Source organism: Miscanthus floridulus, chromosome 4 (genome assembly GCF_019320115.1).
Source record: "Miscanthus floridulus cultivar M001 chromosome 4, ASM1932011v1, whole genome shotgun sequence".
Classification (NCBI taxonomy): Eukaryota; Viridiplantae; Streptophyta; class Magnoliopsida; order Poales; family Poaceae; genus Miscanthus; species Miscanthus floridulus.
This window is the reverse complement of record NC_089583.1, coordinates 68,768,856-68,840,944: the sequence shown is the minus strand read 5'-3', so window position 1 is coordinate 68,840,944 and position 72,089 is coordinate 68,768,856. Positions and strand designations below refer to the sequence as shown.

Below are 72,089 nucleotides of genomic sequence, written 5' to 3'. Positions count from 1 at the left end.
ACATGTGTGTGAGCAACATATACCATAGAGGTGAAATGGCTTGGAGATGTTGCAAAGCTCACACTTGTGATGAAGGAGCTTATTGCATATGAGATATGACATTGAGTCATGTGACTAAGGTGGAGAAGATCGAGACAAGACTTGGGTTGATGGACCAGTTGCAAGTGTGAAGGGCAAGTTGGAGGCTTTGGAGCGATGGACCGCGTTGCGGTGAAGCTTGAGCAAGACTTGGCGCCGATGGACGAAGACAACAGTGAAAAGCAAGTGAGGTCAAGATCGATGAACCAACAAGGTCACTTGATGATATGAAGTGGATCATATCATTTGGTGATTGGTTGGTGCATATGTTGCATCAACGATGGAGATGGAATGGAATGTGTAAGGCAAAGGTATAACCTAGGGCATTTTATTTCATCGGTCATAGGTGTGTAGAGAAGTTGATGACCGGGTTTATGATAGATGGTCGTACTATTAAGAGGAGCAAACTTGTTTGCATATCGGTCATCTAAGTGCCACTTGAGCGATCTAACCTTGCATACGTATTAGGATCGAGTGGCATGGTGAATTGAGTGACTAATCCTTTGGGAAATGTTTGTGAAAAGCTAACACACGTACACAAGTTGGTGATCACATGGAGGTGTTAGCATATTTGCAAGGGTGAAGAAGTTGGTAAAGAAAAAGAGATGAAACCGGGCTCGGGGTGCTGCCTGGGTGGCACCACCATCCCCTGTCCGGTGCACCACCACCCCTGTGGCGGTGCCCGGCTGGTCTCGACCGAGAAGGAGTGTCAGGGCTAGCACCGTCGTGCCTTGTCCGGTGGCACCGCCACCCCTAGGGCGGTGCCCACCTGACCCCGATTCCGATCAGCCAATGTTGGCACTAGCACCGCCAGTGGCGGTGTGCACCGCCATAGGCAAGACGGTGCACCGTCCTAGCCTATTCGGTGCCACTGCCACATTTTTCTAGAGGCGAGGGAAAACAGGGGTGGGCACCGCCGCAGGCACCGCCACCCCTGGAATGTGGCAGAACCACCTAATCTAATGCCTCACAGGAGTGCTTATCTTCTATTAGACACTAAGTACTCAAGGGAGAACACTAAATTACACAGTTCCGTCAGGCACACCCTAGGGGGAGAACCCGAAAATCTACATTTTTGCCATCAGAATCACAAATGAGAGAATAAAGCTTACATCATTCTTAACCATTTCTTACATCACTTTTAATATAACATCAGAGTATAATATTTATTATTATAACAGTGGAATGTAATCATATTATTAGAGTTATGAACAATTTAATTGAATAGCGGAATATAAGCATGTGATCAGAATTACAGCGGAAATAAACATCTACTTATGATATGGTGAAGCATTGATATATATAAACTATGACAGCAGATTATAGAACTTTTATTTATAAAATCATTTAGTGAGAGTTATGAATAAGACTATGATCGCAGCGTAAAGGAAATTCTTCTCTGAGCCCACCAGGAGGAATCCACACACAAAGGTCAGCTCAAGCCTCCACCTGTTACCTACAACAGGGGGAATAAAACCCTAAGTACTCAATTGTATTCAGCAAGACTTACCCGATAGGAGAAAAGAAAAAGACTTCAAGGATATGCAAGGCTATCTGGCTTGTGGGTTTATTGCATCTGCAGGAGCATTACTAAGAGTGCGTCCTTATATTCGATTTTTATTAATAGCCGCATTAATTCATTAACTAACCATTCTATGTAAGCACCTATGCTACTTTCAAGCAGGTGGTAAGCAATCAGATTTTCTTTTCTTTCCATCTTTCATCTTTCAGTTCTTACTACGGTGCTAGGCATGAAACAAGCTGTACCAGATTTCTCGGCGATTCACGAATCAATGTCCCCAGCTGGGTACCCCAAAAACACACGCCCCACTTGCACCCAAGGCACAAGTAGGACCAACCCGTCACCCTCCTGTCCTAGGGTCCTAGGTCCCCGTCCAAACTGGGACTCTAAGCCCCTGCCCCTGAGTCTCAGACTTAGTGCGATGTAAGGACCTCCTCCACCAAAAAGAAACCCTAACAATCAGTCCGGAAAAAGCCAGAACCCACGACAAGAGAGCAACAAGTCTTCCAAGCACCTATACCCAAGTATGTGCTCAGGATAATAAGTCTGTGACTTGCCTCGATGGCTTATGCAACGACCGGTCCTTAACCGACACAGACAGGGAAAGCAGTGTAACCAAGCCATGCCCCGTGTCCACGGTGACACAACCTCTTACACCCACCAATACTAAACCATATCCCTACCCGGTCACCATTTTCCTTTCCACCATTTATATTTCCAAGTGATAATAATGCAGTAATATATTTCCTATCTCTCGCGAGTGATAGGCAATCACCCGACTCCTGCTAGAGTCCTATAGCATAGCATTCTCCACAATCCTATCATACTAGTAAGACTCATAGGATAAAGATATATATGCAAGCGGGTTGTATTCAACTCCTTAAAACTTAATGCACACATATAATTTAAACTGTAGAAAAGTAGGGGTTATACACCGGGGCTTGCCTAGGTAAGATATATATTAAAAAGTTAGTATCTCATCTTTAGATCATCCACCATCAACTGAATAGAAAGTCCATTGCATCATCTCCTAGAGAGAATACCATTACACCATCTTCGGATTCTCAATCATCCTTCAATTGATCCATTGATCCATCATCATACCAATATGATATGCATTGATGCAAATGCATAGATGTAAATAACCAACAACAGCCGAAACGCTTAGAAATCCGATCACGCCTCACAAGCTAACGAGATAGCTCTAACGCTGGTCTACGTATCCATATTGTCGAATAAGGCATTACTTCCCAACAATTGTTTTAGTTATATAAATCCAAGTTGTTTCTTTATCCCATTCTATCAATTTAGTCATTATTCGAAATAGGGCATCACTATCTATCTAGCAAACTAATTATTCTGGAGCTACAAAAATTACAGTGAGTACCTAATATTGCTAGGAGCCTTCTGTAAAAATTTTAGATTCAACACTATTACCAAATTATCACAATAATTCCTACAAATTTATATTTTTACAATATTAAGTACCATAAATTAATTATATAGCTTTCAAGAATATTATCACACTATGTGAAAAAAATATACTAACAGGCATATCATGATTTTAGGAGACTAACAAACTTGGTTTCATAATTTTTCGACAACTACATAAATTTATATTGATTTCACAAGTCCATTCCCGAAACTAAATTAGCTAATCGTTTTAGAAAATTGAAGGAACCAGCAGCCAAAAACGGCCCAATGGAGACTGACGGTACCAGGCCAGCCCAGCGGGCGTGCGGTAGCGGCTTAGGCGGGGACACGCATGCGTGGCCTAGCAGAGACTGGCAGCCCACGCAGACGCGCGGCCCAGGTGCGGCGCGTTGGTGGCCCAGCAGCTGAGAGCGACCAGGTTCAGCAGTAGACAGGCCTAGGCGGGTTGGCACAAGGCCGACCCAGTGCTGGAACGGGGCGCAAGCGGACGCTAGGGCGCCGAGCGTAGTGGAGGAAGAGGAGGAGCGCCGGCGACTATGGTGCAGCACTATGACTGTTGTGGGAAATAAGAGGAAGGCGCTGCTTCAGGATGCAGTGAGACGGGGAACGAAGATAAGGCCAAGGCTGTAGTTGGTGGTGTGACATTCGCGCTATGTAGCTTAAAGAAAACATGTCGTGAAGTACCATGATGAGATGACTCAACTCAGCAGGATGCGAAGGCAGACAACAGAGGCAGACCGTAGAGGCAAGCGGAGACATTCATAATGCCGCAGAGTGAAGCGACAAAACAAGCAGTGAGGGGGGGAAACATGCAAAGCAGTATACGGCAGTAGTAGCAGCACGACCAACTTTCATTAATACAGGAGCAGCATGGTGAAAGGTCCTAATGGCTAGAGGGGGGGTGAATAGCCTAATAAAAGTTTCTACAACAACACTTAACAAAAGATTAGACAAATATGAGGCGAAGCAAGTGTTGCGCTAGCCTACTCAAAATGCAAGCCACCTACCACAATTCTAGTTTAGATAGTATCGATTCACACAAGAGGTATGACACTACCCTATGTTAGTGTGCTCTTAAAGGCTAACTAAAGAGCCACACCAACCAAGCAAGCAGGCTCTCACAACTAGTTACACTACAGAGCTTGTCAACTAGTTTGCGATAATGTAAAGAGAATGATCAAGATAGTTATACCGCCGTGTAGAGGAGTGAACCAATCAATCACAAGGATGAATAACAATGAATACCAATCACCTCGGAATCAAAGGATGAACACAATGATTTTTACCGAGGTTCACTTGCTTGTCGGCAAGCTACTCCTCGTTGTGGCGATTCACTCACTTGGAGATTCACGCGCTAATATGCTTCACATGCCAAACCCTCAATAGGGTGCCGCACAACCAACACAAGATGAGGATCACACAAGCCACGAGCAATTCACTAGAGTACCTTTTGGCTCTCCGCCGGGGAAAGATCAAGAACCCCTCACAATCACCACGATCGGAGCCGGAGACAATCACCACCTCCGCTCGACGATCCTCGCTGCTCCAAGCTGTCTATGTGGTGGCAACCACCAAGAGTAACAAGCGAAATCCACAGCAAAACACGAACACCAAGTGCCTCTAGATGCAATCACTCAAGCAATGCACTTGGATCACTCCCAATCTCACTATGATGATGAATCAATGATGGATATGAGTGGGAGGACTTTGGCTTAGCTCACAAGGTTGCTATGTCAATGAAAATGGCCAAAGATGTGAGCCATAGCCGGCCATGGGGCTTAAATAGATGCCCCCACAAAATAGAGCCATTGTGCCCCTTCACTGGGCACACTACGCTCTGACCGGACGCTCCGGTCTTACTGACCGGACCCTAGACTCGGCGTTCGGTCCACTAATGGACGCCACGCGTCACTAGCTTCAAATGTTGTTCGTCAGATTTCAACGGCTACGAAGCTGACCGGACGCCCTGGCAAAACTGACTGGACGCTGAAGCCTCAGCGTCCGGTCGAGTACAGTAAGGGTCAAAAACCAGTTTTCCTCGACCGGATGCGTCTGGTCCACCTCGACCGAACACAAAACCCTAGCCACTGTACCGCTAGTCAGCGCGACCGGACACAGGCAGTCAGCGTCCGGTGCTTTTGGATCCAGCGTCCGGTCACTTGACCGATGCTGGCATCTCCTCTGTTTTCACTTCTAACTTCTTCACCCTTTCTCTAATGTGCCAACTACCAATTGTATCACCTTGTGCACATGTGTTAGCATATTTTCACAAATATTTTCAAGGGTGTTAGCATTCCACTAGATCCTAAATGCATATGCAATGAGTTAGAGCATCTAGTGGCACTTTGATAACCATATTCCGATATGAGTTTCACCCCTCTTAATAGTACGGCTATCAAACCTAAATATGATCACACTCTCTAAGTGTCTTGATCACCAAAACAAAATAGCTCCTAAAAGTTATACCTTTGCCTTGAGCCTTTTGTTTTTCTCTTTCTTCTTTTCAAGTTTAAGCCCTTGATCATTGCCATGCCATCACCATTGTCATGCTATGATCTTCATTAGCTTCTCTACTTGAAGTGTGCTATCTATCTCATGATCACTTGATAAACTAGGTTAGCACTTAGGGTTTCATCAATTCACCAAAACCAAACTAGAGCTTTCAATCTCCCTCTTTTTGGTAATTAATGACAACCCTTATACAAAGATATGAATTGAAATTCAATTGAATCCATGTTGCTTGCCCAAGCATATTTACTATGTGTAAAAGGATATGGACAAGTTTCATGAACCCTAAATGGTAGCAATTGCTCCCCCTACATATGTGCTAAGAGTTTGAATTAAAGCTTGTACATATGCTTAGATAGGAAATGTAGGAGTCAATGTCTACCGAATGATGCTAAGGTATAAAAGATGGACCTTTGAAGCGTGATACCAATCGGAGTGCACCAATATACCATCCTCAGCACCATGGTTAGTTCAATATCACTTGGAAACATATTTTTGAAAGATACCACTTGTAAAGACTTACTTGGAAATGAAAGTTATCTAGTGATTTCATTTCACCATTCAATCTTACAACTGACATTCATCACACAAGCATAGATGTGTAAATTTAATACTTGTGCCATGCAAGCAAACATATGAAATGCACATTCAAGTGCACCATACAAGTTCATGAGCTTGCTCCCCCTACTTGTGTGCTCAAAATTTTAGTTGATCCCTTTCCTTTAGTATATCTCTCCCCTTATGTCATATATCAAGATATCTTTCTTTTTGTTTGTTTCTCTCCCCCTTTATCTTTGTTTCTCTCCCCCTTTGTCATCAATGACCACAAAGATTCTAAATGTAGATAGAATTACTTGTAGGGTCGAGATTATCAATATCAATCAATGGGGTGAGGGTCATTTTCCCAAATTTGGTTCAATTCTAGATTATTTCCCAAAGATATTTAACTCGGTTTGATCCAAGGATAAGCTTCTTCACACCTCCAAATAAAGAGTTATTTTGTACCATGTTGAGTTAAACACTTATAGTTCATTTTCTAGATTAAACACTAGGTTTACAAGCCCATAAATATGTCACATGCTATCACTAGATTAAGTCAAGCATAGAAGCAATAGTGATACCATATTGACATCAAAATTCATTTGATTTTCATGAATGAACCTAATAAGATAGAACCACTTGCAAGGTCCTAATAAGATTGAAAATATGACTAGATACACTAAACATGTCCTTAGCAAGGATGTATGTTATGCCAATAAACTTTTACCTTGGATTGCTCGAAGGAGAGGCATGTCATATGAGTGGGGGTGCATCAACACATATTTAAGAAATCCAATATGTTCAACTCATTTCTTAGCTTGCAAAACCTTGTCTCATCCAATGGCTTGGTGAATATATCGACAAGTTGATCTTCAGTGCCTACACTCTCAATGCAAATGTCCCCTTTTTGTTGGTGATCTCTTATGAAATGGTGGCATACATCAATGTGCTTTGTTCTTGCATGTTGAACCGGATTGTTTGTCAACTTGATTGCACTCTCATTGTCACATAGCAATGGCACTTTCTTAAACTTGATTCCAAAATCACTCAAAGTGGCCTTCATCCAAAGTACTTGTGCACAACAACTACCGGTGGATATGTATTCGGCTTCGGCAGTTGATAATGCAACACTATTTTGCTTCTTTGATGACCATAAAACAAGTGATCTTCCCAACAATTGACATGTGCTCGAGGTGCTTTTTCTTTCTACCTTGCATCCCGCATAATCTGAGTCGGAGTAACCAACTAGCTCAAACTTTGCTTCTTTGGGATACCACAAACCAACATTTGATGTATTCTTCAAGTACCTCAATATTCTCTTTGTAGCCTTCAAATGACTTTCTCTTGGTGAGGCTTGAAATCTTGCACACATGCATACAATAAACATGACATCCGGCCTTGATACGGTCACATAGAGTAGGCTTCCAATCATAGATCGATACAACTTTTGATCTACCATATTTTCACTTGCATCACTATCCAAGTTGCCATTGGTTTCCATTGGTGTGCTAATGACTTTGCTATCAATCATGCCAAACTTCTTGATCATATCCTTGATGTACTTGCCTTGACTCACAAATGTACCATTCTTCAATTGTTTGATTTGAAGACCAAGGAAGTAACTTAACTCTCCAATCATGGACATCTCAAACTCATTAGCCATCATCTTTCCAAACTCATCACAAAATTCTTGATTTGTTGATCCAAATATGATGTCATCTACATAGATTTGTAAAACAAATAAATCTTTTCCAATTTTCTTGATGAATAGAGTGGTGTCAACCTTGCCCATTGTGAACCCTTTAGAGAGGAGAAAGTCCCTCAATCTTGCATACCATGCTCTAGGTGCTTGCTTCAAGCCATACAATGTCTTCTTCAACTTGTATACATGGTTGGGCTTCTTGTCATCTTCAAAACCAGGAGGTTGCTCAACATATACTTCTTCATTGATATAACCATTGAGAAATGCACTCTTAACATCCATTTGATAGAGCTTGATGTTGTGAGCACAAGCATAGGCTAGCAAGATTCTTATTGCTTCCAATCTAGCAACTGGGGCATATGTTTCTCCAAAGTCAAGACCTTCAACTTGTGTATATCCTTGTGCTACCAATCTTGCTTTATTCCTTACTACTATCCCATCTTGATCTTTCTTGTTTCTAAAGACCCATTTGGTTCCAATCACATTATGTCCCTTTGGTCTTTCTACCAACTCCCATACTTGATTTCTTGTGAAGTTGTTTAGCTCTTCATGCATAGCATTGACCCAATCAACATCCTTCAAAGCTTCATCTATCTTCTTTAGTTCAATGGATGACACAAATGAAAAGTGTTCACAAAATGATGCCAATCTTGATCTTGTTTGTACACCTCTTGAAATATCTCCAATGATTGTATCCAAAGGATGATCTCTTGCAATACTTGTTGGTTGGAGAATTGGAACTTGATTGCTTGCACTTGCTTGATCATTGGGTTGAGATGATGTACTAGCCACTTGATCTTGATCAATGTCATGAGAGTCACTTGCACTAGCTTGATTTGTATCATCTTGCACATTTGAGTTAGAGAGCACTTGCACTTGATCATTTTCATCATCATTTACTTGCCTAGGCCTCAATTCACCAACATCTATGTTCTTCATGGCATTTGGAAGTTGAATGCCTCTAACATCTTCTAAGTTCTCATTCTATTCTTGTGAACCCTTGGTTTCATCAAATTCAACATCATGAACTTCCTCAAGAGTACCACTATCCAAATTCCAAACTCTATATGCTTTGCTTGTAGTGGAATAACCAAGTAGGAATCTTTCATCACATTTCTTGTCAAACTTGCCCAATCTTGTGCCTTTCTTCAAGATATAGCATTTGCAACCAAAGACCCAAAAATATGCAATGTTGGGCTTTGTACCATTCAAGAGCTCATATGGTGTCTTCTCTTTCAATCGGTGACAATAGAGGCGGTTGCTACAATAGCAAGCCGTGTTGATAGCTTTGACCCAAAAGGACTGACTCACATTGTACTCACTAAGCATAGACCTTGCCATATCAATGAGTATTCTATTCTTCCTCTCAACAAGGCTATTTGATTGAGGAGTGTATTTGGCCAAGAATTAATGTCTAATTCCAAATTCATCACATAACTCATCAATTCTAGTGTTCTTGAACTCACTACCATTGTCACTTCTAACTCTCTTGATGGTTGTTTCAAATTCATTGTGAATGCCTTTGACAAATGATTTGAATGTTGCAAATACATCACTTTTGTCTACTAGAAAGAATATCCATGTGTATCTAGTGTAGTCATCCACTATCACAAAGCCATATTTATTTCCACCGATACTAGTGTATTGTGTTGGCCCAAACAAGTCTATGTGCAATAACTCAAATGTTTTACTAGTACTCATCATGCTTTTCTTAGGATGGGTATTTCCAACTTGTTTGCCGGCTTGACAAGAGCTACAAAGCTTATCCTTTTCAAATACAACATCTTTTTAACTAAGTCATGCTTAATCAATCTATTCAATTGTTTCATTCCAACATGACCAAGCCTTCTATGCCATAACCAACTCATGCTAGACTTAGTGAACAAGCATGTAGATAATCTAGCTTCACTAGCATTGAAATCAACCAAGTATAGATTCTCATATCTAAAGCCTTTGAAGATCAAGTTAGAGCCATCTACACTTATGATCTCTACATCATCTACCCCAAATATGTATTTGAATCCAAGATCACATAATTGAGCCACGGATAGCAAATTGAAGTTCAAGCTCTCTACTAGCAATACATTGGATATGCTCATGTCATTGGATATTGCAATCTTACCAAGCCCTTTGACCTTGCCTTTGCCATCGTCACCAAATGTGATACTATCATAACCATCATTGCTATTAGTGTTGATTGAGTTGAACATTCTTGCATCACCGGTCATGTGTTGAGTGCACCCACTATCAAGAACCCAATGCCTTCCTTCAGCTTTGTAATTGACCTACAAAAGAAGATCAATTCCTTTTAGGTACCCAAACTTGCTTGGGTCCTTGAAGGTTAGTCACTAGGCTCTTTGGCACCCAAATGGCTTTCTTCTTTGAGCCCATCCAGGGTTTACCAATGAACTTAGCCTTTACACCATTTGTACCCTTAGTAAGCATATAGCATGAATCAAGCTTAATAAAGGATATATTAGCATTTTTGTTCTTATTTTTGCATTCTTGCTCTTTGTGACCCACTTGCTTACAACTAGTGCAAAACTGACCATTGTTCTTCACAAAACTAGTCTTGTGAGAAGCAAAGGCTGCTTTGCCTTTCTTGGGGGTATAGTCCAATCCCTTTTTGTAGAGAGAAGCTCTTTGGCTATCCAAGCACATAAGCAAGCGGTCCTCACCACCATAAGCCTTAGCTTGGTTGTGAGTGAGCTTAGTGACCTCCTTCTTGAGGTTCTCATTCTCAACCACTAGTGAGGCATCACAAGTGAGACCATCACTACTAGATGAGGTAGAAGTAGAAGTGCTACAAGAAGGGTTAGAAGGAGCAACAATGATAGGAATATATAGTGATTCATCAATCATATCACAAGTTAAACCTACATTACAAGTTTCAACATGCTTCCTTTTATTTTGCTCATCAAGCAAAGAGGAATGAGCATTTTCAAGCTTTTTATGAGCTTTGTCAAGCTTCTCATTGGCTTCCTCTATCCTCCCATGAGATGCATTGAGCTCATCAAAGGCTTACTTAAGGGCTTTTAGTTCCTTACGTAAGCTTTTGCATTCCCTTCTCTTGATATCAAAGTATTCTCTAGCATCTTCTAGCATGTCAAATAATTCATCCTTAGTAGGTTCATCATCATCACTATCACTATCATTTTCATTTTTATGTTCATTATCATCATCATGTTCTTCATCACTTTCATCATCGCAAGATTGTACCTTAGTGGCCTTAGCCATGAAGCATGATGAAGATTCGAAGAGAGAAGGCTTCTCATTGATGGCAATGCTTGCAAGAACCTTCTTTTTGGTGGTCTTGTGATCATCACTATCATCATCATCATCACTTGAGGAAGCATCACTATCCCAAGTGACTGCATATGAACCACCCTTCCTCTTCTTGAATGCCATCTTGTCCTTCTTCTCTTTCTTTTCCTTCTTGTCCTTCTTCTTGTTCTTGTTGTTGTCATCATCATTGTCGCTATTGTATGGGCATTGAGCAACAAGATGATCTTTGCTTCCACACTTGAAGCACCTTCTTGACTCTTCTTTGTTCTTGAATGAAGATTTCTTTCTTCTTGCACGATAGCCCTTCTTCACCATGAACTTGCCAAATCTCTTGACAAATAGAGCCATCTTCTCATCATCATCATCATCCCATGATTCATCTTCTTTACTTGATGTTTCTTGCTTAGCTTTGCCCTTGGATGATGTGGCCTTGAATGCCACACTCTTCTTCTTCTCATCCTTCTTCTCATCTTTCTTCTCCTTCTTTTCTTCCTTCTCATCATCATCTCTATAAGTATCATCGGTCATTATATCTCCCAACACTTGGTTTGGTGTCATTGTGTCCAAACCACTCCTCACTAGAATAGTGACCAATGTACCAAATCTTGAGGGTAAGTATCTCAAGAACTTGTGGGAGAAGTCTTTATCCTCCACTTCTTCTCCAAGTGCTTTGAGATCATTAATAAGCACTTGAAGCCTATGGAACATCTCCGGCACACTCTCATCATCCTTCATCTTGAAGCTTGCAAACTTTTCTTTGAGAATGTAAGCCTTTGCACCCTTCATGGCTTGAGTGCCCTCAAATGATTCTTCCAACTTCTTTCATGCCTCATGAGCCATCTCAATATTTTTGACTTGCTCAAATGTTCTTTCATCAATTGCATCATGAATAGCACTTAGAGCAATATCATTGTTTTGGAGAAGTACTTCTTCGGCCACGGTGGGATTCTCTGAATCTTCAATCTCAATTTTTGTTTCTACCACCTTCCAAACCTTCCTATTGATTGACTTGATGTAAGTTGTCATCTTGGCCTTCCAATAGGGATAGTTGGAGCCATCAAATTGGGGTGGCTTTTTGGTGTTGTTGATTTGAGCCATTTTAACACCGAAGGTTGTTAAGCCTCAAATAACGGTGACCTCAGCTTTGATACCACTTGAAAGGTCCTAATGGCTAGAGGGGGGTGAATAGCCTAATAAAAATTTCTACAACAACACTTAACAAAAGATTAGACAAATATGAGGCGAAGCAAGTGTTGCGCTAGACTACTCAAAATGCAAGCCACCTACCACAATTCTAGTTTAGATAGTGTCGATTCACACAAGAGGTATGACACTACCCTATGTTAGTGTGCTCTCAAAGGCTAACTAAAGAGCCACACCAACCAAGCAAGTAAGCTCTCACAACTAGTTGCACTAAAGAGCTTGTCAACTAGTTTGCGATAATATAAAGAGAGTGATCAAGATAGTTATACCGCTGTATAGAGGAGTGAACCAATCAATCACAAGGATGAATAAAAATGAATACCAATCACCTCGGAATCAAAGGATGAACACAATGATTTTTACCGAGGTTCACTTGCTTGCTGGCAAGCTACTCCTCGTTGTGGTGATTCACTCATTTGGAGGTTCACGCGCTAATTGGCTTCACACGCCAAACCCTCAATAGGGTGCCGCACAACCAACATAAGATAAGGATCACACAAGCCACGAGCAATTCACTAGAGTACCTTTTGGCTCTCCACTGGGGAAAGGTCAAGAACCCCTCACAATCACCATGATCGGAGCCGGAGACAATCACCACCTCCGCTCGATGATCCTCGCTGCTCCAAGCCGTCTAGGTGACGGCAACCACCAAGAGTAACAAGCGAAATCCACAGCGAAACGCGAACACCAAGTGCCTCTAGATGCAATCACTCAAGCAATGCACTTGGATCACTCCCAATCTCACTATTATGATGAATCAATGATGGAGATGAGTGGGAGGACTTTGGCTTAGCTCACAAGGTTGCTATGTCAATGAAAATGGCCAAAGATGTGAGCCATAGCCGACCATGGGGCTTAAATAGATGCCCCCACGAAATAGAGCCGTTGTGCCCCTTCACTTAGCACACTGCGCTCTGACCGGACGCTCCGGTCTTACTGACTGGACCCTGGACTCAGCGTTCGGTCCAAAGATGGACGCCACGCGTCACTAGCTTCAAATGCTGTTCGTCAGATTTCAATGACTACGAAGCTGACCGGACGCTCCGGCAAAACTGACCGGACGCTGAAGCCTCAGCGTCCGGTCGAGTACAGTAAGGGTCGAAAACTGGTTTTCCTCGACCGGATGCGTCCGGTCCACCTCGACCGAACATAGCCCAGCGTCCGGTGGTAAACCCTAGCTACTGTACCGCTGGTTAGCGCGACCGAACACAGGCAGTCAGCATCTAGTGCTTTTGGATCCAGCGTCCGGTCACTTGACCAATGCTGGCATCTCCTCTGTTTTCACTTCTAACTTCTTCACCCTTGCTCCAATGTGCTAACCACCAAGTGTATCACCTTGTGCACATGTGTTAGCATATTTTCACAAATATTTTCAAGGGTGTTAGCATTCCACTAGATCCTAAATGCATATGCAATGAGTTAGAGCATCTAGTGGCACTTTGATAACCGTATTCCGATACGAGTTTCACCCCTCTTAATAGTACGACTATCAAACCTAAATGTGATCACACTCTCTAAGTGTCTTGATCACCAAAACAAAATAGCTCCTACAAGTTATACCTTTGCCTTGAGCTTTTTGTTTTTCTCTTTCTTCTTTTCAAGTTTAAGCCCTTGATCATCGCCATGCCATCACCATTGTCATGCTATGATCTTCATTAGCTTCTCTACTTGAAGTGTGCTACCTATCTCATGATCACTAGCTTTCACATGGCAGCAGCAAGGATGGCACATGTTCCACGCGCTACAGCACGACGATGGCTCATACTTGTACTAAGCCATGGAACAAAATATTAAGGTGTTATGCAATTATTTTGCGCAAAACAAATCGCCACAAACAACGCTTTAAAATATAATTTTCAATTTTTGCCGTTGATGTGAAAAGTTGTTTTTTTAATCCGAGAAAATCATTTCGGAAATTTTTCTTAGGCCTAAATCGTGGTGCTAAACAAGCTCGTAACACCAGAGGTGTTATATGGACATTGCACCACCCTATTTTTCTAGAGAAGAGGGTTTTTGGGTTGTTGGCCGGGGTGGCACTGCCACCCATGTCCAGTGCCACCACCGCCTGTCCGGTGACCACCGCTAGTCAAACTAGCCGTTGGATTCGACCGTTGGGGGGCACCGCCACCCCATGTCCGGTGACCGCACCATCATGTCCGGTGCCCTCGCAGAAAGTGCAGCTTTGCTCCAACGGCTCTATTTGGCTTGGGGCTATAAATAGAGGTGAAGCTCAGGCATTTAGCTAGTTGAGCACCTTGGGGATGTGTTGCCCTTGTGTGTGCTTGGTTTGATAAGCCTCTAACTCACTTTGTGCTTGCAAGAAGTGTGAATCCATTGCGAGTGAGTGATTCTAGTGCGTTGCATTGTGAGATTGCATCGAGTGACACTAGGTGATCGAGTTGTAAGCCGATGGTGCTTGTTACTCTTGGAGGTTGCCACCTCCTAGATGGCTTGGTGGTGGTCTCCGTTGAAGCACACAAAGAAGATTGTGCGGTGCTCCGGAGAAGTAATTGTGAGGGGGATTGTGCTCACCCTGTGGGAGCCACGAAGAGCAACTCTAGTAGAGCGAGATGCGAAGGGCAACAAGTGGTCTGGTCGGGTCAAGTGCTAGAGCTTGTGGTAAGCACTCCATGTGGGAGAGTGTGACTTGCGGGTCACCACTAGCAAGAGGACTGGCGGCAACATTGGAGCTTGTTTCAACGAGGACTAGCGTGTTGGCAAGCATGTGAACCTCGGGATAAAAATCACCGTGTCATCCTTGTGTTTCTGTTGGTTTGTATCATCGTCACACAAGCTTGTATTTACTTCATTTACATTGTGCTTGTGTAGTTGCTCTTGTAATTAGTTAGCTTGTGTAGCTTGCTAGTTACCTTTTTGTTTGTGTAGCATAGAAGTAGCTCCTTTGTGTGACTAATTTGGTTTGAGTAACCTTGTTAGTCACATTGCTTAGTTTGTGTAGTTAAGTAATTTGCGCTATCTAATTTGTCATTAGTTGCCTTTATTATTGAGCATTGCTAGTAAGCTTAGAAGCTTTGTGTTTTTGCTTACTAGATTGTGTAGGAGCTCCCCTGGTTGTGCCAAGTACTAGTGCATAGGTTTATGTGACCTTGCTCTAGAATTGATTAGGTGACCTCTAGCTAGCCCGGCACCTTTGTTGCCTAATTAGGATCTTTATAAGGTGCATGTGAACTTAGATAGAGGGGTGTAGTCTTGGCTATACCGTTAGTTTTAATTCTGCATTTATCTCATTTAGCCAACGCGTTTAATTTTAGAAAGCACTATTCATGCCTCTCTAGTTTGCCATCTCGAGCCTACAAACATCTATGTTTCTTATGGTCCAAGAGCAACTCCAGCAGGAGCACCCAAATCAGGGTCCCCATATCTGATTTGGGTGCTCCCCTTACTTTTGTTGGCCCTCTATTTTGCAATCTCCTCCAGCAGAAGCCCCAAAACTAAAGCCCCCAAATCCTTTTTAACAAACAATGACAATTGGGACCCACTTGTCATCATCTGCTCTGACAACTGAGCTATCTCAACACAACCAGCTGGGAAGCGGTCGGCGTGTACGGGCGGGAGGCGTCGTGGCCATCTTCCTCAGCGTCGGCAAGGGGAAGGAGCCGGCCCTACACCAGATCTGGTGGGAGCGCGTACGGGAGGGAGATCCGGGCGGTGAGGAGATCCAGCCGGGGAGCGGGGAGGAGCTTCGGGCTGGGGCTAGGGCCGCCGGAGAGGGCGGGAAGTAGCTCCGGGCCATGGCGCACTCCTTCCGGCACGTTGCTGATGCTACTCGGCCGTTGTGTTCTGCTCGTTGGCCTCGGACATGGCCGTCGCCTCGCCGGTCCCGAACAGCATGGCCTCGACGGCCGCGGCGGCAGCCTCGGAGCCGATGGGGTGACGGGGACCCGTGCGTGGCGTTGTGCCAGCGGGTTGGCATCATGGATGTCGGCGTCGCAGACGCAGGAGGTAGGGGAGGGAACGCCGAGCTAGAGCATCGCGCACACGGAGGGAGCGAAGGAGCAACGCCTGCGCGGATGGGGGCTGGGGTGTTGGGCCAACGGGAATCGGGTTTGGAGGGGAGATTTGGGTGCCCACTACAAATTGGGGGCGCTAGTAGGAGCCCTGCTGAAGCTACGTTTTCTGTATGAACCCTATATTTAGCTAGGGGGCTCAAGTATGGAATTGCTCTAAAAACATGCCATGTCATGTTTGGATGATGCTTAATAGGACCCCGGCCATGCTGTGTTTGATCATGGGCCGTCCCATACCACCCGTTGGCCTGGCACATCTGCTTCATCTTCTATAGCAGCCCAATGATGAATTTTGTCGCACAGGGTCCGCCGTCCCCCGAGGCCCTAAAAAAAACAGACGGCTCGTGGTTCGAACCGACGAGGACCGCCGGCGACCCTCCGCCCGCCACCGCCATGCTCCGTCGCCTCCCCCCTCTCGTCCGCGCCGCCTCCCAGCTCCCCTCCCTTATCCCCCATGGCAACTACCGCCTCCTCCTCTCCACCTCCCCCGCCCCTTTCTCCCTCGAGGCGTACCTCGTGGCCTCCTGCGGCCTCACCCGAGCCCAGGCCAGGAGCGCGTCCAAGAAGGCGCTCGCCGAGGCATCCAAGTTGTCCGAGAGGGCGTTCAACGATCTCTCCTCCACCCGCCTCCACCCCGGCTTCGACCCCGACGCCGTCCTCGCCCTTCTCTCCAGCATCGGCCTCTCCCGCGCCGACATCGCCGACGTCGTCGCCGCCGACCCGCTGCTCCTCCGTTCCCGGGTGGACCGACTCGAGCCGCGCATCCTCGCCCTCCGCGACCGCGTCGGCCTGTCCGTTCCCCAGATCGCCTGCTTCCTCGTGCTGGGCTCCCGGGAGCTCCGCAAATGCGGCGACGTCGCGCCCAAGATCCAGTTCTTCGTCTCCTTGTACGGCTCGTTCGATCAGTTCCTAGTGGTCATGAAGAGGACCCGAACACTTCTTGCCAGGAACGTTGATAGGGTGATCAAGCCGAACATCGCCCTGCTTCTCCAGTGTGGCCTAAGTGTTCGAGATATTGCCCAGCTGTGTTCGAGTAAGACCTGGCTGCTTATGTCCAGCCCGGAGCGTGTGAAAGAGCTAGTGCTGCGCGCGGAAGAGCTTGGGGTGCCCCGCAGCTCGGGAATGTTCAAGCAAGCGTTGGCTGCTGTAGCCTGTACAACCAAAGAGAACTGGCTGCTCCAAGAGTGAAGTTGCCACTGCTGTGTCCAAGAAGCCAAACATTTTAGCAATATCTGACAAAAGTCTTCTCCGCATGATTCACTTCTTCATCAACGAGGTTGGACTGGATCCACAGTTCATTTTGCAAAGGCCTGTCCTCTTAACATACAGCCTGGAGAAGCGACTAGTGCCTCGGCATTGTGTAATGAAGGCCCTGCTGGCAAAGGGATTGCTCAAGGGAAATGTGAGCTTTTACAAATTTGCTCAAATTGGAGAGGAGACTTTCAGATTGAAGTTTGTCGACCCTCACAAGGACTCTGTTACTGGGCTTGCAGATGCTTATGCCACTGCACGTGGTGGCAGTGTGCTCCCATAGTTCAGCTTTAACATCTTGAAGTGTTTTAATATTCTCAATATTATTCAGGCAGATGGTAGAATTTCTACTCATGCTCATTGGGAACTGTCCATGCTACAGACTGCTTTTGGTTTCTGTAATGGAACTACTGACCTTTAACTGCTCATAGTCCCAGTTCAGGATTTGGTCATATATGAGAAACTGGTTTGAGCTATTCTGGGTCCTTACTGTTTGAGCTATTCTTTTGTCAAGTTAGTTGTTCTTCTGCAGATAGGTCCTTATTATACTACTTAAGCTACTAGGAATTTGTCATTCTTAGCTTGCTACTAGGGATTTGTTCACACTAGTCACTGATACTTCTATGAAGCTTGCCTATTTCGTATTTAGTTGAATTCGTTACTCTCACTTCTTCTGTCATTTACATCGAATTACTTCATTGAGGCTTGGCTAGGCTGTGGCCAAAATTTCTACATAGAAGGAACTCTCCATAAAACGTTAGTGTAAAAAACTGTGTTCTGAGGACCGATGAAATACTCATACTTTCCATCAAACTATGTTGTTACCAAGGATATTAGCCCAATCGGCAAAGGTGTTTGCCTGTATGTCCTCAAGGGAATGAGTTACGAATAGTAATAGGCAGGTTGTTCTATAATTCTATCTGCTAAAAGCAGTTTAACTTGCATATCAACTTATGAAAAGTTACATTGATTCACAACACATATGTTTGAGGTTACTAGATTAGTCGTGTGAGACAACTTTCGTAATAAACATTTTCACTATTTAAAGTGGTCTATATTTAAAAGAATTACAAGTCAAAGTACCTCACATGGGAAATTGTGTTGTCACCCTGAATGGTTTATATTTGGATTAAAAGGAAGTAGAAATGAGTAGTTTGTAACCATGCCAATCGCCACAAAAAAAGTTATTGTTATGATGTTGACATGACAACTATGGCCAAAACTTGTTATAAGGAGAGTGTACTTAACCATAAGAATACTCAGTGTGGTGTTTGATTAATGGTCAGGAGCTGCATCATCTGTCTTGATGGAGCAGGAACGACAGCACACTGGAGGCACACAGAACCGGAAAAGCAGATTTCATTGACTTTGAATAAAATAGGTGGATGTAAACAAGGTAACACTTTCCCTCTAAACAGATGTCAATTTTGTAGGGCTCAATCTCAAAGCAGAGGCACCAGCGATGGGCAAATGCGGCTGCCACCTGCACATACAAATGGGATTTGGTTTGGTTAACTTGTCTAAAAAGCAACAATAAGTAATATAAAAGTAAAGATGGTAAGGTCGAAGACATGGTTGTAAGAACCAAGAACACAGCAGCTGTTAAGCACACAATCCTCATCTTGTTGCTCTTGATGGCTCCCATGAACAAGAAAATATCACTACTATTTTGCTTCTTTCTTTTTTCCCCCTTAGGAGCAAGATGACTGCTTGTATCTGTATAACTTTTAAGTGCTGTAAGTGTTCATATACAAGCATGGCCAATCAATATGCTACATGTATATGTATTATCTCACAATTAAATGTCCTCATCATAATATCCTACACTAATATTTTGATATCCCAAGACTAGGTTTCGACATCTTCGTAGACTCCAATAAATATGTGGGCATCCAAACCAATCTTATGTACAATGTTAGACTCAACAAATACTTGATTACCGAAACAATCTAAGTTCAATATATATGTACCATAATTGCTTATGTATCTGAGCAATCTATAAGTTTTTGCTCTTGCCACTTGGAGTCAGGATGTGCTCAGATTACAAATTAATGGCATTGCCTTTGCAGTCTTGTCCTGTTGTCCTTTATGCATTATTGGACTGCTGGTAGCATACATGACAGACATCTTAATCTTATTGTGTGCAGATAAGACATGGGTCAGGTTTTCGGTTTAGTGCAGGTTGATCAGCCAACTGTGTCCATCAAAGTAAATTGTGGCACCTTCAGTGAGGTCCTGGAGCCTGGTTCCCACTTCCTACCCTGGTGCATATGGCAGCAGATTGCTGGTTACCTCTCCTTGTGTGTGTGCCAGCTGGATGGATGTCCACCGTGAAACATAGGTTTTCTCCATTACATTCTGTTTTATGTCTGATTTGTGCTTTTCTGAAGCTATTGGCATGATCAAACAACACTTCTGTGAAGCTCCAGTATAAGAAAGAACCTTTTTGAACTCTGTTGCCTGGATTGACAATGTCTTGTTCACTGTTGTTTGCATCTGTCTAATATGCTCTTGTTGATAAGGCACCTGACGCCTTCTGCAAAATGAACACCACCAGGGAACAAATTCAGTCGCATGTATTTGATGGTAAGTATTCCCTCTGTTTCAAATTGTATTTTATGTGTTTATTATATCATGTATGCTATCTTGTACTCGCGCTTGTCCTGTCTCCATTATTCTGTATTTGGTATCCTCAAGTCCTTGCATACCCCATGCCAACAACAACAACAACAACAACAAAGCCTTTAAGTCCCAAACAAGTTGGGGTAGGCTAGAGTTGAAACCCATCAGAAGCAATCAAGGTTCAGGCACGTGAATAGCTGTCTTCCGAGCACTCCTATCTAAGGCTAAGTCTTTGAGTATATTCCATCCTTTCAAGTCTCCTTTTATTGCCTCTACCCAAGTCAACTTTGGTCTTCCTCTGCCTCTCTTCACGTTACTATCCTGGCTTAGGATTCCACTACGCACCGGTGCCTCTGGAGGTCTCCGTTGCACATGTCTAAACCATCTCAACCAGTGTTGGATAAGCTTTTCTTCAATTGGCGCTACCCCTAATCTATCACGTATATCATCGTTCCGAACTCGATCCTTTCTTGTATGACCGCAAATCCAACGCAACATATGTATTTCCGCGACACTTAGCTGTTGAACATGTCGTCTTTTCGTAGGCCAACATTCTGCACCATACAACATAGCAGGTCTAATCGCCGTCCTATAAAACTTGCCTTTTAGCTTCTGTGGTACCTTTTTGTCACATAGGACACCAGACGTTTGCCACCACTTTATCCACCCTGCTTTGATTCTATGGCTAACATCTTCATCAATATCCCCGTCCCTCTGTAGCATTGATCCTAAATATCGAAAGGTATTCTTCCTAGGCACTACTTGACCTTCCAAACTAACATCTTTCTCCTCCCGAGTAGTAGTGCCGAAGTCACATCTCATATACTCAGTTTTAGTTCTACTGAGTCTAAAACCTTTGGACTCCAAAATCTCCCGCCATAACTCCAGTTTCTGATTCACTGCTGTCCGGCTTTCATCAACTAGCACTACATCGTCCGCGAGAAGCATACACCAAAGGATGTCCCCTTGTATGTCCTTTGTGACCTCATCCATCACTAAAGCAAACAAATAAGGGCTCAAAGCTGACCCTTGATGTAGTCCTATCCTAATCGGAAAGTCATCTGTGTCTCCATCACTTGTTCGAACTCTAGTCACAACATTGTTGTACATGTCCTTAATGAGCTCGACGTACTTCGTTGGGACTTTATGTTTGTCCAAAGCCTACCACATAACATTCCTTGGTATTTTATCATAAGCCTTCTCCAAGTCAATAAAAACCATGTGTAGGTCCTTCTTCTTCTCCCTATACCGCTCCATAACTTGTCTTATTAAGAAAATAGCTTCCATAGTTGACCTTCCGGGCATGAACCCAAATTGGTTCATAGAGACCCGCGTTATTGCTCTCAAGCGATGCTCGATAACTCTCTCCCATAGCTTCATAGTATGGCTCATCAACTTAATTCCCCGGTAATTAGTACAACTTTGAATATCCCCTTTATTCTTGTAGATCGGTAACAATATACTTCTCCTCCACTCATCAGGCATCTTGTTCGATTGAAAAATATGGTTGAACAGCTTGGTTAGCCATACTATAGCTATGTCCCCGAGGCATCTCCACACCTCGATTGGGATACCATCCGGTCCCATCGCCTTACCTCCTTTCATCCTTTTCAACGCCTCTCTGACCTCAGATTCTTGGATTTTCCGCATAAAGCGCCTATTGGTGTCATCAAAAGAGTCATCCAACTAAAAGGTTGTGTCCATATTCTCACTATTGAATAATTTGTCAAAATACTTTTGCCATCGATGTCGGATCTCATCCTCCTTCACCAAGAGATGCTCCCTTTCATCCTTAATGCACTTAACTTGGTTGAAGTCCCGTGTCTTTCTCTCACGAACCCTAGCCATCTTATAAATGTCCTTCTCTCCTTCCTTCGTACTCAAATGTTGGTAAAGATCCTCGTACGTTCTACCCTTTGCCACACTTACAGCTCACTTTGCAGTCTTCTTTGCCACGTTGTACTTCTCTATGTTGTCCACACTCCTGTCATGGTACAAGCGTCTATAGCATTCTTTCTTCTCCTTAATAGCCCTTTGGACTTTCTCGTTCCACCACCAAGTATCTTTAGCCTCGCTTCCACTTCCTTTGGTTACTCCACACACCTCTGAGGCCACCTTCCGAATGTTGGTTGCCATCTTCTCCCACATGTTGTTTATGTCGTCTTCTTTCTTCCAAGAGCCCTCTTTGATAACCCTTTCCCTGAATACCTCTGACGCCTCTCCTTTTAGTTTCCACCACTTTGTTTTTTCAATCTTAGCTTGTTTATCCCTACGGGCACGCACCTGAAAACGAAAATCTGCCACTAAAAGCTTATGTTGAGAAACAACACACTCCCCTGGTATCACCTTGCAATCCAAGCATGCTCGTTTGTCTTTTCTTCTTGCGAGGACAAAGTCAATCTAGCTACTGTGTTGTCCGCTACTAAAGGTCACTAGATGAGATTCTCTCTTTCTAAAGAAAGTGTTGGCTATCATCAGGTCAAAAGCTACCGCGAAGTCCAGAACTTCCTCCCCCTCCTGATTCCTACTACCATACCCAAAACCTCCATGAACTGCCTCGAAACCTGCGCTTATAGTATCTACATGCCCATTAAGATCTTCTCCTATAAAAAGCTTCTCACTACTAGGTATAGCTCTAACCAGGCCATCTAAGTCTTCCCAGAACTGTCTCTTAGCACTCTCATACGCACTAATTACGTTCAAGACCATATCAACAACGACAAGCTTGACTAAGATAATCCTATCTCTTTGCCTTCTCACTCCCACCACACCATTCTTGAGGCTCTTATCAATCAAAACTCTTACTCCATTTCTATTCGCGACTGTCCCTGTGTACCAAAGCTTGAAACCTGTATTGTCCACCTCCTTCGCCTTCTGACCCTTCCATTTAGTCTCTTGAACGCATAATATATTTACACGCCTCTTAGTCGCGGTATCAACTAATTCTCTTAACTTACCTGTAAGTGACCTTACATTCCAACTACCTAAACGGATCCTAGTTGGTTCGACTAGCTTCCTTACCATTCGCACCCGTCGACTCAGATGCGAAGACCCTTGCTCATTTTTCACTACATCCGGGCGTCGATGTAGCGCGCCACTAAGGAAGCAACGACCCGATCCTTGCTCACTTGACACCATGCCCAGATCACAATACGGCGCGTCACGGGGGTGACGACCCGGCCCTTGCCCATTTAACACCATACCCGGGTTCCGATATGGCACGTCGCTAAGAGGGTTACGCCCCAACGATTTTCTTTCGGGTTTCATCTCCATTAAAGTGGCTAAGTTTTTACATTGGCTCGCCACGCCTAACACAACCCTCCTCCTTTACCAGGGCTTGGAACCTGCTATGCTGCCAATTGACTGTTTTTTATTCTTGCTAATATACCGAGATAATGTTTACCTTCTTGTGATATGCTCGTTAGCATTATTATTTAGTTTTTTATCGGTGCCAGGAGAGAAAATTATGTTTCTATACTGCACAAATCAAACGAACAAGTTCTCATTGCTCTTCATTGCTTATTCCAGTAATCAGAGCTACTGTTCCAAAGCTGGACTTGGATGGTGCATTTGAGCAGAAGAATGACATCACAAAAGCTGTCGAAGAGGAGCTTGGAAAGGTTTCTGTCAAGCATTTGCTTTTGTTTAATTGTTGTGTTGAATTTGCTGTAGAGCATGTAGAATCTTTTGACTGATCTGGCTTGTTTGTGGTGTAGGCTATGTCTATGTATGGCTATGAGATCGTGCAAAATGCTGATTGTTGATATTGAGCATGATGAGTTGATGACCGTGCCAATGAACAAGATCATTGCAGGGAAGTACTTTATCTTTCATATAAGTATTGCATCAGATGAAATTGCCAATACAACATTTGCTCAGCCACAAGCATCTACCAGTTATATTGATTAATCTTTCATGCTACCCTTCTGGTTGTGTGGCACAGCTGCTAGAATGAGGGTGGCAGCCAGTGAGAAAGTTGAGGCTGAGAAGATACTCTAGATCAAGAAAGCCGAAGGAGCGGCGGAACCCAAGTCCCTGGCTGGTGTGGATATTGCAAAAAGAGATCCAATCTAAGAGGAACCAGACGGTTTTTCATTAAGAGAACATGCACCCAAATTCAAGCTGAGGACATGAACTTAGGTGGTTGGGTCTTGGGTGCATGACCAAACCTCCCACCCAACCAGTTGAGATAGACTCACTTCCTTTGGTGTGGATATTGCAAGGCAGTGTCAGGCCATTGTGGATGGGCTGAGGGACAGTGTTGTCGCCTTCTCAGAGATCATTCCAGGCACCACTGCCAAGTGCCAAGGACATCATGGATATGTCCTGGTTGTGGTGAGCTTTACTACATTCATATGCTCCTGAATGTTGCCAAGTCTACATCCTATGAGGATCTTCGAACTGTTGCTGGTGTTATGTACCCAACATTTAAGATGCTTCTCTGGCACTTGGCCTTGGAGACGACAATGAGTGGCGTGAGGCTCTTAGAGAAACATCTATCTGGGGATCAGCTGCTCAGATGTGTCAGCTTCTCGTTACTGTATCTTTTTGGCTCTGTTTGTGATGCAGCCTCCTTGTTCTCTGAGTTCTATACTTATTTCACTGAAGATGTACACCATAAAATCCGGGGGATGCTACAGTTACCGTCCTATATGGTCCCAGAACACCATCTTGAAAACCATGTCTTAATAGAGCTAGACAATTTATTCAGTAAGAATGGCGCGTCAATGACTGACTGGTGTACCGAAGCCTGATCTCAATCTTTGTAATAAGGTGAAAAATAGGCTGCTAGCTGAGGAATTGGTTTATGATCCTGTCAATCTCCTTCATATCCATATTAGACTTGTGAACCGATTAGTTTTTGAGCAAAAACATATATATGACGTTGTCATACAATCAGTTTACCAAAGAATTGGCCAATGTTTTTTTTTATTATTTTATGCCTACTTTCTGAAAAAACTTATTCTTCTTGCCGTAGCCCAGTAGCCTCTTCAAGGGTTGTTACACTCTTCCTCCCTGGAGGGTGTACTGCACATTCTCAATTTAAAACAATATAAATGCGTACAATGTATAGATATATAATAAAAAACAATATAAAACCAAAACGACTTGTAATAAAAAAACAAAGAAATATCGCTCTATACTATATATATTTAACTACCGACCTTATACAGATTGGGTGTTCAGATAGCCATCTTCTTCATACACAGATTTGCACACTATACGACACTTCTATAACTGCAAGTGCAACCCACAGTTATTCATCTATAAATAACATTTTTTTTATCGTTGAAAACACCCAAATATATATTATCAAACGTTGGGCAACCACGGTTTCTGTTTTATCATATTGAACGAGTTTGCACGCTTCGTAGTGAGAAACTAATAGAACTCATTTGTCATATTCCCGGTGCATATTTTATCCAAGATTATCATTTCATAGAAATGTCATTACATTGGTGTGTAGGGGCAACCATATATATTATCGTTAAGTAGGAACTTTCCAAATAATTAAACATCTAGTGATCTAGATGAATAGATTTTGTGTTCGAGTCGAGAATATATAAGATCGATATCTTACCAACAAGGTTATATCTACTACATCATACAACTTTCTTCTCTTTCCTATCCAATGCTTCGCCACGGTAGCAAAAAAAAAAAAAAAAAAAAAAAAATCACATGTGACACTGGGCCTTATGTCTTGGACAAGGATGCCAAAAAAATAGAGTTCATTTTCAAATTAATTGGTAAATTAATGTTGTTTAGAGGTGGCCTTCTTTTTTAAAAAAATGTAAGAGAATTGTATTTCATTGTATTAGAGAGAAAAAAAGAGGTTCCCCATACAACTCCTTCCTCTCATACGGGACCGGATATGAGAGTCGGGATCCAAACTAAAAAAAACTAAGCCTTAAAGAAAATAGAAAACACCAAGATTTGACCGCACCTAAGGAATTAGGTGACCCTTCCAAGGCTCAGGCCTTGCAGTTTCTTAGCACATGCTAAGCACCAGAGACTGTGTTCATCCTTAAGCAAACTCAAGATTAGGTTAACTGAAGGAGAAACACCTTTAAAACCACAAGCATTCCTATGTTTCCAGGTCATCCGAGCACCCAAAACGATAAGGGAATTAACACCCTTGAATACATGTGTATGGCCATACAGGTACAAGTATGGGTAGGTGGCTACACACTAGAGGAAGTGACCTCTGCTTTGCTCGCTTACATACAAGTTGAGCACGGCTGCACCGTCATGGAAAGAACCTTCCATGTTTGATTTCTCTCTTCCACCTCCTTCCTGCTGTGATAGTGTTGGCGTCGGTGGCAAGGACCTCACCTCTAGCAGACGGCGGCGAGCTGCGCCATTAAGCATCCTTCAACGTACCTTGCGCCCACCCTTGTGCCCAACGTGCTCGATTAAATGTCGCTTAAGGTTATGGCACTGAACTGGGTCTGAAGCCAGGATGCTAAAATGGTTTGTCAAAGATTCTACTGCTTCGAGTTGATTTTTTCCCTTCTCCTCTCTTTTATATGCAGTTGTTTTGTAATTCTTGTATCTAGGTGATTAGAACCACTCCAAACATAGTCATGACCATATTTTTTTGGGTAAAGTCTAATTTACAACCTTGAACTCTCGCCAAAGTCCGGATTTCAACCTCGAACTCCAAAACCGGATAATTTTGGCCCTCAAACTCTTGAAACCGTTCAATTTTCAACCCTGGGCTGGTTTCTGGCGGTTTTGGTGTATGAACAGTAACTTTTGATATTTTCGGGAGACGCCGCAATTTTATATTATTTTTTGAGCATCTTAACGTCCTCAAATGAAAAAACTCAAAACTACAAAGTTGTATAAAAAGTATTTTCATTTAACTCCATACAAATAATATATTAGTGCTCTAATGTGGCAAGCGCTAGTAGGCGATTATTATGGTGCTGAAATTTTATATTATTTTTTCGAGCATCTTACTAACCTCAAATGAAAAAAAAATTAAAACTATAATGTTGTAGATCTCATCGAGGTCTACAATTTACATATAAAAATTATCTTCATCCGACATCGTATTGAAGGGTTTTCTATTTTTTGAAATATGAGTCTCGTCACACGACAAAACAATACTGTGGCGTATGTTGAGGAGATAGGACTCCCCAAGCTCAAACCTCTATACTGAGGAGATAGGACTCATGACATATGTTGGGTTCTACTGTAGTAGCATGCATTGCACCTCATTTTCGGGCATGTCTTGTTCTGTTTCAAATCTGTAGTTGCCAATAGAATGGATGAGGCTATAGTAGGAGAGCCTTTTTTTGCCATATTTGGCATAACTGCATCATCATCTTTTCGAATTAATAAACTAAATCACTCTTTTATGTTTAAATTTATCAATATTTAATGTACCTTGCTCTTGAGTTTTGATCAAACGGCTCCAGCAAATTTAAAAGGACATAATGCTGTTAGAAAATTATTTGATGTGCCAGTGCATACTTGTCAGGACTATGTTCCCAATCCCAATGATTAAACTACAAAGCTTTTATTTCTTACTAGTAGCTTGATATGCTAAATTCCTTTCCTGTAGAATTTGAATCGAAATATCTATGTACTTTTTGCCTTACTGTACTTGTGCAAATGTTTCAGAGATTTATCTTACAACCAGTTGAGCGGGCCAATACCTGATTCCCTACCAAGTTTGCCTTCCCTACGAGTTCTGTAAGTGTATATTTTTCGCGAATTCTTACCAACCCAACGACGTTACCAATCACCTTTCACTTTCTACAGAAATGTCTCTGACAACCAGCTGAGTGACGAGTCCCTATGTAAAAATTATACTGGACCACTTATTTTCAGGTTTTGATTTTTTTCTCAATATCCATTCCATTAATATGCTTCTGAGTTTTGTATTGTATCTCTTGCTGTAACCTTCAAACAAGTGACTGTTTAAGACATTTTCTCCTCGAAAATAGACCCAGTTCTGATTTTCTATACTTTCAGACATGATGGTGGTTCTGTATGCAACAAACCTTCACCAAGCCCGTCAACAAATAAAGTAGCTATCATAGCTATTTCAGTAGTGGTTCCTGTGTTGGTAGTAATTTTACTTCTTCTTGCATATTTCATCTGGTGGGAGAAAAGAAAGCCTAATGGTGTGCATCTTGTTGCTCAATTCTTTATTGACATGTATTAACTCTTTCAATTTCTAATACTTGACCTTCTTATCTGATACTAGTGCAACCAGTCCACATACATGGCCCAACAAGAGATTCAGAACCTGATAATGCTTCCGGAAGTAAAAAAAGTCATGGGTACAACCTGAATAAAACTGAGAATCGCTAGTTCACATACAAAGAGCTTGATAAGTTCACTAATAATTTCAAGAAGTTCATAGGACAAGGAGGTTTCGGGCCCGTCTACTATGGCCGTTTGGAAGACAGAACCGAGGTTGCTGTCAAGATGCGTTCTGAATCATCATCACATGGGCTTGATGAATTTTTAGCTGAGGTACCAAATTTCAGTGGCCTAGAAAAAGCATATTATCAATTTAACTTTGCAAATAATATGTGTTCCATACCTTGTTACATAGGTCCAGAGCTTGACAAAGGTGCATCACAGGAATCTAGTGTCTTTGATTGGTTACTGCTGGGAGAAAGATCAATTGGCACTGGTTTATGAGTACATGTCTTAGGGCAGTCTTTTTGATCATCTGAGAGGTATGTCTATGGAAAGCCTATTGAGTATTGATTTAGGCATAACCAGCTATGTGACCTTTTCAATTTGCTTTTGAAATATCTATGGTTTGGACCTGAGAAACTATCTTGACTGACTTATAAATAATTCTAGTATCTAAAAAATCAAAAGCCTTTTTTGGGGTATCTACACGTCTTCTTACTGAAGTGCCTAACCCTTAGTGACAACATGGTTGCAAAATGTTTGCCAGCATCTTGCTTATATCGTCAATCCATCTTAACATTGGGATGAGGGGTGACTTGATGCTGTGAGCTACATCAAGTTACCTTAAACCCCACCACCTTCGTACGCTTTATTTTATTTTAGTGTATGATTTTAGCTAATGTGTATGTTAGAGGATTGGTTTTATTTTTTGTTACAAACTATATTGCAATTCCATTATAGAAGATCATATCAAAACTAGGAAAAGGAAACATTCCATAAATTTGTTGAAATTGACACGTGAAGCTTTTAAACTGTTTTGTTATGTTAAAACATTGAAGGTAAAAATGGTGTTTCTGAAGCCTTGAACTGGAGGAAACGTGTACAAGCAGTGCTTGAAGCTACACAAGGTATGCCCCAACAAAAGCACATCAAGAAAACTGGAATTAAGCAAATCCTTCATATGGTCATTATTGTTATTCTCATTTTTTGGCATTTCCTGTGATATATAAAGGCTTGGATTATCTGCACAAAGGTTGCAATTTGCCAATAGTTCACTGTGATGTGAAGACCAACAATATTCTCTTGGGTCAAAATCTGCAAGCTAAAATAGCAGATTTTGGACTTTCAAAGACATATCTTAGCAATACACAAACCCATATATCAGCCACTGCAGCTGGCACAGCTGGTTACATGGACCTTGAGTATGTCTTATCTTTCCCTCTATATTCTATTAACATTTCGGTATTTTTTTCCATGTAGCTTATTTCTTACGAAGTGAAAGAAAACTAATAACACCAGCCTTAATACATGCAACATGGTTTCCTTCTCTTGCAGTTTTCTTATTCAATAAAATTAGGCTCGTCTGGTGCTGTGTTTTGCAAATGCGCATGTAGCGCAGCTGTAGTGAAGCGTTGTTGCCAGCTGCTGGTATGAAGTGTTTCTCTTGAACTTCTTGTTGCTGGTTCTTCAGGTACTACCACACTGGAAGGCTCACTAAGAGCAGCGATGTGTACAGCTTCGGAGTTGTTCTGCTTGAGGTAGCCACCAGCGAGCCCCCAATAGTGCCAGGCCATGGCCACATCATTCGGCGTGTTAAACAGAAGATTGCCACTGGCGACATCGGTTCAATTGCCGATTTGCGACTTGGAAATGCCTATGACATCAGCTCCATGTGGAAGGTAATCGACACAGCTATGATGTGCACCGCGGATTCTGCTGCTCAAAGGCCAACAATGGCCACAGTTCTAATACAGTTGAAGGAGAGCCTGGCGTTGGAGGAAACTCGTGAGGACAGTAGCATCAGGGCAAACCGAGGGAGTGATATAGAAGCTATGGTGTCCACATTTCGTCCATTGGCAAGATGAAGCGGTGCCTGAACCTGGATTCGGTTCATGGTTGCGTCTGTACTAAAAGTCTACAATGGATTTTTGGTGAACTCCTGTCATGTGAAGACACTCTAGTGTATAACTGTGTGCTGTTTTGAATCTGCAATTGCTTGTGTGTGTAAGGACTTCGAGAGTCCACGCCTGTGTGCGAGAGTAATAAGGTTTGGTGTGAGCTTGCAGCTTCTCCAGAATCCAGATATTATGAACTCCCCAGGCTCTGTAAGTATTTGTGACAAATATTTCCCATGTTTGTATGTAATTGCATCGTACTAATAACATAAAGGATTGATTAATTTGAAGCGAGGGATCCAGAAATTGAGCGTGAGCCTTTCCATTCCACCATGCATAGCTCTGTTTAATTTCAAACAGTTTTCCTTAGATATCCTATTGCCACCACGATCACACTTTTATTCGTGTATTTTACTGGTTGAATTATCACAATATTATCAGCTTAGATAGCTACCTTTCTTACATCCCTGTTTATTTTTCCTGTGATCATTGTTGCCACTAAAATTAGAATTTATGTTGTGTCTGTTATTTAGTTTGACTGTTACGAGTTTTCTCTCCTTGTTACAGATTTATTTGAATGTTCAAGGCCTGTTTGGAACATGGAAAAATTCCTATTGTGTGTTTTTCCTATGAAATTAAACTGATTCATGTGAAAATTTTGCATGATTCCCGTAAAATTCCTACATTCCAAAAAGGCCCTCGGCACCCTTACATTGAATATTTTAGTTTTTATTGGCTTCTCCAAATTAAATTTGCAATGGCAAACTAAAAGTTCCCCAAATCCCTAGTCTATAAATATAGAAAGGAAACTTGCATATAATCCCAGGTTGAAAGTTCTGATTCAGATTCAGTCCATTGGCAAACATAAATCTGTGCCTGTACCAGTGTACCTGAATCTGGCTCCTTGATGGCACAACTGGAAGCCAAAATGGGTGTTTTGAAGAAATAATGTGGCGTCGACACTAGTGTTTGTGTGTGCCAAAGTTTCTTCATAGCACGTGCGTGTTTGTATTCCCAGTTCTCTCGGTACTGTGAGCACATGCTTTGCTTGTTTGTACTTTTACAGACATGTTGCGTGTTTGTATCCGAAGGTCTGAAAAAGGTTGTGCTGCCCTTTCCATTCGCTAAGATGTTGGACCGATATCATTTGCTGACATAGCTAGCCCAAAATACGCTCGGGAAACAGGTACCGACTGTTAATCATAAACAGATCACTAGTCAGTGATCACCCTAAAAATTTAATCAATGCCTTATGCTGAATGGGAAGTAGTGCATGGAAATGGAACACTTCTGACTTCTGAGATTTGGCATGGTTGCCAAGCGATCTATAAAATAACATCCTCAACAAAGATTCCAGAATTGAAGTACATAACAATCTGCCGTGACAAAATCTACTCAGTGCCTAGGTTTGTATTGGTTCTAACACTACGATGACAGTGTAATAACCAAACATTTCCTTTCTACCCAGAAGCCAACCCACAAAGCAGATCTCACCAAGTGAGCTTCAACAGCATTTTGACATTATCATCTGACTTAGTAATCACCGAAATTCATTGAGCCACCTGCTCCACCAGCTTGTCCTTTCCACGTGAGTTGACGTTCTTGGCAACCCCAACAATCTCCTCCATTTGGTTGTCCATAAGCTCATTGAGCTGCTGCTCCTGAGTCTTGAGATATTCTGGCTGCTGCTCAACAGTTTGGTCGTCTGCGTCCCCACACTCCTGTGTCCAATACACAGCAAAAGACTCCTCATTCGAACTGCTTGGCATCTGCAATAGACGCTTCCCGTTAGTTCCAGAGGCACTGCCAAGGATCTCCCCCTTGATGCGGTCATATATGCAGGCCCCTGAAGTTGTCCATGCTCTTATGATCCTGAGAGTCAAGGCTTAGGAAGATGAGGATTTCCCATCTTCAGCTTCTGACGGACAGTCTCCATCAGCTCAGCTGGTGGAACCATTCTCAAACTGTGAGTCCTTTTTGACAGGTTGGTCTCCTTCAGAGTGGAGACAATTGCACTGAGTGCAGGTTTTATCGGATCAAACGTGAGCAGACGGAGGCAGTCAATGGATGAGCGCACATACTGCAGGTAATCAGAAGGGTCTTCTATGGTTACATCGTATATGTTCTCAGACTCTGCGATATAATTGATTGCTTCAAGAAGACGAAGACCATGGCCTTCACCCTGACAAGGTGTAACGCCTTGTGTTTTGCATCATAATAAAAACCACTAAAATTTAAATTTTTTAAAACTTTATAACAAATTAAAACCTTGACTATTTATTTTCTGCAAAACCATTTTAAAAGAAAATGTTTTCCGAAAACCCTGCAACAAAATTCAACATATTGTGTCTCCCTTTATAGTACGGTTTTTTCTATACTCAAATTCAATATATAAACGAATTTAAACCTCCTTTGAGTTTGAAGCCATCTATATTTGAAGTTGGTGACTCCTCTGTTCCGTGTAGCATCCTCAAATATAAATTCCCTGCTTGTATCTCGATAAATCTCATTAGTTCTCTAATTGCGTTGTCATTATCACCAAAACCCACAATTAAGGCTTGATTGCACTTTCAACCTCCTTAGCTCCATGAGTGGTAATCATATCCACATTGTTCAACCTGCCTTGAATGTAGTTTCGCTTTAACTTATTTCTTTGCACTTGCTCCTTATGGACATTCTGTTCTGGCTGCTGTTGCTGTTGATTCTGGCTTTGATTACTCTCAGCAGACTTTCTAAAACAATCGTTCTTATAGGGTTCAATCTCACCATAATCATAACCTTCCTTACTAGTAGAAATATTTGTCTTCATCAAGGTGATAGTGGGAGGTGACAGACATGGCTCTTGAGAGCTAAAATGCTACACTTCATCATTGGGTTGTTGATACTGATCCTGATCTGTACTCCCAAGCAGATTCATAGGGTGTGACTGACATTCTGGTTGTGTAGCAAAACGGAGACGAGTGTTTCTTAACTGGCGTTGAAGGTCACGCTTTCTCTTCTTCTCTTCCATCTCTCGACGCTTGTTCTCAATTACAATTGCTCTATCCACCAATATTTTAAAATCAGGATACACAATAGTCATCAACTGTAATTGAACTCCATCATTTAGTCCTTTCAAAAAGCGTTTCTGTTTCTTAGCATCATTATCCACTTCTTCTGGAGCATAGCGCGACAACTGAGTGAACATGTCACGATACTCACACACAGTCATAGATCCTTGCTTGAGAGCCCGGAACTCATCTGACTTGAGTTCTACCACACCTATGGGAATGTGGTACGACCTAAAGCTCTCACTAAACTCCTTTCAGGTGATCTGCCCAACATTGTTGGGATGTCCATACTGGTAAAACTCCCACCAGATTTGTGCTATGCCCTGGAGTTGGCTAGACGCAAAAAAGCACCTTCTCATGGTCATCACACTGAGCTATGCCCAATTGTCGCTCCACAGCTCTAAGCCAGTCATTAGCTTCTAGTGGTTCGCTTGTATGAGAGAATGTCGGTGGGTGTCCCTTCATAAATTCACCAAGCTTGTCAATAGGTGGTGCTTGATGCGGGTTGTTCAACACACTTTGAGCAATAGTCTGTAATAACTGAGTCTGCGTCATCAAAGCCTACTCTATAGATGGAGGATTAGGTGGCGGTGGATTAGAATTGGCAGGATTCCTTCCCTGTGAGAGTTAGCCAGTGAGAGTTAGAATCTATAAAACCACCTTCACTTTGGCTACCCCCTTAAGAAAAGATCAACTAGGGGACACAAAAATAGTAGTTTGCACCTTCTTCCAGATGAGCTAACTAGTATCAAGACGTTCTGACATCCCAATAATACTCTCGTGTATGGGCAAGAACAAGAAATATGAAATTCCTCACGAGCAGAAAAACAATAGCGTAGTAAAACAGCTATAACTCTCATTTTGTTAATCCAATGAAGTTGTAGCTTATATCATTCGAAAGCTTATAAAATTCTACACAACTTCCTTATAGAACACTTTTCGAAATTCTACAGTTCAGGTAGTCAAAAATAGTGCACAACATAAACTGTTCTAGGCTTCAGACAGCACAGGTGCATCGTCTTGTGATTTTCATAACTCCATAACCAACATAGCTATCAAGGTGATTCTTATGGTCAGAGAAAGATATTGAAGTCTACTATTGTCTAGAATTTTATCATGCTTTTTGGGTCGTCCAAAAGCAGATATATAAACCGATAAAGACAAGTTGCTCCGAAAAGCAGGATAGAGAAAATAGGAGATAACCAAAACCCAACTATTTATTTCATTAATCCTTATGCCTTAGGTCTATAAACTAAATAAAATTATGGAAACATCCCACAAGATCATTGCAATTATTACAAAGATTCAAAACAAGCATAAGCATAATGACAATTCAACAAAGTAATAAAGGTGCACAACTCAATCATTGACTCAACTTGCGATACTGTGGCAGAACCGTCTAATCTAATGCCTCCTAGGAGTGCTTGTCTTCCATTAGACACTAAGCACTCAAGGGAGAACACTAAATTACACAGTTCCGTCGGGCACACCCCAAGGGAGAACCCGAAAATCCATATTTTTCCATCATGATCACAAATGAGAGAATAAAGCTTACATCATTATTAACCATTTCTTATATCACGTTTAATACAACATGAGAGTGTTGTATTTATTATTTATAATAGCGGAATAAGAACATGTTATCAGAGTTATGAACCATTTAAGTTAACAGCGGAATATAAATATGTGATCAGAGTTTCAGCAGAAATAAATATCTATTCATGACATAATAAAGCATTGATATATAAACTATGACTATAGATTATAAAACTTTCATTTATAAAAACATTTAGTGAGAGTTATAAGTAAAAACTACGATCGCAGAGTAAAGGAATCCCATCTGAGCCCACTAGGAGGAATCCACACACAAGGGTTATCTCTAGCATCCGCCTGTCACCTGCAACAGGGGGAAATAAAACCCTGAGTACTCAATTATACTCAGCAAGACTTATCCGATAGAAGAAAAGAAAAGACTCTAAGGATATGCAAGGCTGTCTGGCTTGTGGGTTTATTGCATCTGCAGAAAGCATTACTAAGCGTGCGTCCTTATATTTGATTTTATTAGCAGTCATCATTAGTTCGTTAACTAACCATTCTATGTAAGCACCTGTGCTACTTTCAAGCAGGTGGTAAGCAATCAGATTTTCTTTTACCATCTTTCATCTTCCAGTTCTTACTACGTTGCTAGACTGTAGACAAGACGTACCGGATTGCCTAGCGATTCACGAATCAATGTGCCCAGCTGGGTACCCCAAAACACACGCCCCGCTTGTACCCCAGGCACAAGCAGGACCAACCCACTACCCTCCTGTCACAGGGTCTAGGTCCCCGTCCAAACTGGGACTCCAAGCCCCCGCCCCTGAGTTCTGGACTCAGTGCGGTGCAAGGACCTCCACCCAAAAACCACCCTGACAGTCTGTTTGAAAAGAGCCAAAACCCATGACAAGAGAGTAACAAGTCTTCCCTACTCCCATACACAAGTATGTGCTCAGGATAATAAGTCTGTGACCTACCTAGAACCTAATGCAACGGCCGGTACTTAACCAACACAAATAGGGAAAACAGTGTAACCAAGCTATGCCTCGTTGGCCGCAGGACACAACCTCTTACACCCACCAATGCCCAAACCATATCCCTACCCGGTCTCCCTTTTTTCTTTCCACCATTTATATATTCCAAGTGATAATAATATAGTAATATATTTTCTATCTCTCCCGAGTGATAGGCTATCACTCGACTTCTACCGAAGTCTTGTAGCATAGCAATCTACACGATCCTGTCATACTAGTAATACTCATAGGATAAAGATATATATATGCAAGTGGGTTTCATTCAACTCCTTAAAACTTATTGCACAAATATAATTTAAAGTGCAGAAAAGTAGGGTTATGCACCGAGGCTTACCTGGGTAAAATATATACTAAAAAGTTAGTATCTGCATTTTCAGATCATCCACCATCAACTGAATAGAAAACCCATTGCATCATCTCCTGGAGAGAATACCATTACACCATCTTCGTGACATGATCCCTGGTACCATCCTTTCAGCTACTCCAATTGATATCATCGATCCACCATCGTTCCTATTATGATATGCAATGCGATGCAGAGATGATGCAACAGTTAATTAACCAGACAACAACAACTCTTAAAACAGAGTACATACTACGAACTAACAAGCTAGCTCTAATGACTAACATTATAATCTACGCATCAACATCGTCAAGAAAGGTATCATTTCCCAACAAGTGCTTTTAGTTATACAATTCCAAGGTGTTAACAAGTGTGCTAAAGTACTATTGTAGTAATAATATTCTAAGGACATACATTTTATATTTCTATTTTCTTTTAATTTTATTTCAAGCATTAAACTAGTATTCACAAGCTAAATTAATACTCCAGTCATCCAGTACCTACTGAACATAAAATTCTTACTAGAGTACAAACATAGCAAAGTTATGCTACTATAAAAGTTTCATAGCATTTGGAGCATAAGAACTATTTTAATTACTTACAACAAACCCTAGAGTAATTTTTAAGACAATTATTTTTCACTAAAGCATATGATTTTATGTGTTCATAGTGTAGTGCAATCTGTGTAGAGTTCAACATAACTAGATTTACCATTTTATGATTTTTATTTGATTTATTATAGATTTTAAAAATTTTAGCCATTTTAAACAAAAACTAGAAAAAGAAAAGGGCACCTGGGCCGGTTTCGGCCAGCTTGGCCCACGCTAGGCGGCCAAGACGCTCAGGTGCACGTGGCCCAGCCAGCTAGGCTGGCGGCCCACGTGGCCAAGGCCTAGAGGAGCGCACACTTATGCAGAAAGAACCCTGCAGTTCTACCAAATTGATCCACAGTACAATGCACTATTCATATGAGTTGCGTATTTTACACCTAGAACCCTATATTAGTTTCTAATCACACTTCTCACCTTCTATCCTTCCTCAAAACAGAGCACAGGCAACAGAAAACCGGCCGGCGATCGGACTTGCCCACCTCGGTGGCGCGACGCCCGTGGAGATGGAGTGGCGCGGGGAGGTGCGCGACAGGGGAGGCGGAGCACCGGCCGACGAAGATGGCGGGGCGGCGCGTGGGGCGTCGGTGGCTCTAACCGCACGTGTGGGCGGCCATGACGGGGCACGGATGAACCGGCTAGCGAGGTAGGCCCCTCGACACCGATAGACAAGGCGCGCACCCAGCTGGGGCAGTGCTGTGGAGGCGGAGCCCCATGGCGGCAGCAGTAGGGTGGGCCGAGCGAACGATGGCGAGGGGGTGCAGCGACGACGGCGCTGGCAGGGGAAGACGGTGACAGTGGCGGTCGTGGCCTAGCGCTGGCCAAGCCAACCAGGCGATGCGAGGGCGCGCGACGCGGGGAGGAAGAGAAGGGGCGCCAGTGGTATGCGTGGAGGAGCAGCGTAGTGGGCGGATGCGTACGTCACGACAATGTCGTTGGCGGGCGTGACCAAAGGCAGACATGGCCACAGATGAGCAGCGCGCTCGAGGTGCGCCTTGGCGGCAGTAGGGGCACCGGTGTGCGGGGCGCAGGAGGAACCACGTGGTGCGAGGAGGAGGAGCGCTGTGGGACCAAGGGGATTCATGCGCTCGCGAGGGAGGACCGATGACGGAAGAGCAAGTAGATCAGAGGCAAGCAGAGGCAGACAGATAGAGAAGTGTGGCGTAAGAGGAAGAGCGAGGAGACCTGAGCGAGCTCACTAGGTAAAGGCAGAGCAGTCCGATTGACAATGACCACGAGCACGTGGCCCGATCGGCGAACAGAAAAGGACTTGGTACGATGCATTGAATCGTAGCAACGGGGTCCGAGCGGGGTACATCCACTAGTTGTAGAGCAGGGCAGGGAGACATCCCGTCCTCGCTGTGGTCGGACCACCGATCGAATGCAGCAGCAGAGGACGTAGGCAGGGGTGAGGTAGGTGCGATAGGTGGCGAAATAGGTGCCACGTTAGCCAACTCACGTCATCAAGTGGCACCAGCTCAGCCCTCGCACCGTCAGGACAGCAACGTGTTCACAACAGCCTTGCCACAGCGGCCTTGCAGCTCAGCCCGGCCTCGCGAAGATGACCATGACCAACACTAGCACGACATAGAGACGACGCGACAATTGCAGCAGTGAAAGGGTCAAGATGGCGACTAGAGGGGGGTGAATAGTCCTTTTTAAAACTTAATCATGTTGGCTAACCGAAACAAGTGCGGAATTAAAACTATCAGTCTAGCCAAGACTACACCCCTCTATCTATGTTCACTAGCACCTTGCAACGATACTAATCAAGCAACAAAGGTGCTGGGCTAGCTAGAGCTCTCCTAACCAATTCTAGAAGCAAGGTCACACAAACCTATGCCACTAGTACTTTAAGCAACAAGAGAGCTTCTACACATGCTAGTAAGCAAAAGCACAAAGCCAACTAAGCTCACTAGCAATGCTCAATAACAAGGCAACCAATGCCAAATTAGAGAGCGCAATTACTTAGCTACACAAACTAAGCAATGTGACTAACAAGGTTACACAAACTAAATTAGCCACGCAAAGGGAGCTACTTCTATGCTACACAAGCAAGAAGGTAACTAGCAAGCTACACAAGGTAACTAATTACAAAAGCAACAACATAAGCTCAATATATATGAAAGTAATTGCAAGCTTGTGTAATGGGGATGCAAACCAACGGGAAGAACAAGGTTGACACGATGATTTTTCTCCCGAGGTTCACGTGTTTGCCAACATGCTAGTCCCTGTTGTGTCGACCACTCACTTGGTGGTTCGTCGGCTAATTGGCATCACCCGCCAAGCCCGCACGTCGGGCGCCGTAAGAACCTACCCTGGAAGTGAGGGTAGCTCAATGACACGCTTTACTAAAGTTGCTCTTTGCGACTCCCACGAGGCGAGCACAATGCCCCTCACAAGCTTTTCTCTGGAGCGCCGCACAAGCTTCTTGTGGGCTTCGACGGAGACCACCACCAAGCCGTCTAGGAGGTGGCAACCTCCAAGAGTAACAAGCACCACTGGCTTGCAACTCGATCACCTAGTGCCACTCGATGCAACCTCATGATGCAATCGCACTAGAATTGCTCACTCACACAATCGGATGATCACTATCAAGTATGTGTGAGATGGAGGGCTCCTAAGCACTCTCAAGCATGGACACAAAGTTCCCCAAGGTGCTCAACACCAGCCATGGCCGAAGGCCACTTCTATTTATAGCCCTAAGGGCTAAACTAGCCGTTACCCCTTCACTCGGCAAAAGTCGGGCTGATCGGACGCTCTGGTCGTGTTGACCGGACGCTGGACCTCAGCGTTCGGTTGCTCAATGACAGCCATATGTCACCTGCGTTCAACAGCATTCTTCCGATCTCAATGGTCATCTTCTAACCGGACGCAACAGCTTCAACTGACCGGACGCTGGACCCTCAGCGTCCGGTCATTTATAGTAAGGTACCGACCCCGACCAGACGTGTCCGGTCGGACGTGATCAGACGTAGCCCCAGCGTCCGGTCACTCTCCAGTGACATTGCTTCGTCCGATAATAGGACCAGACACTCCCTCCAACGTTCGGTCACTTTCAGAGCCAGCGTCCGGTCGACTAACCGACGCTGCACGCTGACTGCCATCACTGACCGGACACTGGAACCTAGCGTCCAGTCCACTCTGTGAGACCCTATCTTTTCTGTATAGGGCGCTGGTAGCACTGTCAGACTGTCCGCACTCTACGGGCGGACACTCCGCTGGTAGAGTTCCCAACCCTTCTCACCACCGTTTCATCGCCAAGTTGATCCACATCAACTCCAACTTCATCTCCTTTATAAATGTGCCAACACCACCAAGTGTACACCATCTTGTGTATGTGTGTTAGCATTTTCACAATCATTTTTCAAAGGATGTTAGCCACTCAACTTGTCACGCCACTCAACCCTAGCGACGATGCAAAGTTAGATCACTCGAGTGACACTAGATGACCGATATGCAAACAAGTTTGCTCCTCTTGATAGTACGGCCATCTATCCTAAATCCGGTCATAAACTTCTTTACACACCTATGACCGGTGAAATGAAATGCCCTAGGTTATACCTTTGCCTTGCACATTCCATTCCATCTCCTCCAATGTCGATGCAACACATGCACCAACACGATCAGCAATGATATGATCCACTTCATATCATCACGTGATCATATTGGTTCATCGATCTTGACTTTACTTGCTCTTCACCGTTGCCATCGTCCATCGGCGCCAAGTCTTGCTCAAGCTTCACCGCCACGCGGTCCATCACTCCAAAGCCTTTGACTTGCCCTTCATGCTTACAACCGGTCCATCAAGCCAAGTCTTGTCTTGATCTTCTCCACCTTGATCACATGACTCAATGTCATGTCTCATGTGCATTTAAGCTCCTTTATCATCACATGTGTGAGCTTTGCAACATCTCCAAGCCATTTTCACCTTCATGGCATATGTTGCTCACACACATGTACATGTGGACTAATCACCTGTGTATCTCATATAAACATAATTAGTCCACCTAAGTTGTCACTCAATTACCAAAACCACACAAGGACCTTTCAATCTCCCCCTTTTTGGTAATTGATGACAACTCTATAAAGATATGGAAATTAAGCTCTTTTAGATTCATGTTGCTTGCCCAAGCAATTTTACCATGTGAAAATGATTTTGGACAAGTACCACAAACCCAAATGGTAGTATTAGCTCCCCCTACATATGTGCTAGAGTGTTTGATTTGAAGCTCGCACATATGCATAGATTAAAAGTGTGGGAGAGTAAATACTATAAAGTGATGCTAAGGTGTATAGAATAAACCTTTGAAGCGTGTATCAATCGGAGTTGCACCTTTAAGTTTATCCTTAGCACCATGGTTAGCTAAACATCATTTGGCAATAAAAACACTAGATACCTTGTGAGATCAACATTAAAAGTAAGGTACTAGCATTTCTTGAAAAACATATCAAGTGTCTAGCTATCATCCTATGCATGCTAGTTATCAAATCATCATCCAGGTTCTACAACTAGCATACACCACACAAGCATGCATATTTGAATTTGAAAACTTATGCAATGCAAGCAAGCACATGAATATGCACATATCAAATGCAATCAATCAAAGTTCATGAGCTTGCTCCCCCTACTTGTGTGCTTCTCTTGTCCAAGAATTTTGATCCATCTATTTTCTTTAATGTTGCTCCCTCTTTGTCCATGTCCAACATCTATTTCTTTTATATCTCATCTCTCCCATTGTACAATCTCTCCCCCATTCAATCAAGCTTTCATATCTTTGTACAATCTCTCCCCCTTTGTCATCAATTTCCATAAAAGGTGTGCTTCTCATTGATGCAAAGGTAAGCATTTGGGGTAGATGGTTGAGGCTTGAATCTTGCATTTTTGATGGACATCACTTGATTGTTGGAATAACACCATTTGTAAATACCACTTGTAGCTTGTACCACTTGTATCTTGTGTAGGGCTTCTTGAGATACCACACATAAGATTTTTGATCTTGTGATCAATTTGTGGGACACCTCCCCCTATGTGATAGCATGGGTCATCCATTTGATACACTTGAGCTCTTGTAGGTGAGGGATGCATTCTTCATTTGATGATCACTTAAAGTTGAGGATCACTTGTGGAACCATCGTCTTTCATGGTTGATACTATGTATAGATACCACTTGTAGGAAGTGAATACTATTTGAAAGAATCTTCTAGTATGGAACCACTTGTTTGATTTATCAATAAAGACCATTTCTTAAACATTTGCTATCTTCATGAGTACCACTTATAGGATATCACTTGTGAGTTGATCTAGACATTATTTGTAGATTCTTGATAAAATACTTGAGTCTAGATACCATTTGAAACAAACTAGATATCCATTTGCATTATTGTCTTGTGCTTGTACTCTTATCACTATCATGAGTTTCTATGATTGACTTGAACTAAAATGATTTGCCTAAGCTTCCAAGTTCGGTTTGAACCAATGACAAGCTTCTTCACACCTCTTGCAAGGGTTATCTTGCCAATGTTGTACTTGTGACTTGTTAGCAATCCAAATTAAGTCAAGTACTTGGGTTCACTAGCTCATGAACAAATTCATGTACTAACCACTAGATCAAGTAATCATTCAAACAATAGTGGTAGGCTATGAATTGAAACATTTCATTTGTTATGCATGATCCTATGAAGCATGTACTATATGCACTAACCACATACTAGTAAGGGATGAAATGATCATGCACATTACAATGATACCTTTGCTATGTTGGAGTAGATGATAGTCACATAGATTCCAATTCATTACTCCAATAGCAATATGAAGTCCAATTATAAGCTTGGTGAAGACCAATTGATACCATGTTGAATTTCATTCTTCACCCATATGAAATGAATACCACTTATGATCAAGTGCACTTTCTTGTTGTGGTTGACTTGCTTTATCTTTTGATCTTTGCTTGCACGAGAGTATCAATTTGAGAATACCACTTGAAATATCATGATTAGCTCTCTTTTGGGTGTTGCTTGCTTTTCTTGATCAATCCTTTTGATTGCTTCAACTAAGCATCTTAAATGTTCCTCGGATCACCACTTTCATGTTAGCCTTCTAAGTACCACACTTGGTTTACCTACACATAGGCGGCAAGCCCCTACACTAGGGAGAAGTGACCTCTTTCCAAGAACCATTGTTGATACTCACTTGAAATAACTTGATTGATTGATCCAAGTGATGGACTTAACTTGATGAGTGAACTTGATTCATTCTTTAAGTCCTTTTCTTTCTTTTTGTTTAAGTTCTTTTCTTTCTACCAAATGATTTTCAATAGTCACTGGAACTTAACCTTTCAACTTCATCTTGAGTTTGATCTTGATCTTTCAATTTGAGTACCGAATGTGTGCAAAGTATACTTCACAATCAAATGGCCTTGTACTCATATCTTATCATGCTTCTAGATCATCTTAAAACCAAACTTAGGTACCACAAACACTTGTAAATATGTTTCCAACTTGAGGACCTTTCAATCAAGGTGACTTTTGATCAATCCAACATTTGTCACTTTTCTGACAGATTTTGTACCCTTCAAAGAAATAAGCATATCTCCCAAAGTACAAATCCAAATACCACGAAATTTGGTGGAGATGTGCAATACTAAGTTATCTTAGCAGCTGTAAAAATTTGAGCTCCATTTGACTTCTAGATTGCTGCCATATTTTAATTCTTCCACCACTGCTACATGCTGAAAACTGCTGCACTATAGCTGACAAGATCCACTCTAAAACTGAAGCATTTCTTATCTAATTCTCATGAATATTTTACAGCATCTTATACCATAAGTCTAGAGCATGTACACCAATTTTCATGCCAATCCAATAAGTTTTGATTTCTCAAACATGGCTAAGTTCACAGCTAGCTCAGATTTTGCAATATAGGACATATTTCAATAATTGAGCTATACTTCATCAAATATGAATCAAACTTGATACTAACTTGTTTGAATACTTCCATAAGACATATATCCATTCAAACCACTTACTAAAAGTCATCTCATGAATTTATCCAACACAAATCAATCCAAACTTGATTACTAAGCAATTATCCATTCAAACATCTCATAGCAAGCAACATTGCATATTTATCCAATTCAATCAACTCATATGCACCCAAATGAAATGATCAACAAGGGATATACCTTGGTTAGCTCATGATCATCCAACTAGCAAGCTTCAACTCAATTATTTGCAAGTCATCAAATATATCCAATGAATCACCAACAACTTGAATTATAGCACTTGTATGTTGATAGCACTTGGACTTCACTCAATTTTCACTTGGCATTGGGTTTGGATGTGCACTAGGCTTCATAACTTGATTCAACATATGATGATCAATATGAAATCATTTGAATCAAGTCTCCAAAGCCGATGGTACCTACAATCAATCATCCACTTTTTGATGGTACCCAAACAAGTTTGGGTCCTCTCAAGTTAGGAGCAACATACTTAGGCATAGCCTTAGTATGAATAGCGGGATGTTTTGCAATTGCAACCAATAAGGTACCATTGCCATCCTTCCTAAGCATAGAATTATCAATAATTGAAATAGGCTTAGAAATATCACCTAGGGGACATGAATGTGCCATGTGTCCCCTTTCCTGGCATGAGTAGCACTTTCTCTTTGCTTGAGCCTTCTCTTCTTTGCTCATATGGTGCTTCTCATTGCCTTGCCTCTCATGGATTGCTTGAGCCTTCTTCTCAGGCTTGGTAGGACACTTAGAGGCAAAGTGTCCCATACTTCCACACTTGAAGCATTTGATGTGAGCATAATCTTTCTTCTCATCTTCATTCTTGCTCATCATCTTGGCATCTTGAGTTTGCATTGGATGCCTTGCCTTTCTACCCCTTCTTGTTTTCTTCTTCTTTATCATCAAATCACCATCTTCATGATTGATCTTGATTTGCTCTTGGGATGTCTTCTCTCGCTCAACTTGTGGCTTTGGTTGAGGCTTCACTTGTTGCTTCACCAATTGCTTGGTTGGGTACATTGAGGTAAGATGACCCCAAGTGCGGCACTTGAAGAACTTGACATGCTTTAGCCTCTCTTCTTCTTTTATATTCTTGAGCTTCTCAATGTTTGGGCAACCATTTGCAAGGTGTCCTGCTTCATGACACCGGTAGCACATGGTATGAGAGAGCTTTCTTTGTTGTAGCTTCTTCATCTTCCTTTCTCTCTTTCTTTCGCCCTTTGTCATCTTCTTCTTGAAGCCAAGGCCACACTTGTCACCATAGTTTCTTTGAGTCTTCAATATGTGCTCAAAGGTGACTTTTGAGTTGTAGCACCTCTCTAACTTGTTGCTTAATTTTTTCACTTCATTTTTGAGCTCATTGTTCTCCTTCAAAAGGTTAGTCTCACAAGACATAGAAGTAGAACAAGCATCTAATTGTGAAGAGCATGGCATATCTAATAAATCATCACAAGAGGTGGATACATGCTTCTTGCCTACATCACAAGAGTTAGCAACATTTTGTGATTTATCATTTGATCCATGTGATGAGCTCTTATTGTTTTTAAGTTTCTTTGTAAACACTTTAATGAGAGAAGCATGTTGTTCTAATAATTCATCATGAGATGCAAGTAGTGTCTCATGATTCAATTTTAGCTCATCAAGTGAAGATTTATAAGCATTATGTAATTTCTTATGTTCTTCACAAGAGTTCTTTAGAAATGAGTTTTCATTTTCTAATTTTAATGTTTTAGCTTTCTCATTTTCTAAAGAAATGGTCATGCTAGCAAGTCTACTAACAAGCTCATCATATGAATCAATATGATCAACCACATTATCATTTGATACCTTGATGTCACCTTGTGACATGAAGCAATGTGGTGATGTAGTCAGAGAGCTTGTAGTAGCATCTTCATCATGGCTTGAGCATGAACCATCATCACCATCAAGTGTACATGGGGTAGCATCATCACTTGCAACACTTGTGGCATCATCATTAACCTTGTCAAGTGAACTTGTAGTGGATCGATCATCATCATCATCACTTGACCATAAGGTGGAGCAATCTTCCACAATCACCAAATTGTGGTTATGCTCAACACACTCATGTGCCTCCTCCTTGATCTCATCATCATCATTGGAGACTGTCCCATACTTCTCATTGAGATAACTCCAAATCTCATGGGCGGTCTTCATGTCCATGATATCTCCAAATATGCAATCATGCAAAGATCTATACATGATGTTAGTAGCATGGATGTCGAGATCTAGGCATTTCTCTTGTGCTTGAGTTAGATTATCTTCATCCAACACATGAGAAAAGCCTACATCTACCATCCACCACATTTGAGGGCATACATACTTAAAATTACATATCATCCAATTTTTCCATCATGTAAAGTGTGTGCCATAAAAAATGTGTAGACAATCAACATCTAGCCCATAATCCGCCATCCTCTTAGGTCGGTGAACACCACAAATGAAAGACCTCGCTTTGATACCAATTGAAAGGGTCAAGATGGCGACTAGAGGGGGGTGAATAGTCCTTTTAAAACTTAATCACGTTGGCTAACCAAAATAAGTGCGGAATTAAAACTATCAGTCTAGCCAAGACTACACCCCTCTATCTATGTTCACTAGCACTTTGCAACGATACTAATCAAGCAACAAAGGTGCCGGGCTAGCTAAAGCTCTCCTAACTAATTCTAGAAGCAAGGTCACATAAACCTATGCCACTAGTACTTTAAGCAACAAGGGAGCTCCTACACATGCTAGTAAGCAAAAGCACAAAGCCAACTAAGCTCACTAGCAATGCTCAATAATAAGGCAACCAATGCCAAATTAGAGAGCGCAATTATTTAGCTACACAAACTAAGCAATATGACTAACAAGATTACACAAACCAAATTAGCCACGCAAAGGGAGCTACTTCTATGCTACACAAGCAAGAAGGTAACTAGCAAGCTACACAAGCTAACTAATTACAAAAGCAACAACATAAGCTCAATATATATAAAAGTAATCGCAAGCTTGTGTAACGGGGATGCAAACCAACGGGAAGAACAAGGTTGACATGATGATTTTTCTCCCGAGGTTCACGTGTTTGCCAACATGCTAGTCCCCATTGTGTCGACCGCTCACTTGGTGGTTCGGTGGCTAATTGGCACCACCCGCCAAGCCCGCACGTCGGGCGCCGCAAGAACCTACCCCAGAAGTGAGGGTAGCTCAATGACACGCTTTACTAAAGTTGCTCTTTGCGACTCTCACGAGGCGAGCACAATGCCCCTCACAAGCTTTTCTCCGGAGCGCCGCACAAGCTTCTTGCGGGCTTCGATGGAGACCACCACCAAGCCATCTAGGAGGTGGCAACCTCCAAGAGTAACAAGCACCACCGGCTTGCAACTCGATCACCTAGTGCCACTCGATGCAATCTCACGATGCAATCACACTAGAATTGCTCACTCACACAATCGGATGATCACTATCAAGTATGTGTGAGATGGAGGGCTCCTAAGTACTCTCAAGCATGGACACAAAGTCCCCCAAGGTGCTCAACACCAGCCATGGCCAAAGGCCGCTTCTATTTATAGCCCCAAGGGCTAAACTAGCCGTTACCCCTTCACTGGGCAAAAGTCGGGCCTACCGGACGCTCCGGTCGTGTTGACCGGACGCTAGACCTCAGCGTTCGGTCGCCCAATGACAGCCATGTGTCACCTGCGTTCAACAGCATTCTTCCGATCTCAACGGTCATCTTCTGACCGGACGCAGTAGCTTCAACTGACCGGACGCTGGACCCTCAGCGTCTGGTCGTTTATAGTAAGGTACCGACCCCGACCGGACACAGCCCCAGCGTTCAGTCACTCTCTAGTGACACTGCTTCATCCGACAACAGGACCGGACACTCCCTCCAACGTCCAGTCACTTTCAAAGCCAGCGTCCGGTCGACTGACCGACGCTGCATGCTGACGGCCACCACAGACCGGACACTGGAACCTAGTGTCCGGTCACTACGTGACCAGTGTCTTGTCCACTCTGTGAGACCTTATCTTTTCTGTATAGGGCACTGGTGGCACCGTCGGACTATCCGCACTCTACGGGCGGACACTCCGCCGGTGGAGTTCCCAGCCCTTCTCGCCACCATTTCATCGCTAAGTTGATCCACATCAACTCCAACTTTATCTCCTTTATAAATGTGCCAACACCACCAAGTGTATGTGTGTTAGCATTTTCATAATCATTTTTCAAAGAATGTTAGCCACTCAACTTGTCACGCCACTCAATCCTAGCGATGATGCAAAGTTAGATCACTCGAGTGGCACTAGATGACCGATATGCAAACAAGTTTGCTCCTCTTGATAGTATGGCCATCTATCCTAAATCCAGTCATAAACTTCTCTACACACCTATGACCGGTGAAATGAAATACCCTAGGTTATACCTTTGCAACACATGCACCAACACGATCAACAATGATATGATCCACTTCATATCATCACGTGATCATATTGGTTCATCGATCTTGACTTTACTTGCTCTTCACCATTGCCATCGTCCATCGGTGCCATGTCTTGCTCAAGCTTCACCGCCACGCGGTCCATCACTCCAAAGCCTTCGACTTGCCCTTCATGCTTGCAACCGGTCCATCAAGCCAAGTCTTGTTTTGATCTTCTCCACCTTGATCACATGACTCAATGTCATGTCTCATGTGCATTTAAGCTCCTTCATCATCACATGTGTGAGCTTTGCAACATCTCCAAGCCATTTTCACCTTCATGGCATATGTTGCTCACACACATATACCTGTGGACTAATCACCTGTGTATCTTACATAAACACAATTAGTCCACCTAAGTTGTTACTTAATTACCAAAACCACACAAGGACCTTTCAAGCGGGACAGCCTGTCGAGAAGCGGCATCGGCAGCGTGGCCGCAAAGGCGAGGCTGGTATATTCAGTAGCCAGCTACAAAATAAGTTATTATGTAGCCACCTCCATTTACGATAATTTTATATACTAATTTACGATAATGTCAATACATATTTACGATAGTTGGGTTACTATAATACATATGGATATTTACCATAATGTTATAGTAAACCACTTAGTAAGGAGTTACTATAATCTCGTAAATTAACATAGTAATTATCGTAACTCAAAGTGGCTACAGAATAAGTTATTTTGTAGCTAGCTACAGGGTAGTGTGTGTGTGTGTGTGTATATATATATATATATATATATATATATATATATATATATATATATATATATCGGTTTACTAATTTAGACAATTACCAACATCTAGGCACAAGAAAAATTTCAACAAAGCTCAAATTTAAATTAGATTCAAAACATATATATATCGTTCTATTTAATAATGTATTCTATTTCATTCTATTTTTGAGTTCTCTTCTACTCTAATCTTGCTCTAATTAATTATTAGCAAGTTAATTATTTCTATATATATATATATATTGGTTTACTAATTTAGACAATTAGCAACATCTAGGTACAAGAAAATTTTCAACAAAGCTCAAATTTAAATTAGATTCAATATATATATATATATATATATATATATATCGCTCTATTTAATAATGTATTCTATTTCATTCTGTTTTTGAGTTCTCTTCTACTCTAATCTTGCTCTAATTAATTATTAACAAGTTAATAATTACATGTTTAGTGCTAAAGGGCTCATGTAACACTAGAGGTGTTACAGATACTATCGTTCTCATTGTACTAGGGGTAACAATCCTAAGACTCATCTCTAGATTACATAAGAAGATGGTGAGAAACAGTTCTAAAAGCATATCAAATCAAGGAGTGAAGATGAAAACAAAGACTTTAAAATAAGAACCAAGGTAGAGATGAATAGCAAGGGTAGAGATATAGTACAGAAGAAAATATCAAGGTTCATAGAGCAAAGGTTTTTGTAGCAACTTCTAAACCTTAGAATGACCCGTTTTTACTAGGCTTGCATCCTACAGTCAACATTGCTCTGATACAACTCTGTAGCACCTAGTTTTAAGAATAAAACCAGATACGCACCATATGTGAGCTCAGGAAGTCAAATATCACATATAGCTACAAATAAGGAGTAATATTAAAAGACAATGCTTAATATAACGTACTTAGTATAAAGGATATAACCTTAAACAGCAAACAGCGACAAGACAACTCCGATCTTCAGGTGAATACTCCAACACCACAGGGACAACTAACTGGTTGATTAGAAGCCTAATTCCTCCAAACTCAGCGATATGGTACCCATCCAGAATTTTTTCAAAGATTTAAAAAGTAAAGCAAGCGTAAGTACATGTCGTACTCAACAAATATAACATAGGGTTCATGAGGCTCATTAGGCTGACACTGGTTCAAGTGCGATTAGCTTTTAATGAGTCATCTTTTAGCAATTGGATGGCAACAAGTTTATTCACAAGCCCATATAAATACATGATCAGGTAAACATGAATAATGAATAGCATAAACAATTAATCATTAATGAGCATCTTTATCATCAGTATCATTAGTGTTCATCATCTATTCTATAAGGGTCCAAGGCCGCTCATGACCGTGAGCACGGCTGATATACCAGTTTTATACTCTACAGAGGTTGTACACTTTCACTGTGAATCATGATTTACCCTTTCGCCCGAGGCGGCCAACCTCTTGACCCACTACCAAGGATGGTTGGCAAGATTCACTATGAAGCCTTTTAAAGGTTCGTCTAACAAGTTAGGGCCATTAGATTCACTCGACAAACAGATATAGGAATCCCCCTATCGAATGGCACAATTCCATCACGGCTATACACATAAGAGTAGAGGCTGTCCTACACCCGATTCGGTAAGCCATTCTTACTCCATAAAGGTAACCTCTAACAAGCTAGAAAATATCTTCATACTAAGCTAAAGCCAGAGCCATGTAGCCCTCACAGTTGTACTGTAAGTCCCGGATGATCACTTACAGATAAGTCCTTAGGAAGAGGAATCTAGAGCACCATAAAAATAGCCCAATGCTCTAGCCCTCTTGTTCCATGTTGCTAAAAAGCATCTTTTAGTGTTTATTGCATATATCATTAGTCAAGTTACAAGATCATGGCTTTGGTTTGAGCACTAGCATCATACTGCCCAATGCAATACCCCATAGGTAACAAGGAATCCAGGATATCAAATAGCTAGGAAAATTACTACGGTGGCCAAGGTAGACACATGCATATGATTAAAATGATATTAAGGTGAATAAGACAACAAGGAAGATCCCATGCTATACTTGCCTTAAACTCATATCCATCTTTTAGTCAAAATCTTCAAAGATCTGCTTTTTGATTCACCACGTATAGCTCACCGACTGGACATGATCATAAAGCACCACACAAGCATCCTTGCAATCATACACGAAGTAAACAATAGGAATAAATTAGAACAGTACACCAAACATAAGGTACAACGAGTAAAAAGATTTTAAAGACGTTCTACACGTTGCTATGAACACACCGATGCGAAAAACACTCTAATCGGAGCTATAACGAAGAAGTTATGAATTAAACAAAATTTCCTTTAATAAAATAATAGATTAAATCTAACCTTGAATTTCAAAAGTTGAAAACATGTTTAACAGTAGTATGAACTCGTAGATTACACAATTACAAATCTAACGCAACTAGAACGGATCAAATCGGAGTTAAAACGGAGAAGTTATGGCCTAAAGAAAATAATGACAAAACTATAAATAGATGAAAGCGTATTTTTGATCTAACTGAAAAAATTACGTTTTCAAAAGAAGAAAGCATATTTTGAATCAAACAGAGGGAATCTATGCTTTCTAGAAAGAGAAAACGTATTCTGTAACTAATCCGAAGGAAACTACGTTTTCAAAAACAGAAAACGTATTCTGGGAAATACGCTTTGGACCGCGGGTTCGGATATAGAAAATTACAGGGGCTCTTTTGAAAGATTGTCGGTCGAGATGGACGATGGGGATTAGAAGAGGGAGGGAGAGAGATGAGCGGACCGCGGATTGATTTAGTAAAAGTCGGGGTTTCTTTAGCAAAAAGGGGACGAAAGGGTACGTTCTAATCTGATCCGTTGATTGTGGATCTGACGGCTGGAGTCGAAGGGAGGGATGGGGTCACCGGCGCACAAGGAGACGATGGCGGCGCCATGGCCGGAGAGCTCTGCTCCTTGCCGGAGTTCGCGAAGACAGCGATTAAGGCCACCATCGGGCACGAGAAGATCACAGGGAGAGAGAGGACGGCGAGGCGAACTCGCCAGGGCAACTTACCGAGGCGCGGAGCGGACGGAGGAGGCATGGTGCTCGGCGGCGGCAGCAGCTAGGGCTTCGAGCTCAGCGGTGGCACTGCGAGCTCGGGCAAGGTGGCGGCTGCGCTTAGGGTTATGCAGAGGGGAGCGGCTGCGCATGGACGCTCGGCTTTTATGGCCAGGGAGACCGAGTCGTGGGGCAGACGCGGAGTCTCGCGATGGCGGTGGTTGAGAGTCCGGCGTGGACGGGGGAAGGAGATGGCCCTGGCCGGTGGGTCCGGTGTGTTAGCGGCATAGGAGGCGGGGTCCGTTGGCAGTGAGACAAACGGGAGAGAGGAAGGGTGCAGACGACTTGGCTACGCGGCTGGGCCGGTGGCGCAGGGTTGGGCCGACGTGGGAGTGGGAGCGAAAGCGGGTCTGTGGCGCTCTGGCCCATTCGGCGAAGGAGAAGGTGGGCTCGAGGGGGAGCTGGGCCGCGTGGGAGAGAAGCAACCAGGCCGAAGTCCTAGGCTTGCTGATGGGCTGCGGCGAGGGGGAAGCGGGGAGATAGAGCGGATTGGCCTGCTCTTGCACGTGAGAGAGAGGGAGTAGGTGGGCCGTGCAACTAGGCTGCGGAGACGAGCTGGGCCTCGCCTCAGTGTTAGCGGGCCGCTTGGCCAGAAGCTGAGAAAGGAGGGAGAGTGAGGAAAAATTCCTTTCTTTTTTCCTAAACACATTTTCAAATCCAAATCCAAATTAAATTTAAATCCTTTTGAAATTTTGATCAAACCCAATCTTCACAAATAAATATGCAGCAGCATGTATGCAAGAACAATGTTTCTACACTCTATAATAAATTTAAACTTCAACAAAGTTTTTGTTTTTCTAAGTTTAAATGCTCACAAAAGGTATAAATAAATCAAATTCACCTATTTTAAAATCTTGCAAATTTTAGGGTGTTACAACCATATACTCCAACACATATTGATTAGGATCTCTAAGGCAAAAGGACAGTGAAGCTGAGCTCTGAACATGACAATTATGTCAAAAGGATCCACAAGATGAGAAACCATGAGGCCTAAAGTTGCCCAACAAGTCTGTGCAAAGGGGCAGGCAAGAAACAAGTGCATAACTGACTCTTCAGTAGGTGAAGCTGCACAAAAGACACAATTGTAATCTTCTAAGAACATATTTCTTCTTCTCAAAAGTTGTCTTGTGCTGAGCCTATCCCGAAGAAGAAGCCAGAAGAAAATCTTTCGCTTATTCTAACAACAAGTCTTCCAAAGCCATCGAAAAATAGGGTGAATTGGTGTTGAACCTCAAAGATGTTTGTAGGCCTTTTTTGGAGAAAAAACAATAGAACCCCATATATATGACCACTGATTAGACTCAGTCAGCAAATGAAGGTCATTTAGAATTAGGAGGAGATCCTGAAATTGCTGAAAGGCTTCTTTAGATAGTGGTAAGTGGAAGAGAGCAGAGGGGTCAGGTGTTTGGGCAACTTGTGACACAGTAAGCTTCTGATCCTTGACAAAGGAGAATAAATGTGGAAACTGATTGGAGAACAGATGATTATCCCAAAGATCCAACCAGAAAAAGCAGATGTGCCACTGTTTACCCATACTGAAGCCATCCCTTTGAACTGATCAAGCAGTTTAAGTGAATCACGCCACCAGAAGGAACCTTTTCTAGTATTTGCCATAGGTAAGGTACCAGTAGAGTAATACCAAGCCCACAGAAGCTGAACCCAAGGAATATTAACCTGATTATAAAACTTATGCAAGTTTTTCAGAAGAAGGCTCTCATTTTGAGTCTGCAAGTTGAGTACCCCTAGACCCCCATGTTCCTTAGAAGTACATACCAGTTGCCAAGCTGCTTTAGATGGTTTTTTGCTAGTGAGATCAGACCCCCTCCACAAACAATGCTTTCTATATTTGTCCACTTGCTTAATAACTGTCTTTGGTAAAAGAAAAGTGCTCATAGCAAATGTAGGTAGAGCACTAAAAACTGCACTTACCAATTCTAATCTCCCTGCTTGGCTGAGGAAAACTGATGTATTCACTAGCCTTCTTTCACACGGAGAAACCAAAGGCCAAAAATCAGCAACTGTAGGTTTGGCTAGACTGAGTGGAAGGCCCAAATAAGTAAAAGGCAAGGTACCTTTAGAGCAGCCAAAAGTATTAGTCAGAATGTCAAATCTGTCAGCAGCAATATTTATAGGGACCATCATGGATTTGGAGTAGTTAACCTTAAGCCCTGTGAACTCAGCAAAGGAGTTAAGTAAAGCTTTTAGGAAGAAAAGCTGTCTTGCACTTCCATTTAGGAAAACTAGAGTATCATCTGCACACTGTAGAATTGGGAACTCCTGGCAATGTGGCAAATCTATTGGCTAAGAGATGAGGCCCTGAGACTTTGCAAAGTTGAGGATATTTTGTAGAAAATCAGCTGCTAAAACAAAAAGCAATGGAGACAAAGGGTCACCCTATCTTACCCCTCTCATCCAACTTAGTCATCTCATAGGTAAACCTTTTGATTCCATAATATTGAGCATCCACTGGTGTTCCACCTTATCAAAGGCCTTTTCAAAATCAAGCTTGAGAATTACTATTTCTTTCTTTGACTGATGACACAAGTGTAAATATTTAAGAGACCATGCAATGCAGTCTTGAATAGATCTATGCTTTATAAAACCATATTGATTCTTGTGTACCAAATCAGGCATGAGTAGTTGCAATCTGTTGGCTAACAATTTAGTGAGAATCTTCACAGAAGTATTCAGTAATGAGATAGGCCTAAAGTCTGAGATTTTAGTTGCATTGTCTGTCTTTGGCACCAAGGTGATATGTGCCATTGATACTTTGTAAACATACATTACCACTGTAGAAGGCATCACATAAATTATAGAAATCCTGCTTGACAATATGACAACACTTTTTAATGAAATCTGTGTTGAATCCATCTGGGCCAGGAGCTTTGTCAAAAGGCAAAGACTTAACTACTACATCTATCTCCTCAGTAGAAAAAAGGTTTAGTTAAAGCTTCAGATTGCATATTATTCTGGAAGAAGAAACCCAAATCCATGTTCATATCTGAAAAGGTGGAGACACCTAACCTTTGTTTAAAAGATGTCCAAATGTGATCAGCTTTGGCCTGATGATCCACAATGGCAGAGCCAGCCTCATCTTCTAACATTGTGATAAGATTCCTTCTGTATTTGATAGTGGCATTTGCATGGAAAAATTTTGTGGGGGCATCTCCCAAATTTACCCATTTGATTGTTCCCCTTTGCTTCCAATACAATCTCTGATGAAATAGAAGAGTCTGCAGCTTATTTTCCAAAATAGCCTTAAAATTCCATTCTACAACTGATAGATCCCTAAATTCCTCCATAAGAAAGAAAAAAACCAGGAGAAGCTTAACATTTGCAATATTAGCCTTCAGATTTGAAAGAGACCTTTTCCATGCTTTTAGTGCCATTCTCAGGTTTTTGAACTTAGCTGAAATAACTTTTGCTGCATCAGAAACATTAGTAGGTGCAGACCAAGAATGCTCAACCACAGAGAAAAAATCACTATGCTCCATCCAATAATTCTCAAAACGAAACAGATAGTGCTTGGGGATAGAAGTGGAAATAGAAATGACACATGGAACATGATCAGAGGTTTCATTGATTAAAGGATAAACAACAGTGTTAGGATAAGATAGGGTCCATCAAGCTGAAGTGAAAAACCAATCCAGGCGTTCTAGGAGGGGGGAATGTTGCTTATTAGACCAAGTAAAACGACGACCTTTAAGAGGCAATTCAATCAACCCCAAGGAGCTAATTGCTTCATTAAAAAGAAGCATTTCAGACAAATCGCCACCTGGCCGGTTTCTGTCTTCTGGGCTTTGGCACAAATTAAAATCTCCAACAAGCAACCAATTAATTGAATCAGGCATCTGAATATTAGAGAACCAGTCCAAAAACTCACGTTTTCCAGAGTAAGTACAGGGGGCATAAATATTAGTTAAAATCCAATGAGCATCATTATGCTTGGAGAAAAACTCAACAGAAATAGCATAAGAGTTTTGAAAGATAAGATTGCCATGAAACAAAGAATATTTCCAAATTATAATTGCTCCACCAGATAAGCCAACAGATGGCAAGACTTCATAATGATCAAAAGAGGATGGGCACATATTACGAATAAAGGTATTATCAAAAGTTTCACGTTTAGTCTCCTGGAGACAGATAACATCGCAAGAACTTTCAACAGCCCTATCCCTGACTGCATTCCATTTGCTGGCAGCAGGCTTATCCTTGCTGCTTTGGCCAGCAGGCTCATCCTTGCTCTTCTTGCCAACAGGCTTATCCTTGCTATTGTTGCCACCCTTCTTTGCAGCCTTGGTTTTCGAGGGTTTAACATTAAGCTTGTCTTCAGTCAGCTCCTGAGGATCAATGTAACAGAAGGTCTTGCCTAACTCCCTGACAACATGCTGAGAAATAGTTGGTGGTGTTAGTCGCTGAATTCTCACTTTTGGTAGTAGGAGAATTCTTACTCTCATCGAGAGAGGATGACACTAGGAGTTGGGGCAATTTTCTTGTCTATTTCTCACACAAGCTCACACAAATGCCATACCAACCTGAGGGGTTGGGGTTACATATTTATAGGCTGCTAGCCAGCCAAGCATATGCCAAGATGCTAGTCTAAGATGCTAGTCTAAGATGCTAATATGCTGTCCTAGCTAAGATGCTGTCCTCTAGTCTAAGATGCTGTTCTCTAAGATGCTGTCCTCTAGTCTAAGATGTTGTCCTAAAAACAGAAAAAACAGCCACAAGGACCATGACCATGTGAGCATCATAGCCCCACAAAGACCAGCCACACATGAGACTTATCCATCATTCTCCCCCTAAGTATTGTGCGTCGTCTTGTGGGAGAGTTGAACCATCCCGGTCCTGAAGCAGAGCTCAAGGAACTTGATCCTCCCAAGGGGCTTGGTGAGCAGGTCCGCAAGCTAGTCCTTGGTGTTGATGTAGCTCGCCTTGATGCTCCCTTCCTCCAAACAGCCTCGGATGAAGTGGTACCTCACCCGGATGTGCTTGCTGCGTTCGTGGAACACGGGGTTCTTTGCCAGGGCCAGAGCGGACTTGCTGTCCACCCTGAGCTCCACCGCTCTAGTGTCTCTGCTGAGGAGATCACCAAGCAGTCGAGCGAGCCAGAGCGCCTGAGTCGAAGTGGTGGAGGCCGCTATGTACTCGGCCTCGCAGCTAGACAGGGCCACCACCTGCTGCTTGACCGACTGCCAGCTAACGAGACACTTGCCGAGGAAGAAGAGGATCCCGCTCATGCTCTTGCTGGTGTCGATGTCGCCGGCGTGGTCGCTGTCGCTGTACCCGACGAAGTGTGCCGCCCCAGGGCACCTCGGGTAGTAGAGGCCGTGGTCGAGAGTTCCAGCTAACGTAGCGGATGATCCTCTTCACAGCCTGCTGGTGCTCCGTCGTCGGTCGCTGCATGAACCGACTAACGTAGCCGACGGAGAATGCCAAGTCCGGCCGTGTGTGGGCGAGGTAGCGAAGGCTCCCCACAAGACGCTGGTACTGCGTAGCGTCCACCTCCTCCGTCGTGCTGTCGCGGCTCAGCTTCAGCCTCTCCTCCATCGGAGTGAGAGCTGGGTTGCAGTCGGTGAGCCCAGCTAGCTCAACGACATGCTTGGCGTAGGCGGTCTGTCGAAGTGTGATCCCAGAGTCATCCTGGTGTACCTCGATTCCCAGGTAGAAGGAGAGAGGCCCCAGGTCACTCATCTGGAAGGTGGCCTTCATCTCTTCCTTGAATGCCGCCACCTCCGCATCCTTGGTGCCGGTGATCACCAAGTCATCGACGTAGACACCCACCAGCAGGGCATTACCTCCATTGCCCCGTCGGTAGATGGCCGCCTCGTGCGGGCTTTGCTCGAAGCCCATCCCCTTTAGCATGGAATCCAGCTTGGCATTCCACGCCCTCGGTGCCTGCCGCAAGCCATAGAGGGCCTTGCGCAGGCGGAGCACCTTGCCCTCCTTGCCGAGAATCGCAAATCCCGGCGGCTGGTGCACGTAGACCTCCTCCTTCAAGTCGCCGTTAAGGAACGCCGACTTGACGTCCATGTGATGAACACGCCAGCCCTCCTGGGCAGCTAGCGCAAGGAGGAGTCGCACGGACTCCATCCATGCCACGGGAGCAAAGGCGTCGTCGAAGTCGACCCCCTCCTGCTGCACGAAACCTCGTGCCACCAAGCGAGCCTTGTGCTTGACGATGGCGCCGGCTTCGTCCCTCTTCAACTTGTACACCCACTTAAGGGTGATCGCGCGGTGACCACGAGGAAGGTCAGCAAGCTCCCAGGTGCGGTTCTTCTCAACCGCATCCATCTCCAGCTGCATCGCGGCGCGCCATGCCGCGTGTCTCTCGGCCTCTGCAAACGACCGAGGCTCGCCGTCGTCACACGCAAGGTGCAACTGCGCCTCCAGGTCATGAGGCACCGGTCCCGGCACCGGCTGGTCGCCGAGAAGGTTCTCCACCGTACGGTACCGCAACGGCTCGCCGTCGTGGTACGTGTCGACGCGCTCCTCGTCGTGAGAGAGCGGAGTAGCGAGCTCAACCGGGCCGTGCTCGACACGAGCTGGTGGTGGAGTAGACGTGCCCGGAGTGGTGCCTGTCGGTGCTGGAGTGCGTGGCATTGCCGGCTGTGGTGGAGCCGGCGAAGAGCTCATCGCAGCCGAGGTCCTGGCTAGAGAGCGTGGTGCTGTCGGAGTAGCAGGTGCCGGGGTCGGTGGAGGCTCGGAGACTGGGGTAGACGCGCTCGCCGAAGAAGAACTGCCTACTCCCCCAGCTCCCTCGAAGTGGACGTACTCGACAGTGAAGTCATCGTACGTCGGAGCCGAGCCGTCGTCCACTGCCTTGTCCCACGCCCATCCTCGCCCTTCGTCGAACACAACGTCGCGCGCCGTGCGCACACGCTGTGTCTTCGGGTCGAGGATGCGGTAGGCCTTCGAGCCCTCCGCGTAGCCGATGAACACTCCCGGAGTGCTCCTGTCGTCGAGCTTGCTGATGTGGCCAAGCTCCTTGGCGAATGCGAGGCAGCCGAAGACCCGCAAGTGGGAGACCGCCGGCTTGCGCCCATGACAAGCCTCGTACGGCGTCCTGCCGTCGAGCGCCTTGGTAGGCGAGCGGTTGAGGATGTAGACTGGCCGTCACCACCGCCTCTCCCCAGAAGACAGCCGGCATCCCCCTCTGCTTGAGGAGGGCCCGAGCCATCCCCACAACCGTCTGGTTGCGCCGCTCGACGACGCCGTTCTGCTGCGGGCTGTACGGCGCGGAGTAGTGGCGCTGAATGCCCTCTTTAGCGCAAGTACGACGCGAATTCAGCCACCGTGAATTCGCCGCCGTTGTCGGTGCGCAGCACGCGCAGCTTGCGGCCGCACTCCGCCTCCGCAGCAGCCTGCGCGCGTCTGATGGCATCCGCAGCCTTTCCCTTGCTGCCGAGGACCATCACCCACATGTAGCGGGAGAGGTCGTCGATGAGCAACAGGAAGTAGCGTTGTCCTCCCGGTGTGGCCGGTGTCACCGGGCCACACAAGTCCCCGTGCACGAGCTCGAGCCTCTCCTTGGCTCGAAAGCTCGCCCGCTGGGGAAAAGGGAGTCGCCTCTGCTTCGTCAACACGCAGACGTCGCAGAGCTGCTCCACATGGTCGAGGCACGGCAGGCCTCGCACCATCTCCATGGCACTGAGCCGCTTCAGGGCCTCAAAGTGAAGGTGCCCGAAACGCTCGTGCCACTGCCACGCCTCGTCGTCCCGACGAGCAGCGAGACAAGAGGGGTTGTGCCACCTGCACGTTAAGGACGTAGAGTCGATTTGCGCTTCTGGATACCTTGGCAAGAAGGCGACGACAACGATCCCAAATCCTCATGACTCTGTCCTCAACCACCATGCGCGAACCGTTCTCATCCAGCTGTCCCAAGCTGATGATGGAGTTCCTCAATGCGGGGATGTAGTAGACTCCGGTGAGCAGCCTGTGCTCACCAGACACGGCGGTGAAGATGATGGAGCTGACGCCCTTGATCTCCACGCCGGAGGCATCCCCAAACTTGACGGAGCCTCGGACGCTAGAGTCAAGCTCGGTGAAGAACTCCCGTCGACCGGTCATGTGATGGGTGGCACTGGTGTCGAGGCACCACCCGTCAAGTCTTGTCATTGCCGGAGCTGTCGCCGAGGAGGGCGTGTGCTTTTGGCTCATCAAGGTGGAGGAGAGCCGCTACGGCCGGTGCCGCTGGAGGTAGCTCGATGCTGGCATGTGCCATGAACAGAGCCGGCTCCTCCTCCTCCGCCTGTGCGACGTGGGCCTAGCCGCGTCATGGCTATCGACAGTCCTTGGCCCAATGGCCAAGCTGGCCACAGTTGCGGTAGGCGTCGTCTCGTGCTGGCTTGTGCCTACCGGCGGCGCCGCCCTGGGCGCCTCCGCGGGCATCACCCTCGGCACGTCCTCGCGCCCTGGCCTGGGCGTCTCTGCGCGCCTTGCGTGGCTTGCCACGCTTGCGGCCGCCTGTCGCGGAAGAAGGCTCCCCCTTCCTCCGGTCACCTTGGCTGGCAAGCCACTGCTCCCGAGTGAGGAGGAGCTTCCCGCCAGTGGTGATGGGCCCCGAGAGGGACTGTGGCTCATCGCTGTCGACGACCTTGAGGCGACCTATCGCCTCCTCGATCGACATCGTGGAGAGATCCAGCAGAGACTCAAGCGAGCGAGCCATCTGCTTGTACTTCTCGGGGATGCAGCGGAAGAGCTTTTCGACAGCTCTCTCCTCACCGTAAGTGTCGTCGCCGAACTACACCATCTTCTGCAACAGAGTGTTGAGACGGAGAGCAAAGTCATCAACGTCCTCACCTGGCTTGAAGGCCAGGTTCTCCCACTCCTTGCGAAGTGCCTGCAGTGTGGACTTGCGGGCGCGGTCGCTGCCGATGCATGCCGTAGCGATGGCGTCCCAAGCCTCCTTGGCAGTCCGCTTGCTGGTAAGCGAGAACTGCATCTCGGGCGGGACTGCAGCGATGAGAGCATCCAGCGCCCGTCGATCTAGGTCGTAGTCGACGTCGCCATACCGGACTGCCTCCCACATGTGCCACACCTGGAGCTTTACCCTCATCATCGCAGCCCACTCGACGTAGTTGGTCTTGGTGAGAGTAGGCCACCCACCGCCGGGACCGACGTCCCTGACAACAGCCTAGAGCCCGTGGTAACCACGGTACCGATTCGGGGAGAGAGAGCCACGCTGCCTGTGAAGGTCGCGCTCTCCATCGACCCGTTGGTACCGATCCGGGGAGAGAGAGCCACACTGCCTGTGAAGGCCGCGCTCTCCATCGACCCGTCCGCCACCGTTGCCGTGCGTGCCTCCTCCAGGAGCGCCACCGGTGTGTCCGCGCCTGTCTGGGCTGCCGCCGCACTCGTGGGCGTGCGCGGCTGCCCCAGGAGCGCCACCACCGTGCGCGCCTCCTCCAGGAGCGCCGCCGGCGCGTCCGTGCCTGTCTAGGCTACCGCCACGCTCGTGGACGTGCGCGGCTGCCCACTGCGCCGCCCGCGCTCGCGCTGCCTCCCTCCCTAGCAGCTCGAGGTCCGCGTCGGCGGTGTCGTCAGCGGAAATGGAGCTGCCGATGCTGCCGCGCAGAGCCTCGACCTTCCGCTGCCGCCGCACGCGCTACATTCGCCGCCGCCGCTGCCTCCGCCTCCGCTCTGGCTGCTGCCAGCTCCGCCGCTGCCAGCCTCGATGCCCTTGCTGCCGCCGCAGCGGTCTCTGCCGCCGCTCGCTCGCGTTCCTTTGCCGCGGCAAGTTTGGCCTCCTGCCGACGCCGCGTGCTCGAGGCGACTGAGCGCTGAGACTGCCCTGCGGACATGACGCGCTACCGGGGGGCTGCTGCGTGGGGAGAGGGCTGCTTCAGACGAGCTAGGAGAGGAGTGAACAGGAGCGGCCGAAGGAGCTGCTGCTGCCAACAGCTGGGGCTGTTGTGGGGCTAGGAGAGAAGATGAGCAAAAGATGCTTAGGCTACAGGATAATACGGCTCTGATTCCAGTTGTTAGTCGCTGAATTCTCACTCTTGGTAGTAGGAGAATTCTTACTCTCATCGAGAGAGGATGACACTAGGAGTTGGGGCAATTTTCTTGTCTATTTCTCACACAAGCTCACACAAATGTCATACCAACCTGAGGGGTTGGGGTTACATATTTATAGGCTGCTAGCCAGCCAAGCATATGCCAAGATGCTAGTCTAAGATGCTAGTCTAAGATGCTAATATGCTATCCTAGCTAAGATGCTGTCCTCTAGTCTAAGATGCTGTCCTCTAAGATGCTGTCCTCTAGTCTAAGATGTTGTCCTAAAAACAGAAAAAACAGCCACAAGGACCATGACGATGTGAGCATCATAGCCCCACAAAGACCAGCCACACATGAGACTTATCCATCAGGTGGGCTAAATTCTTATCCCTACAGGAAGTTGACTTGAACCCTTTGTTGATTTTCTTTAGCCTTTGACTCCTTTTCAAATCGGCTTCAGAAATGGGTTGGTCCTTAGTCTTGGTAGCCCTCTTTCTCTTGGATGGTGTTTTTGGGACAGCTTCAAAGATTTCCTCAGATTCGAGGTCCTCTAAAATAACAGAAGAATAGGATTCAAAATTGGAGCAAACAGAAACAACAGGTGATGGACATGATGGAGGAATAGAAAAGAGGTAGGCTTTACCAGAGTTTTTTTTTGTGAATTAGGCTTTACCAGAGTTGTTGGATGACATAATTTCCCAGGCAGGGGACTGCAAAATATTCTTGGCCCACTCAAAAGTTGGAGACTGCAGTAGAAGAAAAGTGATAAAACTTAGCCAAGCATCAGGAACTAAAACAGTAAGGTAAGAAGGAGATCTTTGAGAAAAATATTTTAGCCATAGTCTGACAGCTTCAGGGTTGGGCTGGGAAAACTTGTGAGAGACCATTGAGGTAAGAATAGGATCAACATCAGGTTGGAGCAACTGAACAAACCCAATCTATAAGTTCTGATGTAAAGGACCCTGGTAATGTTCATCATCATGATTGATAAAACCAAGCAAATCTTCAAGCTGCACTTCTTCTGGGATCAATGGCTCAAGATTGTCAAAGTTAGGGAAGTCAACTATCTGCACAGGCTCAACAACCATAGGTGGTATAGGGGCCTCACCCTCTGACTGGTCAGTCAAATCATCCATAGCCAACACCTCTCCCACCTCTTCTTCAAGAATTTCATCTGCTAAAAGATTCACCTCTGGACTAGGCAACTCCTGAATTACTTTAGGGACAGGATCCTGATCTTGCTGAATGGGGATGAGCGGGGAACTGGTTCCTCCTCTACTGGCTGAAATATTCCTCCCACAACAAGATTGGGCTCAAATTTATCTTGGTCCTGATGTTGTGGTGCTGGGTTCGGCCAAAGATCGCATTCAACCCCCTGTGCACTATCCACATTGTGGCCAAAACCATTGGCCGAGGGGGTGAGGTTGCCCCTGTCCAAGCTGCCCAAATCCAAAGAACTGAAAGTTTTCAGGGTTGAAATCATCTGGAAGATCTAGATTCTCTGGAGGTTGATCTTCATCCTAAGGCATGGCACCCAGCAAAATGGCCTGCAACACTTCACATTGGACTGACCAACTGTTAGTTTCAGGGGCGGTACCTTCAGAGAAAGTGAAAAACCAAGGGATAGCATCCAAAGAAAAAACTCTGGCCCTGACAAGGATTTTGGACATATGATTCCCATCCTCCTCCCATGCTATGAGTCTACCAAACTCTGACACTGCCTTATCTACCAGCGCATTATTCCAGAGGTCCAAATTGAGGCCAACCATCATCAACCAAACTTCATGGGTCATAAAAGAGGTTCTATTTTTCCAGGCACGATTATGTGGTATGAAAGAAATTGTGCCATTTTCTAAAATGATAAGAACCACCACCTATGAGGAAATCCCTGTGATGGAGATAATTGAAACTGCACATATGCCTATCCAAAAGGACACCTCTGAATTGTCAGGTAAGGAATGTCATGAACATTCAGGAAAGCTATCAGGATTTCCCTGATGTCAGCAAAATCAATGTGATGCTGAGGAAGGGGCTACAACAGAGCGATGGCCACGTCACTTTTACGTTCTTGAATAGGGCCCGTGACCACCCACTTCATAAGAGGCCTCCCAAGAATCATCACATGCTATGCACCATTCGGCATGAACGGTGCAGAGCTACACAGTCGTAGATCTCGATGAGATCTACATCTTCGATATAAAGTTTACTTTCATCTGACGTTATGTGAAAAAGTTATGAATTTATTACGCTGTAGTACATAAAGAAATCGTTGGTGAATGTGATTTTTGAAAGGATCAAGATGATCAAGAGGGGGTGAATTGGGCTAATTCTAAAAATCTTTGCAATAGTTAAACCCTACACTTAGCCCACTTTACCCCTTGTGCCTAGAATGTGTTTCTATGTTCTACCGCACAAAAGTTTTGCACCCTAGTTTCCAATCCTACTCTAGCATGACAATTCTAATAATGTAAAGACAAGAAATGAATTGCTCAAATGTAAATGCTTAAAGTAAAGAGAGGAGAAGGAACGCAACGATGTTTTCCCCACTAGTCCTCGTTGGAGCACCCGTGCAAGGGTGTAGCTCTCCCTTGATCCGCGCAAGGATCAAGTGCTTTCTACGGGCTGATTCTTCGACACTCTGTCACGGTGAATCACCCTACAACCACTCACAACTTGAGTTGGGTCATCCACAAGCTCCGCTGGATGATCACCAAACTCCCGATCACCACCAAGCCGTCTAGGTGATGGCGATCACAAAGAGTAACAAGCACTGGACTCTCACTTGACCACAATAAGCCTAATGAAAAGGGTGGGTGCACACTTGCTACTCTTCTTGCACTAATGAGGCCTTAATCTTGGATTCTTAAATCTCAATCACCTCACTAGGCTCTTACTCTCCTTGGCACTCTCAAGGGTGTTTCTTAGCTGAATAAATGGGCAAGAGACCTCTCTTAAATGAGTGGAGTAAGTATTTATACCCCTTTATTCAAAACATAACGTTTAGAGGTTGAGTCATCACTCTACGGGATGACCGGACGCTCCGGTCAGAGTGATCGGACGCTCCGGTCAGTTATCCCTGCCACCGTGTCAGAAAAGAGCCGTTAAGTTCCGATCGGACTCTGACTTGCGTCCGGTTATGAAAACTGTTCTCTGGAACCTTACTGATGTTGACCGGACGCTGGCGCCCTAGAGTCCGATCACTTCGCTGTTCAGCGTCCGGTCAGTTACCAGATCCTGACCAGCATCCGGTCAGCACTGACCGGACACTGTCCGATCAGGAATCTCCCTCTCTGGAACCTTTCTGGAGTTGACCGGACACAGGCACCCAGCGTCCGGTCACATTTCACTTAGCGTACGGTCGCAACCAGACGACTCCAGTTGATCAAATGAACTGATCGGACTCACCCTTCAGCGTCCGATTACAACCAGACCAGCGTTCGGCCAGTTATTTGACCATCCATTCACTTTCAACTCGAAATCATATGTGAGTGAAGTTTGCTCCAATTGATCTTAGGACTACTCCGGAGCTACCTAGTGCTAGATTTGACAAGTGTGCACCACACCTAACTTACTAGACTCACCTAGGTCAAGCTACTAGTTCATACCCCCTTAATAGTACGGCCAAAGGAAAAACAAAGTCCTAAACTACTTTAAGTGTCTCTTCAACACCAAACGACACTTAGAACTAGTCTATCCTTAACCTTGTCGTCCATCCTTTAAAAACCGAAATGATTTCCATCGTAGGGGCATAACAACCATGGTTGCCCAATTAATTGCCATTACCATGACCTAACTTAATTGCCTCTACAAAACACATGTTAGTCATAGTAATCTCGTATTGTCATTAATCACTAAAACCCAACTAGGGGCCTAGATGCTTTTAATCTCCCCCTTTTTGGTGATTGATGATAATACAACCTCGAGTATGTAAAAGAGATGAGGTTTTCAATATGCTTGGTTCATATAAGCTTTTGACAATAAGAGCAAAGGAGTTAGACATGCTTATATGACTCAAGCCAACATGGTGTACTCAATAGATATGAAATAAGCATGAGTACAAGAAATAAAGCTCATTTGAATCGGAGTAAAACGCGGAAGTAAGGCAAATGGGCATAACCAAGTGACATGACATATATATAAATCAAAGTAGAGAGCACACATGTCACATAAGTATCACAATCACACGTAAGTATCACAATCACACGTATGAAGTTTAATGCATGAAAGTAAACGTGAATGCATAATGTGTCACACATAAAGAGCCAAAAGAAATAAATCATATGCTCCCCCTAGATATAATGCTCCCCCTAGATCTAACATACTCGATCACTCTCCCCCTTTGGCATCAAGCACCAAAACCTAAGGGTCAGACGGTGGGGTAGGAGCAGACGAGTCGAGCGCTGAGGTGCGATGAGAGATCTGGAACTATGCAGCATCATCCTCTGACCCTGAGCCTCTGAGCGGTCTGACCCTCTGTTGCTAGAAGTGAAGTTGAAACGGTCTGGGTCTGCTTTGGGACTGACGTGGCCTGTGACTCTGGAGGTATCACTATAGGCGGTGGCTCTGATGATGCAATAGATGATGGAAGCATCTCTATGGTCCTAGTAACTGGAGCAACTAGTGGTAGGAGCAGGGACTTGTAGCTCTAGCGGTGTAGGCTAACCCTATAAGCTCGCTGAAAGTGGCACCGAGGCTCCTGAAAACTAGGGGTGTTAGTCACAAGCACCGAGAAACTCTGAGGCGGAGTGAAGCCCGTAACAATTAGTGTGAAGTGAGGACCCTAGGCTATCACTGGCGAAGCAAACCACTGGGACACCTGCTCTGTAGGTGAAGCAAACTAAGTAGCTAGCTGTCCCAGACTCTAAAGCCCACTGGGCTATACAACTGGAGTCACTGACATGGTGGCAGGCTAGCCTATCTGAGGTGTAGACTATGGCGGAGGAACCCCAATAGCAGTGAGGACATGCTGCATAAAACTAAGTAACTGCTCCTGGATTAGGAGCTACTGCTGTTGCATGGCCTGCTGCTGCTGCTGCTGTATGGCCTGCTACTAGTCTCTGGAACTCATCCTGTCTAGCCTAAACCTATGCTAGTGCAGCTACGGTCTCCTGGGCCTGGCGTTTCTGATCTTGCCTCATCCGCTCAAGAATAGCTAGAAGAGCGGGGTCTGTCTGCGGTGGTTGTGGAGCTGAGCTGGAGCTACTGGCCTCTCTGTCATGTGGTCGAGGAGGCATCTAAGGAATAGCCTGATAATCATCATCTGAACTGTCACTAGGGTCGCTCTCGACCACACCCTCCTACTGAGCATCTAGCTGCTCCTCCTTTGTCGCTGCAATGCCCCTAATGATCTTATCCTACTGGGCTACTATCTCTGGGATGTCTAGGGTGATGACTCAGCTGGCGAGGTGTCCTCGCACTACTGTGGCAGAGCATCTGAGTCATGTTATAAGGAGGGAACTCTGTAGTAGCACATGTGTACTCAGCCATCATCTCTGGGGACTTCTGTGTAACTGCCTTTCTAATCAAGAAGGTAATCTAATGAGCGTAAGGCAGCTGCCTGTGACCTCTGAACCCCTCTGCAAGAGTGTCCTCCATCTTTGAAAGAATGACATCCCAAATATCAAATATTGTCTACTGCACCAGAGAGTTCACTAACCACAACTAGATGCGAGTCAATCTCTCGCGATAATCCATCCTCGATAGCAGGGTCCTCCTCATGATAGCATCAAGAAGCCAAGTTGTAGGAGTAAGGTCCCGTGGTGTCCTGCTCGACCCCTCGCCGAATGGCTCTGTGAAGCATGGTCAGACCAAATCTGTGGGTGGCACAAGCCCATCATGAGGGCGACCGTAGCAAACCTCATGAAGGCGAATGGGCGACTCTAGAATCCTAAGGATGTCTCTGACCCTTGAGCTCTGAAGCCTATAGTCACGGCCTCTGAATGCAAAGTGGATGAATCTGTGCCTTGGGTCAATCCAAAGTGAAGAGTAGAACTCACGGACCCATGATGGAACATATCGGCCAGTCCGTCCAAGTAGGTCTGTCAACCTAGGCAGATATGAGAGGTGAGCGCGGATCTGCTCGCCTGCTACTACTACAAGTGACTTAATAGAGAAACCCCTCTGTGATCTAAAAGCAACTCCACTATTCAGATAAGCATTGTAGAAGTCCTCCTGCAGTGGTGTATAGAAGTGCTCTGAAGCACGCTCATCCCACCTTAGCGGAAACTAGTCCTCAAACTACATGAAATGGAGCTGCTACACTTGCTTGGCTGTGGCTGCCCTCAAGTCAAGGTGAGTCACCAGAGGCGGACCCTATGGTCTGGGAGGCAGACGAGAGCCCCTCCTCTATGTCTTAGGCCTCGGTGTCACCTGAGCACGAGTACGACCAGAGCGTCGTAGCTGTGGCTGAGGTGCCTGCTCTGTCTCCTCTATCTGCTCTGCCTGCTCAGTCTACTTAGCCCTGCTGAGTATCCTCTGACTACTCTACTGGCTGTGCCTGCTGCTCTGGACCCCCTAAGGCTAACTCTCCTCTATAGAGACACGCCGTCCTCTAAGCATGACAGTCCCCGCTGGACTACCATGAAGACTCTCAACCCTCTCGACGGCAGTCCTCTGAGCTAGTGATAGCTGGTCTACAATACGAACACCACTCTAAGCTTCACCTCTCTCTGCTCACTTAGCTGCTGCTGCTCTCTCAGCCTCTACATCGACAAGCTTTCACTTCTTCATCATAGTCTTCTTGGCCTTGCCTTTCTCCTGAGCAGTCAAGCGAGGCGGAGGCCTCAGATCCTCATCACCTAGACCACCTTCGGCATTCTTGACACATGCCATTGCTAGAGCTGAAAAGAGCTACTACCATGGACAAGAATCAACTACCAACTGACACAAGCGAGGCTTGGCCTCGATCCGTACTCGCAGGCTTGGCCCCGAGTTATCTAACCACTGCCAAAACAACCACAAGTACACCGACTCATTGCACGATAGAGTAGATCAGATATATGAATAATTACAATATACATCTAGAGATACGAAACCCTAGGAAGCAAGCAGTAGGTACGAAATTGAAAGTGATGGCTTGCTACCTAATGAATCGGTGAACCGACTGACCAATCAGTAGAGGAACGAACGATAGGGCACCACTAGGTTAGCAATGAGAGGCTAGGGTTAGGATTAGCGATGCGGCAACCAAGAAGCTGTGGTGGTAGAGACGCACTAGGGCATTGGCATGAATGCAGAGATGTGTCGGCAGAGTAGATCATGGGCACTGACGTGGAGCATGACGGCGGCGGCGCTGGTGAGCTATTGCGGTGAGGGAGGCATAGGCGACAGCGCTGGTGTGCTACGAGTAGGCAGCGTGGGCAGGCGGTGATGTAGTGATGGCGTGGGCATGACTACACAGTGGCGGCTGCATGGCTAGGGCATAGGCATGCAGGCACGGGCGAGGATGGCTGTGATGGCAAAGTTGGCTGGATAGCACTGGCGGTGTGGTTAGGGCAAAACACGAGCACGGCGGTTAGGGTTATATGGTGGCCCCCATGATGGATAAGAAAATGAAAGGAATAGTGTCCTAGAACCAACCGATTTCTAGTGATCGGACGCTCTGGTGGTAACGACCGGACGCTGTCACCCGGAGTCCTATGGACTATAGAGAGGTCCAAATCTCTTCAAGTCGCAACTAGACGTGTTCGGTTACCCCTGATCGGACGCAGCCATAGTCCAGTCGGTCCTGAATAATGCCTTCTTCACTCGACTAGATGTAGGGACACCATCTGACCGGACATAGGAAGATCACTGTTTCAGCGTCTGGTCACTCCTATGTAGCCACGGTTCACCTCCTATGAACTAACTGGACGCTGGAAGCAGGGTCCGGTTCAGCGTCCTGATCGCCCTTTTTCAGCAAATCTTCAATGTTCCTTCGAGCTGCCTGTTCCCAATCAAGTCCCAACTTCAATAAGACCCAAATAAACACCAATTAAGACTGATGTGAGTGACCTCTCTCAAACCCTCAAATTTTTCAAAATATTTTTGCCTTAGGCTATATTTCTTTTTAAGAAAAAGGCAATAAAAGGGTAATCGAAAGAAAACGACAAAACAACACACATGCATATGCAATGCAATACTTGAAAGTAATTCTAGTTGCTTGTCAAGTTTGATCCAAGGTTAAGCTTCTTCACACACTTTTCAGCGGTTATCTTAACCATGTAGACAAGCCCTAAATGCATTACCAAAACTTAAACATGTTGTATATTACAATGCAATGCAAGGGACAACACAAGCTCATTTTCTAGTGAAGTTACAAAAATCAAGCACATTGAGCTCATTCCTCAACCAACAAAATGTCACCTCATCTAGCGGTTTAGTGAAGATATCCGCTAATTGATCCTCGGTCCTTACACCTTCTAGTGAAATATCATTTTTAGCAACATGATCTCTAAGAAAGTGATGGCGGATATCTATGTGCTTGGTGTGAGAGTGTTGAACCAGATTATTAGCAAGCTTTACCGCACTCTTATTATCACACAAAAGAGGTACCTTTTGTAGAACTACACCCTAGTCTAGCAAAGTTTGCTTCATGTAAAGTATTTGTGCACAACAAGCACCCACGACAATATATTCCGCTTCGGCGGTAGACAAAGCCACACTATTTTGCTTCTTAGAGGACCAAGACACTAGTGATCTACCAAGCAAATGGCACCCTTCGGATGTGCTTTTTCTATCAATTTTGCAACCAGCATAATCCAAATCAGAATAGCTAACTAGTTGAAATCCAGCTCCTTTGTGATACCAAAGACCAATGCTTGGTTTGTGCTTAAGGTACCTAAGGATTCTTTTAACAGCAACTAAATGTGCTTCCTTAGGATTAGCTTGAAATCTAGCATACATACACACACTAAACATGATGTCGGGCCTAGATGCGGTCAATATAACAAGCTACTAATCATAGAGCGGCAGAGAGTATGATCAACCATTTTACCTCCCTCATCTAGGTCGAGATGTCCATTAGATGGCATTGGTTTCTTGATTGACTTATATTCATCCATATTGAACCTCTTGAGAAGATCATTGGTATATTTCTCTTGAGAGATGAAAATCCCTTCTCTCATTTGCTTGACTTGAAAACCAAGAAAGAATGTAAGCTCTCCAATCATTAACATCTCGAACTCCTTCGACATCAATTCACCAAACTCTTTGCAATAATCTTCATTTGATGATCCAAAGATGATATCATCAACATATACTTACAAATGAAGATTTCTCCATAAAACTTCTTAGTGAATAGTGTGGTGTCGACCTTCCCAATAGTGAAGCCCTTCTCAATGAGGAAATCCCGAAGGCGTTCATACCAAGCTCTTGGGGCTTATTTAAGCCCATATAGCGCCTTGGACAACCTAGAAACATGATTAGGATATCTAGGGTCTTCAAACCTGGGAGGTTGATCAACATAGACTAGTTCATTTATGAAGCCATTTAAAAAATACACTTTTAACATCCATTCGATATAATTTCATTTCATGATGCGATGAATATGCAAGGAGGATGTGAATGGCTTCAAGTCTTGCAACCGGTGCAAAGTTCTCTCTAAAATCCAACCCTTCAACTTGAGAGAACCCCTTTGCAACTAGTCTTGCCTTGTTCCTCACTACAACACCTTGATTATCTTGCTTGTTGTGGAACACTCACTTTGTTCCAATGACTCTTGCACCTTGTGGTCGCTCTTCAAGAGTCCAAACTTCATCGCGAGTGAAGT

At 44.4% G+C, this 72,089-nt stretch overlaps 4 pseudogenes; 3 read left to right on the top strand and 1 right to left on the bottom strand.

Moving 5' to 3' along the window:
- The first annotated feature begins 16,511 nt into the window (after positions 1 to 16,511).
- Positions 16,512 to 19,686, top strand: LOC136549772 (uncharacterized; annotated as a pseudogene).
- A 19-nt stretch (positions 19,687 to 19,705) lies between these two features.
- On the top strand, positions 19,706 to 23,845 carry LOC136549773 (hypersensitive-induced response protein-like protein 2; annotated as a pseudogene).
- Positions 23,846 to 26,300: 2,455 nt separating this feature from the next.
- LOC136551641 (receptor-like protein kinase At3g21340) lies at positions 26,301 to 30,731 on the top strand (annotated as a pseudogene).
- A 1,266-nt stretch (positions 30,732 to 31,997) lies between these two features.
- Positions 31,998 to 33,634, bottom strand: LOC136548607 (histone acetyltransferase type B catalytic subunit-like; annotated as a pseudogene).
- Between the last annotated feature and the right edge of the window lie 38,455 nt (positions 33,635 to 72,089).